General features: G+C 37.5%; 2 protein-coding genes across 2 annotated transcripts; both read left to right on the plus strand.

Moving 5' to 3' along the window:
- Positions 1 to 30,060: 30,060 nt before the first annotated feature.
- LOC107800825 (eukaryotic translation initiation factor 3 subunit A-like) lies at positions 30,061 to 38,808 on the plus strand. Its single transcript, XM_016624069.2, is given in 16 exon segments — positions 30,061 to 30,151; positions 31,208 to 31,276; positions 31,843 to 32,324; positions 33,235 to 33,450; positions 33,591 to 33,959; positions 34,115 to 34,144; positions 34,378 to 34,605; positions 34,692 to 34,832; positions 34,834 to 34,853; positions 35,775 to 35,812; positions 35,815 to 35,996; positions 36,077 to 36,280; positions 36,363 to 36,569; positions 36,747 to 36,827; positions 37,495 to 37,696; positions 38,101 to 38,808. Coding segments are annotated over 15 exon segments (2,865 nt in total). The 5' UTR covers positions 30,061 to 30,151; positions 31,208 to 31,230; the 3' UTR covers positions 38,520 to 38,808.
- Positions 38,809 to 40,203: 1,395 nt separating this feature from the next.
- Positions 40,204 to 41,927, plus strand: LOC107800824 (molybdate transporter 1-like). Its single transcript, XM_016624068.2, has one exon. It carries the CDS (start codon positions 40,266 to 40,268, stop codon positions 41,658 to 41,660), a length of 1,395 nt encoding a protein of 464 aa, XP_016479554.1. The 5' UTR covers positions 40,204 to 40,265; the 3' UTR covers positions 41,661 to 41,927.
- Positions 41,928 to 72,089: the final 30,162 nt, after the last annotated feature.

Here is a 72,089-nt window from a genome sequence, read left to right on the forward strand (position 1 = left end):
CTCCAAATCACCAATCAAATGTCCAAAATTCCCAAGCCCTAGTTCTTCCATTTTTAGCCCTTTAAACCCATTAATTACAGCCTTAATTCATGAAATTCTACCATAGAAATGTGTTTTTAAGTCCAAAATCCTTAACTCAACGAAGTCTCTTTGATTCCTCTCTTCAAAATCGCCCAAAGCTCCCAATTCTGAGTGCAAAAATGGTCAAACCCTTCAAAAATCGTGAAGGAAGACATATATACATTCTGCCCAGACATAACCGCATCCGCGGTCGAAAATCCGCTTTTGCGGTACCGCATATGCGGTCAACACATCTGCTTCTACGGAGTTCATTAAACCAGCCTAAGCCGCATCTGCGAACCTCTTCCGCATCTGCGCTTCCGCAAATGCGATTCCCTTTAGCCGCTTCTGCGGTCCAGCTCACCTGACCCATTTTCGCTTCTGCGATGAAACACCCGCATCTGCAGCGCCGCATCTGTGGTCCACAAACCACAGATGCAAAAATACCAGAAGCAGCAAATCTGAAGCTGTAACACAAATTCCAATTTCTCCGCTAACCATCTACAATCACCCCGAGGCCCTAGAGACCTCGACCAAAAGCATAAACATGACCCAATACTTTATTCAAACTTGTTACAATCATCAAAACACCTCAAACAACATCAAATTACCCGAAACACATCGGATTCAAGCCTAAGTTTCAAGAAATCTTCCGAAATATGCTATCGATCAAAAACCCAACCAAACCACGTCCGAATGACCTGCAAATTTGCACACACATCCCAAATCACACAACGGAATTAATGCAACTTCCAGAATTTCATTCCGACCTCTATATCAAAATCTCACCTATCAACCAGAAAACGCCAAAATCTAAATTTCACCAATTCAAGCTTAAACCTTCCACGGACTTCCAAAAAGAATTCCGATCACGCTCCTAAGTCCCAAATCACCTCACGAAGCTAACCAAATCATAAAAATTCCAATCCACGATCATATACAAGCAAGTCAAATATTGATCAAACCTTTCAAATTTTAAGCTTCAAACTGGGAACTATTCTTTCAAATTTATTCCGATTATCCTGAAAACCAAAACCAACAATTTACATGAGTCGCAAAACATCACACGGGGCAAGTCCTGCCTAAGAACTGACGAGCAAAGTGCAAAAGCTCAAAATGATCGGTCGGGTCGTTACATCCTCCCCCAATTAAACATACGTTCGTCCACGAACGTTCCTAGAGTTGTTCTAAAAACCAACCAATCGCTGAATAACCTTACCATGCATACACCCGGGGGTAATCCCACGTCACCCTATCTCATATAGGTTCGATAACACATTGTAAACTGAAATTTCACTACCCAATCTAGCCTAGAAGCCATAGAACCACATTCCCACTTCTAAAATCCTCAATACGATCAGAATATCACATTTATACTATGAATAAGTCCGAACAAACTGTAACAAGCCACATCTGCTATCTCAAGTGCAATCACATGATATACCACATAACTTAAACACTTGTGGTGATAACTTCTAATCACAACAGCTGCACACAACACCTGAATACCAATAGAAAACCCTTATCAACTAAAGTCTCATCCCAATACTTTCATAAACTGCCAATGATCACTAAAACACGCGGTAAGCCATAACCATTTCCTAGATCAACCATTCATGAAACCACTTCTCCCTTGGCAAATACCACAACAAATTTCTGAGCCGAAGCTCGATATTATCCTTCCAACATGTTGAAATGGAATCCGTTCGTCTTCATTAATGATCCCAATGATTTCCTTTAATCCAACACACTACTCTGGTGACATGACACATCAATACAGGCCTAAGCTACAACTTGCACAATACGCGCACCCATAGGCAATGGTCTGAACATACTCAATCATGAAAATGACTCAAATGAAAGAGTTGTACCTCAAGATCACCAGTACCACCACAACACAAGGCTGAGAACCCGTCTCACATCATAGGAAAAAAACACACGAATCTAACCGCAAGGTCGTACCCCCACATAGCTTCGCTGCGATGCGCGATCCTATCCAAACACTGCTCCACAGGAAATACCTCAGGTCACTATGCTTGAAATCTACAACCATGCGCAATTTGATGTCTGGAACCAAATTAAATCATCATACCCACTGTGAAGCAAATAACATACACCACGCGAACCCGAAAGGCATAACCGATACGACATTCCCCGAGCAACACCCAAATACTCTTCCCATCATCTTCCACTATGAAACCCCAATAGAACCGCACCATATGTGCCTATAACCAACAAATCATAACACCTCACGACAAAGAAAGTTAACTCATAGATATCCCCAGATTACTAATAAGCTCAATAACAAACGAATCAATGCATCCCTCAACAATACCATTCAGAGCCAACCAAGCTGACTCAAGTTGGAACATGCATCCACATTGGCCTGGCATGAACTCCTTATCAAGGAAGCCCTGAAGTTGTTCTTTCAATTCCTTTAACTCTGCCAGTGCCGTATAATACGGTGCTAGGCCTCAAATCAATACCAAAATCAACAACCTTGCCCAGTGACATGCCCGGCCACAAGAACCACATTAGAAAAGTCCCTCACCACCGGAACTAAATCAATGGTAGGAGTCTCTACACTGACATCCATCACGAAAGCCCAAATAAGAAATACAATCCTCCCCAGTTGTCCGTTGGGTCTTCGAAATATAAAACCACTCCACTAGGACATAATCCGTCGAACCTCGCCACTCAATCCGTGGTATCTCCAGCATAGCCAACAATGCCACCTTAGCGCAAGATTCCAAAACAACACAACATGGAGACAACTAATCTGAACCCAATATCACATCCAAAATCTAACATACCAAGCAGCAAAAGATCCGCTCGGGTCTCCAAACCCCGATAGTCACTAAACAGTGCCGATACCCATGACTCACAACCACAACATAGCCTGAATATGAGAACTTCCCTTCTCCAAATCCATATGGCACATAAATCAACACACCTGTTCCCAATTTCCGCCGTCCGAATACATACCACACCTCTTAATACCCAATCATTCCACGAGAGTTACTCTAAAATTCTTCTGTGCCGCCTAGCAAACTCGAATATCAACCGTCGATCTTACGAGAAAGTGCAGCAATACTACCGAAGTACCATCAACTTAATCACATTGCCTTTTTTCGAAATATATACCCTCATCAAATCACTCCAATTAGCAATACCATTTCCTTAATCACCTGAAGGTCATTCCTCTAATCATCTGAAACTGCCTGTGCTGCCTAAGAATTTTATAACCTTCCTTTCAGAACTGAACCGTAACTTTACACCCGCAAATCTCAATCATTTACGACATACCGCATAATCCATACCATTCTAGGACAACTATGAGAACTTCACCTTCCTTCCGAGCCACAACCATCTACGCACTCAACTAGTCAAGGACTTTCCATTGATCGCATCTAGAAGAAAGTCTCTATACATCCCATGCTCATCATGCCCACAGAAAATATACATCTCCAATTGAGGCAGAAACCATCAAGAACTCTCCGACTCCCCTTTGCACAAACAAGTACGCCAGGACTGAATCTTCCTAACTCAAGCAACCTACGCAGGCCACTAAACCCAAGAGCATCACCGCAAAATACCCGTAGAAACTCATTACCTCGTAAACACCCAAGGAAATAATCATGCCCTTACCGTACCGATCCGGCCTGCTACCAAGCTAGCCCATCTATCCGAGTTTCCTCCAGGTTTACCTTCACCTTGATACTCCTTCTTGCTATAACATCACAATTCCTCAACCCCAAACTTATCACAAGGGACCCAAGCATAAAGCCACACCGACTGAGGCCCATAAGCCGCTGAATACTCTCTTAACTATTCCCAAAGGCACCACATTCAAAATACTTTACTCTAAGGAAACTTCCGGCAAATCCAAACCCGTTACCTTACCTTCCTGATACTGACACATGGAATCCCATAATTAATAAAGAAAATACCACAAGTCTTGACATCTTCCCATGAAAACTCAATTTCTAACCACATATACAACTTGAAGTTACCCAATTGTTACATGTAAAATCTTGAACCCATTAGAACCATTTCCGAGAGTCATCCACTCTACTCAAACTGCAATTAGCCTGATCAAACGAACCGAACAACCTGTGCCTCATTAGGACTTCAGACACTACAGAATGCAATCTCATCCCAATACAACCAAGCCACTTCCTGCTCTATGCACCAATCATCCTTTACTAATAACAACTCCAGACATTCCGTGATTCTCATACCCTATAAAGTATAATATAACCTTAGTCAAATAAATTCCTTTACACGAGCCATCCTCGGTCTCAATTTCCGCAAGCCATAATTGATTCACCTGCACGCCTCAAACTGGAACCAACATAGCACATAACCATGTAATCGCCTAACTAATAACAGACTCCCCTACTTGGCTCGAAGCCCTAGATCAAGACACACCCAATAACTCATAACACTTACTCTATTGATGCCATAACACCACCGTGAGATTAAACCCAATTTAAATTACAGCTCATATCTTTCACTTGCAAATGAGATCTCCTAACAGACACATAAGGATAGCATAACCTCAGAACACTTGAAAGGAGATAGCCCACCTACTTTGCCTCTAACTATCATTCTTGTGTACCTTCCACCTTTATAAACTGTACGCAGTCGCTTAGTCTTCCGGAGTCTGAACTCATAACGCAACATGAAATTTACTTCACTCCCAACTAGGACGCATGAAAAGACTCTTCGCACGCCCATAACTCGGGGCTATACCTCAAATCAAGATGAATATCAAGCACATAATAGTTCTTCTATCCTATAGAAGACCCTCCTCGTCACTTCCAATTCATAAGAATACATCTCACAGTTACAACATACTCATCACATAGCCATGCAACCGTCACTACCACTAATAGGGACACTACCGAACCTGTCAGTTCGAAGACACTTGCTCATACAATCAGCACCTCGGTGCTCAAGCTATAGGCAAAGATCCGGCCTCAAGTCCTCCATACTATCCCAACATCAATTCACAAAGATCACATCTCGCCCCTTGATCAGGTAATCACAAGCCATCAAGGCACATCTGATACTGAGTGCTCATGCGCGCATGCGAACGCGTGGAAGGAATTCAAGGAGTTACATTTCAAGCTGAATCAAAGAACACACGACAAGAGTTCAAGAATGTGGAGTTTTCCTAAAGGTTCTGCAGCCTCTCGAGGATAAATACAGACGTCTCCGTACTGATCCGTGAGACTCTACTAAACCTGCTCATGACTCGTAAGACCTATGTAACCTAGGCTATAATACCAACTTGTCACGACCCTAACCTCAAACCCGGTCGTGATGGCGCCTCTCGTGAAGACAAGGCCAGCCAATTTAACCAAATTCTCATTTTAAGCAATTAATTGACACGAAAGCAATATAAGCAGGATTTAAATGATACTAAATAACGGAAAATATCGATACAGGTGCGGAATATCCAACCCAACACAGCCCTAACCGGGGTGTCACAAGTCACGAGCATCTACTAGGGTATAAATACAACTGAAAGGTTTGAAATATACAAAACAAGACTAATGAATGAAAAGGGAGAAAAGCGGTGTTGCGAACGCCGGCAGCTACCTTGCTAAACTCCGATGACTCTGCCTCCGATCAGCCAAAACCCGTTACCGGGTGTATAAATTCCTGAATCTGCACAGAAGGTGCAGGGAGTAAAGTGAGTAATCCAACTCATTGAGTAACAAATGTAAATAAAGATTGAAAGCAAGAAATCACATAAAGCATATCAGGATGTTGTATAAAAGCAGTTCAAAACCAGTAAGAAAGCAGTGAAGCTGTGAAAACCTCTTTAAACATCTTAGTTCAGTTTGACACTTCTTTGTAAATGACTTTTGCAACGGTTATGCAAATGAATGCAGAAGAATTAATATAGATAAGCATAGATATCCACCACTCGGGCACAAACACACAATTTAAACATGTAAATGACAGGCAAATAAGAAAAGATAAACATATAAGGTTCGCCCCTCGGGCACAGTCTCAGAACAATACCAGCCCCTTGGGCTAAATCTCACATCACACTGGGTACCCGCGCTAACTTGGGGTGTGCAGACTCCGGGAAGGGCCCCTTACGGCCCAAGTGCAATATCAAGGCATCTCGTGGCATCAAATCTAGGGCCTCGGCCTCATATCAATCAAGCCACCTCGTGGCGTATATATGTATCTCTGGCCCTCGGCTTCATATCAGTATAAGTGTATCCTCACATCTAGCCCTCGACCGTACTCAGTCCAAATACCATCACAAGCCCCTCGGGCATTAGTAAAAACAATATTTCTCAGCCTAAAACATCATTTAAAATATCATTGAAGTCTCAAAACTAAGTAAAAATGGCTGAGTAGTAAAACAGTGGGAAATAACATGACCGAGTTCATATAATAAGTCAAAACAATGAGGAAATAGTAATAAAAATCCCCGAAGGGTTCAAATAGTTGGCACGAAGCCCAAATATGGCAATCATCCCAAATCATGATGATAACAAATAAGGTTTAGTCAAATACGCGGTAAAATCATCAATCGGGACGGACCAAGTCATGATCCCCAATAGTGCACAACCCCACGCTTGTCATCAAGCGTGTGTCTCACCTCAATGTAACACTAAGATGTGTAATCCGAGGTTTCAAACCCTCAGGACATCATTTATAATTATTACTCACCTCGAGCCGGCTAAAACTCTAGCTCGCGATACCTTTGGCCCTCAAATCAACCTCCACACGCGCTGAATCTATCCACAAATCAGAACGAGAACATTAAAATATGCTAATGGAACGAAGCCCCGGCAAAATCAATCAATAACGGGCACAAATTCTGAAATTACCAAAACCCGAGCCCCGGACCCACTTCTCGAAACTCAGAAATTTTCACATCATTAGATTTCGCATCTCTTCACGAGTTCATACATATCAAAAGTTCTCAAATCCGACCCCAAATAGTCCTCCAAATCTCCAATCAAAAGTCCAAAATTCCCCAGCCCTAGTTCTTTCATTTTTAGCCCTTTAAACCCATTAATTACAGCCTTAATTCATGAAATTCTACCATAGAAATGTGTTTTTAAGTCCAAAATCCTTACCTCAATGAAGTCTCTTTGATTCATCTCTTCAAAATCGCCCAAAGCTCACAATTCCGAGTGCAAAAATGGTTAAACCCTTCAAAAATTGCGAAGGAAGACATATATACATTTTGCCCAGACATAACCGCATCTGCGGTCCAAAATCCGATTTTGCGGTACCGCATATACGGTCAACACATCCGCTTCTACCAAGTTCATTAAATCGGCCTAAGCCGCATCTGCGAACCTCTTCCGCATCTGCGCATCCGCAGATGTGATTCCCTTTAGCCGCTTCTGCTGTCCAACCTGACCCATTTTCGCTTCTGCGATGAAACACCCACATCTGTGGCGCCGAATCTGCGGTCCACAAACCGCAGATGCGAAAATACCAGAAGCAGCAAATCTGAAGCTGCAACACAAATTCCAATTTCTCCGCTAACTATCCGAAATCACCCCGAGGCCCCCGGGACCTCGACCAAAAGCACAAACATGACCCAATACTTTATTCAAACTTGTTCCAATCATCAAAACACCTCAAACAACATCAAATTACCCTAAACACATCGGATTCAATCCTAAGTTTCAAGAAATTTTCTAAAATACGCTTTCGATCAAAAACCCAACCAAACCACGTCCGAATGACCTGAAAATTTGCACACACATCCCAAATGACACAACAGAACTACTGCAACTTCCGTAATTTCATTCCGACCTCTATATCAAAATCTCACCTATCAACCGGAAAATGCCGAAATCTCAATTTCGCCAATTCAAGCCTAAACTTTCCACTGACTTCCAAAAATTATTCCGATCACGCTCCTAAGTCCCAAATCACCTCACGGAGCTAACCAAATCATAAAAATTCCAATCCGCGATCGTATACAAGCAAGTCAAATATTGGTCAAACCTTTCAAATTTGAAGCTTCAAACTGGAAACTGTTCTTCTAAATTCATTCCGATTATCCTGAAAACCAAAACCAACAATTTACATGAGTCGCAAAACATCACATGGGGCAAGTACTGCCCGAAAACTAACGAGCAAAGTGCAAAAGCTCAAAACGACCGGTTGGGTCGTTACATTGGGTTTCTATCTAATCTAGCTATGTGCGATGTTCTTAATTGTACTTCCAATCATGCTTTGTTTTGGTTACTATTCTACTTTTAACACTAATGAAAAATGAAAATAAGTTAAGTATGATATTTTTGTAAAGGGTTTTCTCAATTGGTAAAAAGGCACTAGGGAAGTGACTTACACCTAGGTGAGTATCTAACGGGGTCTAAAACTTAGGGCAAACTTGTTGTAATTAGGATCATGATATAACCATTGCACATAATTACTCACTCTATACCTCTCGATAGTTTGAGTAACTTTGCCCTAATTGGCTTTCTCAAGCCCAATTGGGTGTTTAAACAATGCAAACAAAATTGGCTCAAGTCGGGTATTACCATCTCCAGGTTTAACCCTTTAATTGGGGCTATCAATCTATTGAATGCACCCCAATTCCTTATTAGCCTGAATTCCCTAGACTTAGTCTCTCTTTCTCAAGAACAACCCAAGTCAAAAAGGCACAAATCAGTATTTGCAACCACCAATTCACCAATTAAAGCATGAATCAAGCTAAATATCATTAACCCATAAACATTTAAGACCTAAAATTGAAGACTCATTAAATACCCACACTAGGGTTGGGTCACAACCCTAGCTAATGGGTTTAACTACTCATAATCAAAGAATAAATTAAAGATGGAGATGAAATATAAGCCATAAAAAGTAATTACAAGAGTAAAATCTAAGATTAATTGCTAAAGGTGTTCTAAAATTACTCAAAAAAGAAAAAAGTAATTGTTCACGTGCTCCACAAAACAACAGATACCCTAATAATCTAAAAAAGAACTATTTATACACAGCTAAATTATTCGGACAAAATTGCCCTTACGGAGGATCCGCTGACAGCAAAAAATAGGTCGTATCAGCGCTAGGACTTCCGAGGCCACGCAAAAGTAAGCGCGGACCGCGGTTCTTCTCTTTTGAGCTAAATCTGAATTTGAGTCCATTGGGAGCGAAAAATCACTCGCCTCAGCACTCCTTCAACCGTGGCCGCGAAATATTTTCACGAACCATGCCTTTCAATTTGAGCTCCAAACTATAGTCCTCTAATTCTTAATTCCGCTGAGGGCAAGAATTGGACTGCGGTCGGGTCAGATGATACCCCTGTTGTGCAATTTCATCGTGGGCAGCAGTGACTGTTAAGCTCAAAAATGACTCTCTGAACCTTACTACCGCTGAGAGTGTAGTTAAGACCGCCTCAGCGATGAACCCTCCACATTCGCTTCTATTTATTCGTTGTCAGCGCCTTTGACTCGGCTTTGAACTTGTGCAGGTTTCACTCCTTTATGAGCTGGTTATGACTTTCTTGTCCCTTTTTGACCAAACAATGCAAACAAGCACAATAAGTTAGCTTTCGGGAGTACTTGTACACACTTTTAATCCAAAACCTAAGCAAAAAAAAGTATAAAATAGGTTAGAATCCCTAGTTATTAACTCCCCCAAACTTAAGTTTTTTCTTGTCCTCAAGCAAACAAAGTAATTCCCACCTCCTCAAGATAAAAGAAAGGAAAATTTCAGCTGTCCTAAAGTAACCTCATCAAGCATCAATTGGGACTAACAATTACCCTCAACTCAAATGCATTATTAACAATACACATCCTTTTTAGCACCATGGCTTTAGTGCGACACAAAAGCATCAAGAGTTGGCTCATCTCATCAAGGAAACTCTTTCTACTACATTGGTCATTGTGGAACCCAAACTCATACTCCTCGACTCTCCATATGCAAACCTCACTTTTAGGTTTTATCACTCAGAACGAGGATTGTGTAAAACACACTCATCTCTCTCAAAGGAAGGTCACAAGTTTGGCTCTAAGTACCATAAGCTTGCCTCTTATGTGAGTCACCACTAATGTAAGCTCACTCAACTCAAGATCATATAGGGCTTTTGCGGGAATGTAATGAAGTCTTTTGGTTCAAGGTAGGATATATTGGTCTATGAAGGTTTCATATTTCCTTAAGCACTCCATTTTCATCATTTTGACTGACATTTTCTTGACTCTTTGTGTCATTTACTTCTTCCATAGGGGATAAAGAGACACACTGTCACTCTTTTTTGTTCATGTCAATCCTTTTTCTCCTTTCTAGTTTTTCCAAGCCTTTCATCTTTGCTTTTATTGAATCCCTTCATTTCTTCTACATTGTTCACTTTCTTTTGACTTTTTGGCTTTTCTTTCTTTTTCTTTTGCCTTCTCTTTTCTTCCTTTTGTACCTTTTATCACTTTTGCATTGCTCGTCTCTTCCCCCAAACTTATAGTTTTGCCAATTTGTGCTAAGGAATGATCAGGTGCCAAGAGAGGATCATTTTAGAACGGATAAAGGCTTGTATCATGATTTTTGAAAGAACAAGGTCTATGGTTCAACGGGGTTGACTAGGGATATCATTTTTGGTGGGCTATAGATGTTTTCAAATCTCAATTTGGACCAAGGAGAGCCTATAATCACTTCTCAAGTCGAGCTACACTTAGGATTTTGCCTAGACAAACATTTAGGGCAAGTTCTAGACTTATTGGCACGGGACTTGGAATTGCAAATCAAAACCTCACCTCACAAGCTATTGGATTGCTAAAGAGAAAGAGTCGAGGGCCCACAACAACCTTAGCTAAGATTTGAGCAACACAAATAAAAACCACTCGATGATTGTTTAGTCAACACAAGAGTCTAAAGGTCACAACTATCACCATCCTTTACACATTAGTTTGTTTTTAACCATAAGGTCAAAGGTAAATGTGTTAGGCCAAATGAAGCTTTGCCTGAGACACTATTGTTCACTAGCTACTATTTACCCAAAAATGAAAAGAGAACTTACTCAAACCCTTAAGAAGGTTGTCATGCCATCCATCATCGGAAAGAGCCACCCGGTTAATACAAACTCCACCTTTGGAAAGAACCGCGGCATTAAAAAAATCAAATGCTTATCGATTACTAAAATTTGTAAAAATAAGAAGCTACGAACTGAAAAAAAACTACTAAATGAAATAAGAAGCTATGCTATTAAAGAAAATTGCAAAAGAAATTATGAAGTAAAATACGGAAAGTAAACTGAATATGTACAATAGGGGATTGAGACGAATATACATAAGAGGAAATGAATATATATATATATATATATGGAAAAATAACTTTATATACATGTCGAAATTGAAAAATAACGAAAAGTGAAAAATAAATGGTAAAGTTATATACATACCAAAAGTGTAAAATAACAATTAAGAAAAAATCGGTATCATAATTACAATCTAATTATTAAATCATCAAAATAGGACCACCCCCGAAATAAAAACTAGCATTGCCCTCAATGCTAATAGCAAAAATAAAATCAAATAGGGGTTAGAGAGTAAAGAAAACTCCCTATGGGTCCTCTGTCTGCGTGGGGTCCTGTGGATGGGTCCCTGGATCACCTCCCTCGGGATCCTGTGGTTGGCCTGAGGCACCTCCCTCAGGGTCCTCCAGCTCAATCTCCAAGTCATCAGCCTAGGGAATCGGTCTCCTCCTCCTAGGCTCTCCATCAACCTCTTGCTCTAGTACCTGCTCTGTCTGAGCTGCTGGAATTGGGTCCTCTAATAAAAGCTCTAATGGTATGTCACCAACTGATTTCATCTTTTCTACCTCTCCTCTCAATAACTTCACTGACTCCTTTGAGGCCCGAGTCTTTTTCAACTTCTTCGTCTGCTTGCTCAGCTCCTTACTTGATTTTTCTTGAACTGCCAGAGCATCCATGATGAGCTTCTGGTTGTCTATGAGCTTCTTCTGGTTGTCCAGAAGCTCCTTGAGAGATTCCTCCACTGAAGCTGGCACCTAGGGCTGTGCGGGAACTAACTGGGCTGCCACTGAGCTGGATAGTACAAATAACTTTGATGTTGCTGCCTCCATCCAGTTGTTGATGTTGGAGAGAGTCTGGTTCAACCTATGTTCTGTCAAAGGGTATGCTGACGAGGAAGGCACTGAGGAAGGCATGGAAGTAGATGGTCTGAGGGGAGAATATGGTATGGCAGTGGGAGGAATTAGTGACCATCACTGCTGGCTCTTCAGATTGGCTAGTAGAAGTAGTAGTTTTGCCCTGGATTTAGGGTTGCTTGGACCTGGAAGGTTGTACCATGAGAAGAGCCTCTTGGGTTTCACCTTGGTATCGAATTCCCTTTTCTCAACCTTCTGATCCTCCAAGTACATGGTAAGGAAGTTCGGAAAGGGATATGATCTCTCATCCTTACCACTTTGGTGATCACCCTGGATATGATATTCCCGACATTGATCGGGTACCCCGCCATGATAGCTGCCACTATAATCACTCGAGAAACTGGTATGTCACTATCATGAGTATTGGGGTCTAATCTGTTGCACATAAATGTCTCCCAACCCTTTGCCTCGAAGTTTGGGGTGTTCCTATAGATAGGGACCCCTGCTGCCAACCAAGCTGGAGTAGTATCCGGGAGAGTATGTATTGATGCCAACCACGGGTGGGCCACCTTATCCATAGCTAACTTCTCTAAGTACAATGACTCATCTTCATCATTGAAACCAACATATTCATTCAGAGTCTTTCCATCAAACTTGATCTTCAGGTTCCGTACCTTAGTCACAAATGTGTCCTTTTTGATGTGGACGACATTGGCATAAAATTTCTTGACTAGGTGCTTATTAGTATCCATCACCGTTTTAGTGAAGTACTCCCATATCACTCTTTCACAGAAGTGCTGCTTCACATTGGGGTTGTGGGGCATAAGATCCCGCTTTATGAATTGACGCTCATGTATGAGTGATTTTTGAGGCCACCACTCTCTGAATTTGTGATATGCGAGCTCATTGACAAACCTCTGTTGCCACACTACCGGGTTTCTTGTCCTTTCCAAACCTCCAGTTTGGGTATCACCCCCTCTCCCATCATCCGGTGTCTCAACATCTACATCAATGGGCTTTGGTCTATGTGGAGAGGTTGTAGGAGAGGTTGATGCTGAGGACTCACTACTCTCCACTGAGCCATCAGATGACTCAGAAGAAGCAGGAGAAACTATAGGTGTAGGAATGTCTCTCAGTCGAAATCTCCTTGGGAAGTCTGGTACATGAGTGGGCATAGAATCACCCTCTGAGGCCTCCCGGGAGGGAACATAATCGCTCCTCTCGGAGTGGGATGTAGCTCTGTTTGCAGCTCTGATATCTTTCCGTATTTTCCTAATGGATTGTCGCACTACTATGGGTAACTTTATTAGTCCTCGTCCCCTATCCCGGGAGGACTCTGCTTTCCTTTTTTGTTTCTCACTGCCACCACTAGATTTAACCATTGTCTGCATACATAATCAATGAAAGATTGTTAGTACTGGTGCTAAAAGAAGCAGTGAAGAAAAGTAGATTAACAATTGACAGTGTTGTAAAACTCTCAGAACCGCTAATAACGGATAAAGAAGGGTGGCCACAGAATGAATACCGCTGAGAGCATAAAATGGGCCGCGGTCGCGGAGGCATGGGGATCAAACTAACCATCCTCTGATTCTACAGACCCGCTGAGCGTGGAATGTTGGGCGCGGCCGCGTAAGTTGCACCGCTGTTCGCGGACCTATTTTTTGTACTTCTCTGAACATAGGTACCGCTGACCGTGAAAAATGAAATGGGGTAGCATAAAGCTGGCCGCTGTTAGCGGAATTCTCCACCGCTTACCGCGATATTCAAAACTTTCCAAGCTCAAAATTTGCACATGAAAGCTAACCGCGAAAATCAAAACGGGGCAATCCTAGGGTTTCACTTTTTTTCTAGGCATTAACGGGTATTATGAACATTTTCTAATCTCTACCAGGCATCACTAATCACTAACCCATTTGTCGCGCTCCCTTTTTCTCGCGAAATCGAGTTTCGATATTTCTAGGATAACTCTTTTCTAAGAGGGTAGGGAATTGGATTTGAAAGATTTGCCACCTAATGGATTAAGGTGCGTTAGGGTACTTAGAGCAAATAACTCATAAAACCAGTTTACATCACTAGAGATCGGGTAAGGGCTCGAAATTATCTTGAAGAGAAGGTGTTAGGAACTCTTCGAGGACCATAACGGTGGGTCCCAACCGAACTTAATTTAAGCAAATTAGTCCAACGGGAGGGATAACAATTTGGACAAATACAATATTCAATTTATATTAAACAGGGGTATAGGGGATGGTCCTAAGTTTTTTAGCCTATAGGATTATTCCATGCAATACTTTATAACTCCCTCAATGTCGAGGTATTACTCATAGCATTAGCGTACAGACTATCATCTCCTTACTACCCAATTACTATCTCCATGTTGTTACTTAAGCATTCTAGTAGTTTCTATCTCATTCCCTATGTGTGCATCACCCGTCCCTTACCTATGGCCCTGGAGGTATTAGGACCTCTATTTAGGATAATTCTAGACCAATCTATATTACTTAAAATGTGAAATATAGGCGACAAACAAAACAAGTAGGACTTTCAAATAAAGAACAAGTATGGGCTCACATTGACCTCCACACATAGGCAACAAAAGCACGAATTGAATCAACAAACTTTATTAACTTTGGAATCCTATAGGCAGGATATCTACGTGAGAAAAATAGAGTATAAACGCAGTTTTATTAAGGCCAGTATTAAGACCTATTTGTTTGCCTACTAGTTTGATTCAGCATGAATCTGGGCACTTCAGGCAGTAATATGTCACAATTATAAACCCAGAATCATTATTAAGTCCTACAAATAATTGGCTAAGTGATTGTCAATAGCGATTGAAATCAAAATCGATTAATAGAATCCTATAGGCATGATTTCTACGGGCTTATTAATTACAGACCTAAAGATATGGTTTCTGGGTGTAGCACTGATTTTAACTCGAAAAAAAGATTTTTTATTTCCTATAGGCATGCTTTCTAATTGTTGAATTAACTTAAACCTTCTAGGCATGATTTCTAAAATTTGAAATTGACTTTAGTCCTATAGGCATGATATCTAGGTTTGAAACTGATTTTTTAATCTTATAGGCATGATATCTATTAGCTGTGTACGGGCAGAAATGAAACAAATTGCCAGGAAGGACAGTTAATTCAAACAACAAGATCCTACAGGCATGATTGCTAATGCACATTTGTTGAAAACATGTGTAGACCCTATGAGCAGGATTTCTAATGTACAGAATTGAATGAAAGACCTATAAGCAGGATCTCTAGTTTGCACATATAAAATACAGAATCAAGATGATCATAAGAGTCATATAGGCAGGATTTCTAAACATAGTATAGTACTCACACAGTTCAATCAACATAATTAAATCCTATAGGCAGGATTTCTACCCAGTTTTAACAAAAGATATAAGGAAAAACCCCCAGCTTTACTAAATATCCCCAAATCTATTATTATATAGTTATTACAGACCAGAATACCCGAATGAATTACATAATGGTATTAGTACACTATAGGGAGCCTTTCATAGGCCCAAATGAACCTGGGAACCAGGCCTTCCCACATGACAGCTTTGGAACATAGCAATGATTCATCACATCATATTAAAACCAGGCTTCCAGTGTGTCAAAGTTACCAAAGAGCCACAGGGATCCCGGGCAATGCTCACACCAGAACCACACATTCAAAAAAGAGTTCATAAAAGATTGGAAGACCAGCCTCTAAGCGTGTCAGAGTTCAAATGAGTCTCAAGGACCCTGGGCAGTGCTCACACTAGGGTGGTTGAGAACCTAAGGGACTGAGTAGAGGTTTTGAAAACCAATACATAAAAAGGAATAAAGGGCAGGTTTTAAAACATTTCAATTTCAGAAGAAGGAAAGTTTAGAACACAGAGTTGTAGGCAAACAAGGTTTATGTTCAACATATAGTTCAAACAGGTTGAAATCCGATTAAGCTAAGACTCATGCTAGTATTCAAAACAGTCATGGTTTAATCACATCAGCAATTAGGCAGAAATATTTGAGTTAAACAAACAAGACATGTGAATTAAGTAACAAGCTAATTGATTACATGTTTATAGTGCAAAGTTCAGAACAGGTAGAGGATTAAAAAGTAATACATGAAACAAGCTAAACCTTAGGCTAACTCATGAGAAGATTCACATTATTCGAAACCAATTAGTTCTAGGTTAACAGTGTTACTAAATGGAATCACACAATCATGTGAAGGATAAAATCATGCTGAGAATTGAAACATGTTAGTCAAGCAAAGCATAGATAATGGAATTTGCACAGGTTAAGGCATACCAATTAAGTGAGAAAGCAAGTAAGTATACCACAACAATGAGGTTTCAGAATAATTTTAGCCTTGGCTTTTAGCCGGCCAAAATCAAGAGGCACTTAGCACATAAATCAGAACAAGAGAGCAAATGAGGGATTAAGTTTGTTTTGTGAGAATCAGAGAGTTCGAGTCTTGTCTAGAGGGAGTGAGGAAGGGGTTTAAAGAGTACTCAATGAAATAAACAAATAAAGTAATAGGTCAATCATAGACAAATAAGGAATGAAAATAGAAGTAAAATTAGTTCAAGGTCGGCTTCAATCAATTAACAGAACATAATAGCATAAAATCAGGCAGGTACTATTTAGATTAAGTACAGAATCAATCAATAGTCAAGTACCCGATCAAATAAGGTAAAAAAATAATGAGAACAAGAAAATTGATCAAAATAAGAAAATATCAGTATCATACAAGAAAGGAAAGACTAAAATCTCAGTAAAGATTTCAAGAACCCTAATTTTGGGGTAAGTAAAATCAGTCAACAGTTAACGGCAAAAGTTAAAGATGCAGAGAGGTAGATAGAAGAAACATTAAAGGAAAGATAATTAAATAACGAAAACCCTAAATTTAATGTGAGTACAAATAGGCAGAAATACAAAAGAGCTTTAATAAAAATGCACGAAGACATATAGGCGGAAATAATTAAGGTTTGAACCATATTTTATTCGATTTTGAAGAATAAAAAATCCTAGATTTAAGGGTAAGTAAAATCAACGTAAATAACCAAACGAAAACTATAATAAAGATGCACAGAATAGATATACAGAAACATTAAAGGGAAAATATACTTGAAAAAATTTAAAAAATCATTTTAGATCTAGAAAGACATTGAACCCTAATTTTGGGTGAAGCACCAAATCAACTAGAATAAAAGAGAATAACACAGATTCGTACCAAATAAACATGTATAAGAGTTTATTAAAGGAAACTCATAATTGAATCAGTTTTAATTCGAGTAAAAGAAAGGGTTTGAAACCCTAGATTTAAGCAAATCATAGAATCGGTAAAAAATCAACAGATCTATAAATAACAAAGCAAATATAGACGAAGAAAATGTTTAAAAGATAGAGTTTGAACCAGATTTGGTCCAAATTAGAGAGGATCTAAAACCCAAACCTTTAGGGCTTAGCGAATCAAGAGAGATATGAGAGAATTATTATACATAACGTGCTTGGACCTGAGATTGTCCAGATTCAAAGGGCAAACACGGATTTAGACGAAACCAAAGCAGGGTACTTGCCATATTTAGGCAAGTACCTAAGTTATTCCAGAATCGGGTGCCAAATAAGGGAAGAACCCTAGAATGGTAAGGGAGTAATGGGAGAATCCCATTATCACAGGGATTCTTGGGGTGTTTGGGTGAGACGAAGGCTTTAGGGTTTGACAGGGAGGGAGATGAGAGCGTTTAGGGGCGGCGGAGATGGGATAATGGGGATTAGGGTTGGGTTTGGTTAAGTTAAAAAAGGCGGATGTAATGTGGACCGTTGATCTTAGAGATCAACGGTCCTAATTTAAGGGGTTTCTAGGTTGGGTGGTTTAATTGGGTAGGGGTAATTAGGTATTGGGCTGGTGTATATAATTGGGCTAGGTCCAAAATTAATTAGAAGGAGCTAGATTTTAAATACTCAATTAAATCAGTAAAAGAATTTATAAAAATAATTAATTAATAATAAAAAATATCATTTGTGCATGAAAATAATTTAAAATAATTAATTAATATTATAAAAATATAAAAAGTATTTTCTATACAGATAATATAATTATGCATATATGTGGGCTATTATTGCAAAATATGCAATTATAGCTTTAAAATGCAAATGTAATTATAAAAAATACAATTAAAATATTTAAGCACTATATGGGCTTAAATGATAAATTTAGATAATTAAATCATCATAAAAATAATATGAGGGATAGTTATTGGGTATTTGTATAATAAATAAATGGATTTAAAGCCTTTAAAATTATAGAAAAATTATAAAAACGCTTGGGCGTGTTTGTAAATCTAATAATAATGCATGTGCACTATTTAAAAATATATATATGCATATTTAAAATATATGAGGAAAAAATTGGGTATCAACACCATTAACCCTAACTAATTGTAGCATCAAATAATAAAACTCATGAGCCCCAGTTAAAATTAAAAGAAAAGAGGGAGAAGAAATAAAAACTAATAATTAAAAGAAAGACAAGTACAAATTTATGAACAATTATGAAGTGAAATTACCAGTTGTGTAATGAGTGATGAGAATGGACTTCTAATTTGGTGATTGTGCGGATTAGGGCTTAGATGAACGGTAAAAATTATGCTTGAGAAGTCAAAGATCGAAAAGGGTAAAAGGTCTCAGGACCTTCTATTTATAAAAAGTACCCTGGGACCTACAATGCTCACCTGGCGCGGCCGCGGAATTTCACCGCGGTCCGCACTTTTTGACTTACAGAAGGGCTGCTTGTTTAAACTTCCGTTGGGAGCGGAAAATGGGGCGCGACGAAAGAAAAGAATGAAAAGAGAAGAAAAATAAGAAAAAAAGAAGAAAAGCAAAAAAAAAAAAGAGAAAAGAGAAAAGTAACAACAACAAAACAATTCCTATGACATGAACTATGTTCGACCTGATTCCTTTTAAGGATAAGTAGGTAGCCTCACGGTTCGGTCCCATCCAAATAAAAATTCAAAAGCCCCCAGGCAAAGAAACTAGGGCAGAAGTTGTGGTTATTTAAAAGATCTGATTCCAAAAGTTGTAATTACGAACCCACTCGAGTTGTTTTGAGCCTTTATCCTTTCTTTCTAACCCCATCCAAAAACCCACATTACGGTCCAAAGAAAGACCTTCCGATCAATATTTGAGAATGTCAAGTCAAGCGAGACAGAGGTATGATTCGCACCAGGGGCAACACTCTGTGCTAAACAAAGGAAAGTGAATAAATGAGAGAGTCATATTGGTGAAAACCCTCACGGGCACCCTAGGGCAACAGAAAGATAAGAGAAGTCAAAATGAGAGAGTCTTATTGGTGAAAACCTTCACGGGCACCGTAAGATGACAGTGAGTTGAGAGTTGAACAAATGAGAGAGGTTTGTTGATAAAAACCCTTCAGGGCACCGCAAGCCGAACAAGGTCAGTGACTTGGGGAAGAGATTGGGTTATGAAGATCCCGAGGCATAAAGTATGACAACTGAAAGGTTATTGGCTGAACGGGTTGGGTTGATTAATCCGAAATGTATGTCATGATCATTGGTGCCAGTTGCCTCACTCAGATAAGTTTCTTTTCCTTTTCTCCCTCAAACAGTCATCTTGTTTCAAGTTCTCTTTTTTATTTCTGTACCCTCAAAGTCATTGCATTTCATTTTTTGGGGTTTATTTCTCTAAGGATTTTCCAATGACAACCTTGTTTAAACAAGAAAGAAAAGATTTCAAAGCTTACTACCAACTTCCAAATTGCACAAAGCAAAGTGCGGCCAAAGCATACCAGAAATAGCATGATGCAAAAGTGAAAAATAAGGTGTTAATGGAAGTTCAACCGGTCGAGTGGTTTGTGAATTTTGTCGAAGATACAAAGGTTCAAATTGGAAGGACAGAAATGTAAAATAGCGGGTTGAGCGTAGAGCACTCGGGTCATTCAGGATCCTGAGGTTGAGATTCAGTCAGAAAGTCAAACAATTCTTGGCCAGTTCAAAGTAGCCAGTTAGAACAAAGCACGAAAATGGAAAGGTCACCTTCAGCAAGAATACCATAAACTAACCACCACATTTTTTTAAACGGATAAAGTTTTTTTTGATTGAAACAGGGGCAGGAAATCTCGGTTGTTTCGGAGGAACCCTCCGTAAGGAAAGGATGTACCAGACAGGTCCGGCCATTAGGACCAGCTTGGATAATGGGATTTAACTTGAAGTTCTCATGACCCGCCTGGATAATGGGATTTAACTTGAAGTTCTCAAGACCCTACTGGACAATGGGATTTAGTTAAAATTCAAAGCATTAATGGGTAACAAGATCTAGCATAAGCTCTACCTTGAGGAAATATAAGTTGGCTTTGAAATTTTCATTCTTAGGATGAGATTCAATTTGAAATTTTCAGGACCCTCATGGATAATGAGACTTAGTTTTAAGACCTTCATAGATAACAAGATTTAGCGTAAGTTATACCTTTAGAAAATATAATGTAGCTTTAAAGTTGTCACTCTTAAGATGATATTTAATTTGAAGTTTTCAAGACCCTCATGGATAATGTGATTTAACTTTTAAATTCTTAGAGATATTGGGTAACATTAGGGCTGCTTATCGGGCAGATTGGGCGGTTATTTACTCTTAACGGTTTGGCTTATCGGTTATCGACTTTAAATGTGTTAATCCGCTAGCCACCTGATAAGATATCGAGCGGATTGGTATCGGTTTAGCTCTTATCGGGCCGTTTATCGGCCTAATTCAATTTTTATTTCAAATAGAATAGAAATTATGAATTTGAAACTGAAACTTTTATACATGATTTTAAGAAGCAGAATATTTCACACTTCTATTTTAGGATTGGAAAAGGCTCACAACGAACTTGGGGACTAATTTGGTACTCAATGAATATGGTGATTGAAGGGTTCATGTCATGCTTGCAGATGCAAACATTCCCTTTAATTTTAGGAATGACCCCAGGAAGCACCTAACAGAGTTGATACAAATAGTGATTAATTGAACTGCGCTTGAAGATACAAACTGAATAGCTTAAAGTTGTACAGTGTTCTTAGGTTCTCTTTTGCAGATATTATCCAAAAAAGAAAATTATCATAATATTCTATTATGCACTTGATGTAAATGTTATTTGGGTATGGTCATTTGTTTTCATTTTTATATGGAGCAGTCTATTGATACGTGAAACTCAAAAGGAAGCTAAACACTTCATATGTTAAGCCTGTGCATTTACACGGGCAACCTCCATAGTGTGTGTGTATATATATATATTCTTCACGGGTTAATGGATTTTTTGTTAATAAAATTGAATAATCCACCCCAAACCGATAAGCCGTTAATAAAAAAAAATTCAATCTGTTCCACGTCCATTAAACCGTTAACCCGATACCAATAAGCCATTAAGCTTCGGTTTCGGTTCGGTTTTGAACACCCCTAGGTAACATGATTCAATTAACACTCACAAATGTGCCCAGATACCAAACTTGTGCAAAAATATTTCTTTGTTTTGTCTATTTTGTTGAAATCAGGTGTTTGCTTGGAGAACAAGGGAATACAATTCAAGCTTTGGTAATCAGGTGCCTACCTGGAAAACAAGGGAATACAATTCAAGCTTTGGTAATCAGGCATCCACCTGAAGAACAATGGAATACGGTTAAAGTTTTGGCAATCAGGCGCCCACCCGGAGAACAAGAGAATACAGTTCAAGTTTGGTAATCAGGCACCCACCTGGAGAACAAGTGAGTACAATTCAAGTTTTGGTAATCAGGCGCCCACCTAGAGAACAAGGGAATATATCTCAAGTTTTGGCAATCAGGCGCCCACCTGGAGAACAAGGGAATACAGTTCAAGTTTTGACAATCAGGCGCCCGCCTGGAGAGCAAGAGAATACAGTTTAAGTTTTGGCAATCAGGCGCCCACCTGGAGAACAAGGGAATACAACTCAAGTTTTGGCAATCAGGCGCCACCTAGAGAACAAGGGAATACAGATCAAGTTTTTGTAATCAGGCGCCCACATTGAGAACAAAGGAATACAGTTTAAGTCTCGGCAATCAGGCACCCACCTAGAAAACAAGGGAATACAGTTCAAGTTTTGGTAATCAGGCGTCCACCTGGAGAAGAAGGGAACACAATTCAAGATTTTGGTAATCAGGCGCCCACCTGGAGAACAAGGGAATGCAGTCTAAGTATCAGCAATCAGACACCCACCTCGAAAACAAGGGAACCCATTTCAGAATTCCGTTCGTGTTAGCAACAACAGAAATTCGCCTCGAGAGTGCAGGTCGACAGTTCAAGATGCACAACAGAACTGTAGAAGCAGCAAGCCAAGTTTGAAGATGGTAGATAGGATTCTTGTAATTTATAGATCATAGTTTAGCCTAGTTTCTTTTTATTTTGTCTCGATGCAATAAGGAGTTCAACGAGCAATAGCAACAGCAGCAGTAGTGCAATCACAACTTCCCGGTAGTCCTAGCTACCAAAACTTCCCAAACTATACTGACCTGATTCCTTTATAGCCAAGGATATGTAGGCAACCTCGGAAGCAAGGTGCGGTCAAATCTTTCAAAAATGCTTCCCTCGGAGTATTCAAATGGGCAAAAATTGTTTGTATCCACTCACTTTATCTTTGCACGAAAACCCTTCGTGTTTTCGAGTAAAGAGGGGCAGTTGTGAGCACGTAATTTTTGCCCTATAGGAATTACTCCCATAAAATCTAAGAAAATAAATTTTCCCCAGTGTTTGCAATTTTATAGGATTTTGTGAGAATTTGTATTAAGTGTTTGCATTTTGTGCACGTTTGATTAATACAAAAATACCATGCATTGCATTTAGATTGTGGTTTTATATTTTAGGATTAATTAGTTAATCATTTGTGTTATTAAAAAGGAAAATCAGAAAAATGGCCCATTTTACCTTTTAATTGTCAGATTATTGATTTTCGTTTTGATTTAGGATTTGGGAATTTTACAAATTTTAGGAAAAAGGTTAGTTTTAAAATTTAAATTAATTTAGGATTTTAATTAAAGAAAAAAAATAAAGGAATTTGAAATTGGAAAAGGTGGGTCTAAGTCTAATTGGGCCATGTTTTAAATTAACCCAATTCCCTAATAAGCCCAATCACCAAACCTGCCTAGCACCCTCAGCCAGCCCTTACCCGCCCTTGCCCCAGCCAAAACCCACTCGACCCATCACTTGACCCGCCCCGTTTCCCCCTTAATATATAAACCCCTTATAAAATTTTCCCCAAAACCAAACCCTAAATTCCAAAACTCAGAAGCGACGCTATACACTGTTCTTCTTCACCCAAAATCATTCCCAAACTCGCCAAAATTCAGGCGAGTGAACCCAAACTCACATCACGCGCTTCCCCCCTTCTATCCTTTTGCCACATAGTGTAACAGTCTCTGACAACAACAAGATTCCCTCCCTCACTTGCCCGTTTTCAAGCTAAATCACGCGGTTAGAAGGCTCGAAAAGACGTGTGTTGGATGTGTGAGAGCCGTCAGATCGATTTCATTCAATCCAAACCTCACATTCATCATGTGCTCGTTTTCAAAGGGGCCTTATCCGATTTCTTGAAGAGGGAGTAAGAATCTGGAGGTTAGGGATATAAGGAAGCATTTTCGGATAAAAAAGGGGATTCTTTTCAGAAAAGGTTTTTTTTAGAAATTTAGGAAAGGAAAAATTCTAGGGTTCTTGGAGTTTCCTTTTTTTTCTTCAATTTTCGTTGGGATTTTTAGAAAAAACAAAGAGCAAAAAATATAGTCCGAGTTTCATTTCTTTGAGTTTTACTTCATTTCAAGAAAAAATCAAAAAAAAATCACTAAGACATAATTTTCATATTTTTTTCTCTTAATTTCTTGTTCTAAAAAATGGAGCTTGATTGAAGTTGAGTTGGAGTTTGCATTTAAGCTCTAAATCCTGCTGCTATTTCAAATTTCTGTCCGAGCTTCTGATTTCTACTCAATTTTGTTGCTGGTTGTGCTGATATTAGCTATTGGATTTCACTTGTAATTAGTGTTTAAGCAAAATTAATCAAGGCGTTTGCTGATTCAGGTTCATCTCTTGGTTCCTTTAATCTTTTTTATTTTATTTCTCTTTTTCTGTCTTCTTTGTGTTGTTTGAAGTATTGGTAAGAACTATGGTTGGTCGAATGGGGTTTTGCAGTGTCTATAACATCTTAAGGGTATAGTGTGTGCTTAAAAAACAATCTCGAATGGGTTCGCATTCGAATGTATGTTTCAAAGTCCGTCCTACTTTGAACAGGTTCATTTGAGCTGAGTTTCTTCCTGTTTTTGTGCTGTTTGGTTAAAGTGATCGTCCTTCAAATCGTATCTATCTCTGATTCAGTTTTTTGCTACAACTTGAGTCATATGTCTCCGCTATTTCTTGCTTTATTCCTTGTGTGGATTGGATATCAGTGCCGAATTAGCTAAAAGTCGATTGGTTTAAGTTTAAATGACTGTGTTCATTGGTTCCAATTTTATAATCTGGACTAGTTCTAGTTTAAATGACCAGCTCGACTAATTCTGGTGTTTCATTTGCTATATATGACATGTTTTATGCTCAAGGTAATCTGCTCGTACCTATTGTTTGGTCTCGACATATTCGACATGAATCACTGAATAGTTTCCTTTTTCCGTGATTCCATGACCATTTTCGCATGTTCTGCGGGTTTGAAGTTGCTGAAGTTATCTTTGATATTATTTGCTCTTTGTGTCTTACCATGTTTGAGAGGATCAGTGAGTGTTCATGTTTCCAGCATGCCTATTCTGTTGGTGAACTTCTTGAACAAGATTCAATATGAAAATTGTGTAGCAGTATGACTTTGTTTTCTTTGAAATCAGTTGATATTTGCTAGTTGAGCTATGTGCCTTTGTGTCTTATTTTCCTAGCAAGTCCTTGTTTGTTTGGCTGATTTCAGGCTTAAAATGTGGTTGTAGGGCAATAATAAGTAATGTGATCGTCTAATGTTGAAAGAGGATTCCATGTAAGTTGTAATAAATTAGTCAGTTAGTCCCATGTAGAAGCTTAAACTTAATAGGTCTAACCAACAAACTGAGGGTTGGTTTGTAAAGGGACTTACTAAGTTCAATGTTTGGATTTGCTAAGTTCAGTAGTGGGTTTTGCTCAATTTACAGTCATTTTGTTAAGGAGTTGGAATGCATTTTGAGTTGATCATTAGCGGTTTGATAAATTTGTGGAATGCATTTTGCCTGGATTGTTAGGAGGCCAGTAATGTTAAGGTCCTAACTTCTGTGCAATTGCGAGTTTTTTTACTTACTACTCGCGTTGGTGGTATTGGCTGTTTTCTTTTATCATTGAATACGGGCTTTCTATTTTGATCTGTTTAAAGGGAATAAATGTCAACCGTGCAATGTGTCAAATCCACGGTATTGGCTTTACATTTAGTGACCAAGTCTATTTTTTCTTAAAGATTGTGGTGTGGATAATATGGCAAAAAATGTGGGTTTCTACGGTGATGTATTGTAATTATTTTGTTTGAGACATAAGTTGAAGACAATCATCCTCGATATTAACATTCTTTTCCTGCTACTCTTTCCCTATTATTCTATAAGAAGCTCTGAACAATGGTACTGGTTGCACAAGCTTAGACCAATTGTTGGCATTTTATGGTTAGGCGAACCTATAGGCATGTAATTAAATCATCATAAATACGGGTACGATTCCCGTGACGTCGTTGTGACACCTAATTTTAAATTAGTTTTTGATATGAATATCTATAGTTCATTTAGTTGAATAGTTTTGAGGCGTGTCATTCATACATTTAAATCATATAACCCTTGACCCTCATATTTTATAACTTAGATACTAAAAACGAATCTCGTAGTTTGCTTTAGGCGCGCAATTAAATTATTACAACTACGGGTATGGTTCCCATGACGTAGTTGTGATACCTAAATTAGATTAAAGTATGAGCATCCTAGTTGGCCTCCAAGAATACAAATCTTTTCCTTTTTAAAAATAATTTGAGGTGCGCCATACACAAATAGAATCCTATAATCTATGACCCTCATGTAAATACAAGATTAGAATGGAAAATGCCTTGAACTTTCGTAGTTTGCTTTAGGTGCCTTAATTAAATAATTGTCATGGCTACATGTACGGCTTCCGTGACGCAGTTGTGATGCTTAATTTCTAAAATTCGGGGATACATTTATGTGACCCGGTCACAATTTAATCTTGTTAATAAAATAAACATGTTGTAGATCGTGAGTACGGTTCCCGTGACATGATTCGCAATGTGTAATTAAATAAATATTAGTATAATAAGTGGATTATTAAAAGCGGTTTAAAAAGGAATAGAAATGCACCTAGGTTTCAAAGATGTTTTAAATCAAATAAATAGACCAATAATAGCAGTTGAACGACCGTGCTGAAACCACGGAACCCGAGAATGCCTAATACCTTCTCCCGAGTTAACAAAATTCCTTACCCGGATTTCTGTATTTCGCGGACTGTAAAACAAAGTCAATGTTTTTCTCGATTCGGGATTTAAACCGGTGACTTGAGACACCATAAATTATCCCAAGTGGCGACTCTGAAACTTAAAAATAATCCCGTTTCGATTGTCACTTAAATTGAAAAAAAACTCCCTTATACCCTCTCGGGGCTAGTAAAAAGGAGGTGTGACATTGATTTCAAATTTTTCTGATACCCTTTAGTTGGCATAAGTCGAACACATTTCTATTTCATTTCTTGATCTTGAGAAGCAGGAGACATCAATTTCGTGATGGTCAAGAGCAAGAACTAGAGCTGTCAAAGTAAATTTAGATCACATCAATTCTATAAGTAATTAATTTCACTAACATTTTTGTTTCTTCATGCATACAGGCAAAGGTTTTCTTAACAACGGTAAAGCCCAAAAATTTGCTTTACAGTATTGGCTAGAATTGTATGCTATCTATCTTGATTTTCTCTTTTGTTTGAACCACACAATGTGTGTCGATTATGTATGTAAATATATGAAGAGCAACAAGACCCAACATATATAACGAATCAATGAATAACAAAATTAGATTTTTTTCATGCTCCTTTGTGTTCACCGTATTATTCAAGTAAAATTTCCTTTTTCTTTTAATTTTTTTTATTCTCTGCGCAACGCGCGAGTACGAATACTAGTTATAATAGAATACATGTGCAACATGCGAATAGTCTTAAAAGATTGGTCATAAGGGAAGTATTAAGGCGCTAACCTTTAATTTTATCAAGTTTGGAGATTTTCTATGAGAAAAAGTGGGAAGAAATAAGCATGGGCAACACTAGATCAGTTTATTCTACTAGATCAATTTATTCTTCAACCTGAGAAAATGAAAACCTTGTTGATTGAGTTAATCATCCTATCCAAATATTTGAGAGGAAATACTGTAACATACATTTATTACTATGAAATTTATGAAAAGGAATTCACACAAGCCATCTTAATAAAGTAGTAAATATCGTTTCATCTTCTTAAAATTGGATAATCTCGAGTATTTAATCTTGCATTAGGAGGGTGTTTAATTTCCTCATAGGTCATCACCGTTTATCATTGCAAGAGTTTACACTTTTTTTTTTTTTTTTTTTTTTGTAATTCAAACACATTTTTAATTACAATCTTATGTGATTGCTTAAATTTTTTTTACTTATTGACACGAAACTAGTATCTTGCATATAGCCAATTTTATGATGTACAAATAGCACCAGTTTTAATAAAATGGCATAATGTACAAATAGTACCAATTTTAATGCAACAAATCAAACAACCAACAAAAAATAATTCATATATTACTAATCCTTGCACTTATAATTCATGTGTAACTTATCTTCATACGAAATGACCCCTAAATTATATCATAAAATTTTCTTCATTATAATTCTCAAACCACAGTGCCCAATGCTATACGTTTTCTTTTTAAACTTTTATTTGCTTACCTAGCTACATACATGTTAGATCTAAACATCCAATAATACTTTAAGAGTATAATATTGAGATCAATTCATGCATATTGACAATATAAAGAAATTTGATACTATTACTTCAATCTAACTAGTGAGGTTATTTCACTATTTTTCAAATTATTATAACAGACTTGATATATAAAATTACTTAGTATTGTAGGTCAATTTAATTGAAAGTGAACCCTATAAGTGCATATATAATATAATACACATTCTAAAATATCTATGTTAAAATTTGACCTTAAGGTCCTTAACTACTAGTTCAAGATTAAGATACTAAAAACTAAAACATGTCAAATTCCAATTTCATTAAAGTAGATTACATGCCAATCAAGTAACTTGGTACTTTCTGATTATGGCACAATTGGATGTGTTGCTCTATCAGTATTGAGTGTAAAAAACTTATCATCATAGACCATAGTTATCTATATCTATCTATCTATACTATATTAAAAGCACGAAAGTCATTAGCGAAATATCGTTCGCTTTTTTACCCTTTAAAAATATATTATATATTAAATAAAATAGTAATTGAAGTTATTTGCCTAAAATTTAGGGCTTCAAAATTAACTATATTTTGTATATTAAATACTTTCTTGTTTAAAATAGGTATGAATCCTAATTTATAGGACTTACTTTATCACGTTTGGTTTTCCATTTCTTTTATTAATAAGAGATAATGTGCTTATTATATTTTCAATTCTAGATTATTCATTAAAATACCTACAATTATAGGACTTACTTTATCACGTTTGGTTTTCCATTTCTTTTATTAATAAGAGATAATGTGCTTATTATATTTTCAATCCCTTTTATTAATAAAATACCTACAACAAAAGACTAAAATTTAAAACTAACATTTTTTTTCCATTTCAAACTTGATCTTTATAAAGAAAAAAGAAAATCTGAAGTCCCTCCAAATTAATGTTAATTATTATAAAAAACTACTTCATTTAATAAGTCATTTAATTATTTTTATAATTTTTAGAAGTTTAGAATTAATAAAACTTTTATTTATTAATTGTTTTCTTATTTGGACTGAAATTCCTAATATTTAGAACTTTAAAATATTAAAATTTTATTTTATATAGATCATTCACTTAAATTATGCGGGATGCCTTATGCACCGGCCTGCCCTTTTTTTAAATTCTAATTCTAAGTCATTCTCTCGAGTAAATATGTCATGGATGAGTCTTTTTTTCAATTATAAATTCTCTCACAAGCTTGCATTAGTATCCATTTAAATGTATTTTTTTCTCATTGCTATTTAATTTGATTTTGTGATCATATGAAAGTTGTAGATTATTAGTTGTCTGATTATATATTTTAAGTTATCCTTCAGCACTATTTAGATTTTTAAGGACTTATTCTTGCTGAAACTGAAAAAGGAAGCATGATACTTTGTAAAATTAAAGTTATAAGGTTTTTAAGGACTTGCTCTCGCTGAAACTGAAAAAGGAAGCATGATAACTTGTGAAATTAAAGTTATAATATTATTAAATTGAAATAAATTTTAAGTTGAATTATTGACTTATGATTGATAATTTTTACGAGAGCTTCTTTATTTATTTAGTTATTATGCACATTTAACATATATAATTATCTTTAGGAAGTTATACTTTTATTTTATTGTTTAAACATAAATTTTAAATAAATTAATACTCATGAGATAGAATACACGGGCATCGCGTATACCTTGAGACTAGTATTAAAAAAAAGGGCAATAAAGAAAACAAAACCCAAAACTTTGGTGGTAAAAATGCAAAAAAAAGGAAAAAAAAAAGAAGAGAAGGCATGCGCCAATAGTTTTCCCACGAGCTTAGGGTAAAATGGTATTTCACAGAATATTATAACCGGTTTAATTGAACCGCCGAGTTAGCATGTACTATACGGAATACCCGGTCCTTATATAATGATGTCACTAAGGAATAAACCTCAACATCTCATCCCTTTAGCTTCTTCTTCGCAGATTTTAGGGCAAACAGAGGTAGCGGTCGGCCAAATAGATCGAAATCCAGGTTTCTGTTATTTTCTCTCTCACTTTTTTCAATCACAAAGTTGCTTCCATGATTTTACTTGTTTTCTTATATTATTCTATTTTTTTATCCTCTTTTTGGTCTTCTTTTGTTAATAAACGGAGGTTTTAGCATAGTGAACTATTGATTTGGTTTGAATTCAGCGATCAGTAATGCTGGGTTTTTTATGATTATTTTGCGGAATTCTTTTTACATATGAATTTGAATTCTTACCTTAGTTTATGAATGGGCATAATTTCTTTGTAATCAAGGTGTTGATGGCACATACATATGGCATTACGGTTTTTTGATATCATTCTTTCAAGAGATTTAGAGAACCCTTTATTTATTTATTACTACTACTAGTACTATCTTTTATATATTTAACTTATTATTACTTTTACTTTTATTGGGTAGAGTTAAGCTTAAATAGAGCAACATTGTATTGAGTCATAGTTGCTGTTGTTGTTTGAAATAGACTAATCGACCACAACTAGTTTGGGATTGAGGCATAGTTGTTGTTGTTTGATATAGAGTGTTCGACCACAACTAGTCTGGGATTGAGACATAGTTGATTGTTGATTCAATTGTCGAATATTGTTCATCGTGATAGTTGTCCGACGATTTGCATGACAATTGAGATTATATTGTACAGCAGAAAGTTTGTGTTCTTGATTTTCTTTTCCGGTTTGCAAAATTTGAAAGTGCAAGAAAATAGCTGCTATATGTTTGCTACATGGAGCAATTTGAAATTTATTATTATTTATCCTGTTATAAACTTCTTATTTTTCTGTAATTTTGCAAAATTTATGGTGCCGCCAGTTTTTTCATCCAGGGAAAGATTCTAAAGAAACCATTTATGTTTCGAAACAATAAGTGCTATTTGTTACTATGAGCAAAATAGCCGATAAGGTTCCTGCTTTTCCTTTGGGTCATTGATAAGAGTTTGTTGTAGCAATTTCTTGACATGTGATTCAAGTATTTAAATGTCACAATGTTGTTCTTGCTATTTGGAAGAACTTGTCTGATATTTTTTCTCATCTAACTACTCATATTCAGGTGTAGTTTTGTAGATCCTCACAATGGCTACTTTTGCCAAACCTGAGAATGCTTTGAAGCGAGCTGAAGGTTAGTTGTTTCTGTCATTATCTGGTTTGGTAGTTCCATTTAACAGATGTAATATTGATATATATACTCTGCTAGTCAATTTTGTTACTAAAAATTGTCTCCGTCAGTTGAAGATATGACATTGCATGTAACTACTCAAACGGAGTGCAATATATGACATATTATCTCAAACGGCTGGGACGGACTGTATTTGCGAATGGGTATTGGTACAGGCTATATAGGGAGGGACTGAGGGTGTCGCATAGATGGGTATTTGTATAGGCTATACAGGGAGGGACCGAGGGTGTCACTTAGATCATTTTCCCCTAATACTTTCTTTTTTGTGTGTGTGTTTGGGGGGAGGGGCATGGAGCATTTAGTAGTTTTGAGGCATCTTAAAAGTTTTGAAATTTGAAAGATTTGCAAGCAGAAATTTTTGAAACCAATAGCAAATCTAACGTATGTCTTTAAGTTGCTATGTTGGTCCTTATCAAAAAAAGTTGCTACATTGGTTTTATTGGTCAATCAAAAGCACTCATTTATTCTCTTTGGAGTTTGACATTGCTGAGCTTAATATCCTGCTGCAGAGCTGATTAATGTTGGGCAAAAGCAAGAAGCGCTACAAGCACTTCATGATCTGATTACATCTAGGAGGTATAGAGCTTGGCAAAAGACACTTGAGAGAATAATGTTCAAGTATGTAGAGTTATGTGTTGACATGAGAAGGGGGAGGTTTGCTAAGGATGGCCTGATTCAATACCGTATTGTCTGTCAACAAGTGAACATTAATTCATTGGAGGAGGTGATAAAGCATTTCATGCATTTAGCCACTGAGCGGGCTGAACTGGCTCGCAACCAAGCACAGGCCCTAGAAGAAGCTCTGGATGTGGAAGACTTGGAAGCTGATAAAAGACCTGAAGATCTTATGCTGAGTTATGTTAGTGGGGAGAAAGGAAAAGATAGATCTGATCGCGAACTGGTCACACCCTGGTTTAAGTTCTTGTGGGAGACATATAGAACTGTCCTAGAGATCTTGCGCAACAACTCAAAGTTGGAGGCTCTTTATGCTGTAAGTACCCCTTTCCCTATCTTTGTTTGTTTGTTTTTCTCCTCTTCTTCTAGGATTGGGGGGTCAACCTCTGCCTGGACTCTCACACACTTTGTAATTGATGATCATGTATTTATGTCATCAAATGAGGGGTTTGAGTATCCTGACTTTTCAGTATCTTGTTTAGATAGGAAATTACGGAGCAAGTTGTTTCAATGTTATTGAAAACCATCGCTAGTGAGGTACTTAATAAAAGTATGTGCTTCGAACAATAATGCGCAAAGCGATCCAAATGCAAAGTGATCAGTTCTTTGGATCTCAACTCTAGAGTTGGATCAATATTGCACTATTGTGTATTGAATATTGAGATTAGCTGTTTTAATTGCAATTTGATTATTAATAGTACTAAATTCATGTATGTTATCATTTATTTTCTCTAAACTATGCACTTCTTCGGTTCTTGATTATTCACTAACAACCCCATGGACCTTGTAGCTTTTGTGCACTTTTTCCTTTTTAAACACTAGGTTGTTTATCCCTTTTCTTTTTCTTGTTTACTTTTGAGTCAGTAGTCGGCCTTATGATTTCACTTGCTTGTCAGAAAAACAATCCTTATTCATATACTGCTTATTGGATTAACTTATTAAGTTTTGTCTTGATTTAATGGGCTGCTATCTAACGAAGTACTTTGTTTAATCAGATAGCTGTTTTCCCTGGTATAATCTGTGTTTTATTTTTGTTGAAAATCATAGGATAGGATCATCTTGTTGCAACTTAGATTTTACACTTGATGCTTGTTTGTCCTGCGTGCCATTTGAGCTTTTTGCCACAGTGGTTGAGTGTTGACAAAAGCTTCTATATTCGTTCCAAATGGAATTATTTTGTTGGTGCAACAATTTAAATTGAATTAAGTTCTCTTTTATATGCTCAGATGACGGCGCACCGTGCCTTTCAGTTCTGTAAGCAGTACAAACGTACAACAGAGTTTCGTCGCCTTTGTGAAATCATCCGGAATCACTTGGCAAATCTTAACAAGTATAGAGACCAGAGGGACCGTCCGGATCTGTCTGCTCCAGAAAGCCTGCAGTTGTATCTGGACACAAGAATTGAGCAACTGAAAGTTGCAACGGAACTAGGACTTTGGCAGGTGTCTATTAGTTTCTCTGATATCATTATCCGTATGCTTATTAGAGGCGTATAAATTTTTACACACTTGCAATGTCCTTTTGAGCTTGTTTTAAGGTGCATGGATTTGTTTGTCACCTCTTTATTTGGCCTTTTACACAGGAAGCCTTTCGTTCGATTGAAGATGTATATGGATTAATGTGCATGGTAAAAAAAACCCCTAAACCCTCGTTGATGGTTGTGTACTATGGCAAGCTAACAGAAATTTTCTGGATGTCGTCAAATCATCTTTATCATGCTTATGCATGGCTCAAACTCTTCTCTCTTCAAAAGAGTTTCAATAAGAACTTAAGCCAGAAGGATTTGCAGTTAATAGCATCATCTGTTGTTCTAGCTGCTCTGTCTGTGTCTCCTTACGATAAGCTATATGGTGCATCCCATCTGGAGCTTGAAAATGAGAAGGAGAGGAGCTTGAGGGTGGCCAATCTCATTGGTTTTGATGTTGAACCCAAGACAGAGAATAGAGAAGCGGTAAATTGTTTATTTTTGATAGAAATACAGAAGTGGTAAATTGATTATTTTTTATAGAAATAGAGAAGCGGTAAATTGATGTTGGTTTCTTTTATAACATTTGTCTTAATTATCAATTTCTCACCTTCTGTTCCTTTCCGTTTTATCCTTTTCAGCTTTCCCGGTCATCAATTCTCTCAGAATTGGTAAGCTAATCTCCAACTGAATTCTATAGATATTTGCATATTGGTGTCTTTTTGAATTTTAATAAAAAAAGGTAATGCTCAATTTTTTTTGGGGGATGTGGGGCACTAAATATCTTGGTGTATTTATAGAGATGAACCTCGTGCCTTACTATTTGGTTAATCTTCCATCTTTTAGTTCTTTAATTGTCTTGCAGTTCTGGTTTATTTTTCTTAATTTCTTTTCGTTTATATAGGTGTCCAAAGGTGTGATAACCTGTGTCACCCAAGAAGTGAAAGATCTTTATCATCTGCTAGAACATGAGTTTCTTCCTTTGGCTCTGGCACTGAAAGTACAACCCTTATTGAACAAAATCTCGAAGCTTGGGGGTAAGGTATCTTCAGCCTCTTCGGTTCCTGAAGTGCAACTGTCCCAGTATGTTCCAGCCTTGGAAAAGCTTGCAACTCTGAGGTTGCTCCAGCAGGTTATCACATTTATCTTTGGAGTCATTTATTATTCGCATTGTGTCTTACATTTAACTAACTCTGGGTGTGCTTTTTATGAGCACAGGTATCTCAGGTGTACCAGACAATCCAGATTGGTAACCTGTCTAAGATGATCCCATTCTTTGACTTTGCTGCTATTGAGAAGATCGCTGTTGATGCTGTTAGACATAATTTTGTAGCCGTTAAAGTTGATCACATGAAACATGCTGTCTTCTTGGGTAAACAGGTACAATTATGTCTGCTGGACTGGAATTAAACCTCTTTCCTACCCTTTCTTTTCCTGGGCGTTGGGAGGTGACTGGATGTTCCTCTTTTCTGTGCTCCTATGTTGTTTGTGAGATATCCTGTCCGCTTTATCAATTATCTTTGCTGAGCTACACGATTTATTCTCCCTTATTATAAAAACCATTGGATTAGTTCACTGATTGACATCTACTAAGCTTTTTCCTTGTTTTTTATCTACCTTTTCTGGTATTTTTACATCCTCCAAGTTTTGCTACTGACAAATCTTGCATTCCCAGAGGAGAAAGTGATGATATAGCTGGGGACCAAATTGTTGGGCTTCATCTTTAAGATTTGCGCAGTAAATTAGTGGGCCTCTGCAAGTGGTCTGTCAAACACTCAAGTTAGCATAACAAATGCATATCTTGCTTGTAGATGGAATGTGGGGCTGAATGGTGTGGGATAGTTCTGAGGAGTTGTTCGACTGCTGATGTAGAGTTTTAGCAGTTTAGCTGCTCTGTGTTGGTTCTGGATTTTGGGGCATGGGAATGGTGTCAAGTGAGAAGTTTCCTCTCGTTCTTTCTTAAATTTAGCCTTAGAACTCTGCGGTTTAATAGATTGAACAAGTGATGCAGAACATTTCTAAGTGTTTTCCTAAATACTTATGGACAAGAACTGCTGTAATCTTAATGAAGTCGTTTATACTATTCTTGGTGAATTTCCTTGACATACTGGCATGTGCTTAGCAGCTTAGTTTGGAAGGTTAGGGGCTGGAGGCCAGACAGGTCCTTTTCCTTTACTTCAGTTTCAACTGTTTATATGTTTCAGTTTTGGGATTGATTTGTTTTATATTCTCATTTGCCTTGCGTGGAGATAGAAATTGCAGAATGATTTGTCACTCATCCATTTATATTTTTGTTCCCAGAGTATTGAGGCTGAAGGACTTCGGGATCACTTGTCACTTTTTGCTGAATCCCTTAGCAAGGCAAGGTTAATGATCTACCCCCCTGCGAAGAAAGCTGCCAAGCTTGGGGATGCCCTCTCTAATTTAGCGGAGATAGTGGAGAAAGAGCACAAGAGACTCCTGGCACGGAAGTCCATAATTGAGAAACGCAAAGAAGAGCAGGAGCGTTTACTCTTAGAGATGGTATTCCCTTCTTGAGGGTGTTGGAGTTGTTTGTTATCATTTTTTTTTTAATAAACTTCTGTTGACATTTTCTTGAAAAGGAACGAGTTGAAGAAACAAAGAGGCGAGAAATGCAAAAGATAACTGAAGAGGCGGAACAAAAAAGGATGGCTGCTGAGTTAGAGCAAAGAAGGACCCAAAGAATTCTCAAGGAAATAGAGGAACGAGAACTCGAAGAGGCCCAAGCTTTGCTGCAAGAAGCTGAAAAGCGCAGCAAGAGGAAGAAGAAACCAGTCTTAGATGGAGTGCGTATAAACTTTGGACCTTTTTTTGGTTGTTTTGCAGACCTCTAAATGGAAAATCTTACCATTGGTAATCTATGTGCAGGAAAAGATGACTAAACAGGTTATCATGGAGTTGGCCTTGAATGAGCAACTCAGGGAGAGGCAAGAGATGGAAAAAAAATTACTAAAGTTTGCGAAAACTATGGATTATATGGAGAGAGCGAGAAGAGAAGAAGCAGCGCCTCTTATTGACTCTGCATTTCAACGGCGTTTAGCTGAAGAGGCGGCTCTTCATGAACGTGAACAGCAGGTATGCATAAAAGCAGAACTGCATAGCATGTGTTTTGCCCAACCACCATAACAACATATTCTTTCACATTTTCGATTGAAAAACTTAACAGGAACAAAATTTTGGATTTTCTTTTTGTATCTTCTTTTTGGTCAACTTTTCATGACTAACAGATCTGGGTTTCTAATAATCTTGCAGCTAGAGATTGAGTTGAGCAGACAACGACATGCTGGGGACCTTGAAGAGAAGAGGAGGCTAGGCCGCATGTTGGAAAACAAGGTCTGTTTATCTCAATGTTATGAGTTGATTGCATTATGTGATAGTATCTTCGGACAAATCCTTTGAGCTTATGGTTGTAAAGGGGCAACGCCTTTTGACAGTTCATGTAACTTGCTAGGTCTAACCAGAACTGGTACAGGACCAATTACATAACTTCTGAACTTTGGACAGGATAACTTAAGCTCTAGGTATACCTAATAGAAAAGGAAATGAATTTTTCCTTCTAATAAAATTTCCTGTGTAATGGCCTCCTTAAATTACCACGGGAAACTAGGTGTTATGGTGATCATAGTGAAGTTTGTTCTTTTTCCGAGGAAGCTCAAAATCCTATACAAGGTTGCTTCAAGCCGGCACGAAAATCTAGCACAAAAGCTACGTGGACCTGAACCAAATACATATATGATTTGAACCAGTAACCGAGTTCCTCTACAATGAGTTGTGATAATAAATTTTAGTACAGGGACATTGCTACAATTTACTTTTGCCAAAGGTAGCCTAGAGGTAGAAAGTAAGTCCTAACAGTTTGCTTTCAACTGACTGAATTTTGTTAAGCCACATTCTTTGGAACAAAATTGCTCATGGTTTCTGTCAAAAAGGTTTTATGACATAGTTTACACTTAATTCATGCTGCCCTTACACATCAGCTGATATAGGCCTGATTATGTAGAGAATATTCCAAGAAAGAGCTGTTAGTAGCAGGGAAGCTGAATTCAATAGGTTGAAACTGGAGAGACAGGAACGAATAAACCAGATAATTCAGACAAGGAAACAGGATAGGGAGACTAGGAGGAAGTTGATATTCTTTTTGCGATCCCAGGAAGAGCAACAAAAGAGGTTACAGGAAGAGGAGGAAGCCCGGAAACGTGAAGGTATCCTTCTGGTTAAAGATGCGTTTTATGCATTGAATTTAGCTTTTATTGAAGTGTGTTTCGCCAAAGTTTATGCTTCTGCTCATCCCTTGGTTGCTGCTCTTTTTAGCAGTAGCATTTTGTTGTCATTGCTTATTTATTATGCGTTTAGCTGACCTTTTTTGGGGTTCTGCATACTGGTTCTAATGTGCTCTTATCTTTGCAAGTCCTTTTGTGCATGTAATTGTCTCGTTTATAATTTTCTACTGTCTGGTCGCTCTCAAATTCTTTCTATCCTCTCCCCCCATCCCCCTTTTCTAATTTTTTTTTTTGGGGGGGAGGGGGGAGGGGGGGGGGGTTGTGTTTTTTATTTGTTATTCATAATCAATTTAGAGTCCTCTGACAGTATTATGGGAATTTTGCAGAAGCCGAGCAGCGGAAGAGAGAGGAAGCTGAACGGAAGGCCAAGTTAGATGAGATTGCAGAAAAGCAGAGGCAACGTGAGCGTGAACTTGATGAGAAAAAAAGGCTGGAGAGAGAGGAGATCTTGCGGAAATCCACGCCTGTGTTACCGAAGCCCGCCGAGCCTCCAACCGTAGGTCGTACCGCGGAAGCTGGAGGAACTGCTCCCGCAGCAGCAGCTGCTGCACCTGCTCCTGCGAAGTTTGTGCCCAGGTTCAGAAGAGAGAAAATTGATGGGGCAGGCCAGGCCCCACCTGAAACTGACAGGTGGGGCAGTGGCAGCAGGCCTGACGATCGGCCATCTGATAGATGGCGTGATGAACGAAAGGCGCCCTCATTTGGTGGTGGCTCAAGGACCAGTTGGTCAGGCTCTAGGCGCTGAATTTCAGGGAATTACTTGCGGCCTCAGTCAAGACGTTGCATTGTCAGGATATTTATTGCATAAATTCAATTTCGGCCTTGAAAATTTTTCCTGTGGCATTTTCTTTCTTGTGTATCTGGGATTTTCTCGTATAGTGAAGCTCAATAGTAGTTTTCTTGAGTAGGATATTTTCTGGACGTTGTAGAGCTCTAAGGGTTTGAACTAAGAAAACCTTTTGGTCGTCGTATTTGATGATGAATAAGAATTTAATCTTTTTGATGATGAATAATAATTTACTCTTTCCTTCGCATAAGCACGATAAATTATTGTTTGGTTTTTATTTCAGCTAATCATGTCAACTTAAATACCTGGAAATTGTTTGGGTAATATAAGATTTGGACGTTACTATTTGAAGGCAAAAAAAGAAAAATGTCAGTATCATTTACCCGTTTAAACTGGTCGTTTACATAGATACGCTTGGGAAATGCTGAGGTTGTTTAACTTATACTAGTATTTTACCATTTTTTCAGGTTACTAATTCATGCTTTTTATTAAAATTTATTTGTTTTTATTTTATAAGTAATTTATTTGTCTAAATAATTTGTACACGGTCATTGCATAAAACTTTAAACTCATGATCTTATACAATATCTTTCTCATGCATCTCTTGTGTTTGTTAAATTCTAGAGTTGACTGCCAAAAAATTTAGAAAAAGTCACCATAAATAATCACAGAATAATGGCACGTCTACATTGGTCACCAAAAAATAAATGTTCTTTTCCGTTGCATTTCTCCTTTGGTATCAAACAAAATTCCTAAAAATTAGTTTTTGTACTTACAGCAAGAATAATGCCTTCTCCACATTCCGCGGCAAATATCTTTCATTCCATAACGACCTCTCATCAGTTCTTCTAATTCTTTTGGGATCTTATAATGGCCTCTCATTACTTTGAAACGACGTTTGATACTCCCAAGTTAGACATTAATTTCTTACATATTTTTAACTGACGACTTGTTTGTGCGTCGACTATTTTTATTAAGTATCAGTTACCTTCTACCAACATCGGTTATCAGGTGATTCTGTCCACTAAAGCTTAAACAAATGGACAAAACTTTCGTCTCCCGCGGAATTTGAAACTGAACCTAATAATTCTCCACCCACTGTATTGACCACGATTTTGAGGGGTCGTTTGGTATGGGGATAAGGGATAATAATCCCGGGATTAGATGCCAGATTATTTTATACCCCCTTTGGGTGAATTTTTGAATCCGGAATTAGCAATCCTGGGATTAATTAATCGCACAATTGGGTATTATTCTATCTGAGATTGAGGGTTGGATAATAATCCTGAGATTAATTAATCCGGGGATAAACATTAAAATGATAAAGATGCTATTTTCCAAGAGTATTCTCCCAAAGCCTTCTAAACAAGCCAACGTTAAAATTGGAAATAAAGGTTTATCCCAACTTATCTCATATATATCAAACACATGTTTATATTATACAATGTATATCCTATTTTTAGTCCAATGAACCAAACGTCTTCCAATAAAAATATATTGACTAAATAATCCCATTATTATTTAATCACCATCATTATAATTCCGAGATAACTTGTTCTCCTGCCAAACGACCCCAGAGTGCCAAAAAAACTGACCTTACTTGGCTTATTTATTGTAGGTTAACTGCTGCCCTCTTGTATTGTTGTATATATATATACATATATATATATGTACATGTGTTAGCGTATCAACATATTCATCATTATGGAGTCCACACTTCAAGAAAATCCTCATTTCCAAGCCCCAGAAATGTCAACCGATCGACAATCCACACCCAACACTCCAGCCAATTTTATGGGAAAGTTGAAGGAGAATTTGGTTTTCAGATCAAAATGGGCTGAACTAAATGGTGCAATGGGTGATTTAGGCACGTATATACCTATAGTCTTGGCTTTAACATTAGCCAGTGACTTAAATCTTGGTACAACATTAATATTTACTGGTGTTTACAATTTTGTGACTGGTGCTATTTATGGCGTACCAATGCCAGTCCAGCCTATGAAATCTATTGCAGCAGTTGCAATTAGTAATCCTGATTTCGGCATACCAGAAGTAATGGCTGCTGGAATTTGCACTGCTGGGATTTTATTCCTTTTAGGTGTTACTGGATTAATGCAACTTGTTTATAGGTTAATTCCTATTTCTGTTGTTAGAGGAATTCAACTAGCACAAGGACTGTCATTTGCTATGACTGCTGTTAAGTACATACAAAATGTTCAAGACTTTGCTAAGTCGAAAAAGACAAGTCCGAAGAGGGATTGGCTCGGGTTGGATGGGTTGTTGTTGGCTTTAATTTGTGCTATTTTTATTATAATTGTGAATGGGGCAGGTGAAGATCAAAATGAGAACCAAGAAATTTATGAAACAGGTAATGACAGGAGGAGGAAAAGGTTAAATAAAATAATTTTTTCTCTTCCTTCAGCTTTTCTTATCTTTTTATTAGGTGTTGTTTTGGCTATTATAAGAGGGCCTAAAGCTGTGAAAGGGTTTGAGTTTGGACCATCACCTATTGAAATTGTGAAAATAACCAAAAATTCTTGGAAACAAGGGTTTATCAAGGGTACAATTCCTCAACTCCCTTTATCTATATTAAACTCTGTTATAGCTGTGTGTAAACTGTCAACAGATCTCTTTCCAGAAAGAGAAATGACTGCTACCTCGGTGTCGGTGACGGTCGGGTTGATGAACTTAATTGGGTGTTGGTTTGGTGCAATGCCTTGTTGTCATGGTGCAGGAGGTCTAGCAGGGCAATACAAATTTGGTGGTAGGAGTGGAGGGTGTGTGGCACTTCTTGGTGTGGCTAAATTGGTTTTGGGGTTGGTTTTAGGGAGTTCAATGGTCAAGGTTTTGACCCAATTTCCTGTTGGGGTATTAGGTGTTCTTTTGTTGTTTGCTGGAATTGAATTAGCTATGTGTTCAAGAGACATGAATTCTAAGGAAGAGTCTTTTGTTATGCTTCTTTGCACAGCAGTTTCATTGGTTGGGTCAAGTGCTGCATTGGGATTTTTGTGTGGGATTGTGGTTCATTTGTTTCTTAAGATGAGGAATATGGGTGATGGTAATTCTTGTGATGGAGTTTGGTTTAGTAGAAACCCATAGCAAGGCAGCCTGGAGCACAAAGCAATCAGCATTCACGCGGGATTTAGGGAAGGACCGCATACAAAAACTACGATGTAGGCAGCGTACCATAATACAAGCCGTAGAAACCCATATCAACTTTGCAAGTTTGTGTATTGCATTTTCTTGTAACTAAATAAGTTTGTGTATACTTGGATTGAAAGTGGAGACCATCGTCTCACAATATTATTTTTACCAGCACAATTAATAGGGTGTGTTTTCAATTGTATTCAATTTGGTGTTGCATTATTTTTTTTGGTTTTGGAAAAAATGAAGTCTATTCAGTTTGGTTTGGTTTCACTCTTTCGATTCATTCTTTTGTCGATTTGATTTTTCGGTTATTCGATTGTACCATAAAATAATATTACTGTAATCTAATATAGTTGAATAGTTATATTTGACTGGCAAAAGAAGAATCACTATTATACTTATATATATATATTGTAGGAATCCTATTTATTTATTTTTTCTCACTTTTTTGACTTTTCCCCTTCATTTTAACCATTTATCTTAATTTAAAAATTCATATCCATAACTCACATCTCTTCATTCATTGTAACTTTTTAAGTTTCTAACCTCCAATTGTTTAATTTGTTATAAATTGTATCTTGTTGTGACTTTTCGACTCCATAACCTCCATTTAGTTAGTGTGTTATAAATTGCATCTTTCCTTCTTTTTTTACTCACTCTGCGTCACAGTTTACTTTTATTATTGTTGAAGAAGGGACAAGTTCTCCTCTCCTGTTACCATTTTATGGGTATTTTTTACTCTTCTTTTCGATTTTTTATTCCCTGTTGCTTGAGTTTTTTTCTTTTTTCTTTTTACTAAGTTGCTTTGTGCATATGAAAAACATTGTACTAAATAGGAATTTACAGAGAGTGACGGAATCAAATGGTACGTGTGTGAAAAAACGAAATTGGTCCTGCAAGGTCATTTAGCTAGCAATAACTTTATTGCCTCAGCGTCACCCCATTAATGTGGATGTCTTTATTTTTCCAGCTTTTGTGCTAATTTGGTTTGTAATATTTTGAACTTCTCATTTTATTTTTTGTTTTTAACATTTTACTTATGGGTTGTAATGTCTTGAATTTTCATCTTTTTTGCTTTTGTTCCGTAGATGCACTCAAAGGTTGGCCTGAGGCTAATAAATACTGTTCTTATTACCCCTTCCTCGGTATTTCTTTCCTTTTTTTTTCAATTAAATTTTAAATTTTTATTCTTATTAGCATGTTAGCATTATTTTTCAGATATCTATATTGTCAATTGTCATTGCCTAATTGGTAAATAAATATTTAAAATTAAGTGTAAAATCTAATGTTAATGCCTTTATTTTATATATATAAAAAGCTTTTTTCTTTTTTCATTGGGAAACAAACATTTAAAATTATAAAGTTAGAATCTAATTTTAATGCTTTTATTATTGCATATATAAAAAGCTTTTTCATTTTAATTGGGAAACAATATGTAAAACTAAGTGTAGAATCTAATGTTAATGCTGTTATTTTACATATATAAAAATCTTTTTCTTTTGTTTTTCTTCTTTTCTTTCCAGTAAATATACATATTTATACTTATATGTTGCCTCCATTTTACTTTTTTCCTCTAAATTTGTTATATTTAAGTATTTTTTGATTAATGAATTGCCTACAAAAATATGGGAGTAATAGTAAATGCATAAAAAAGAAGAAGCAATAATGTGTATATATTTTTCCAAAGTCATATGAATGATTAAAAAGTTTAAAACTTTCTTAACCATGACTTTTTTGATTTAGAAGAACGATTCTTCCGTCTAAAGCCACAATTATCTTACCATTTTGGTTTTAACGGTCGTCGCGTATTTGGTAAAAAGGAGTAAAAATATTTCTATCTTTCAGTAAAAATAAATGAATGAATAAAGCAATAATATGTGAGAGAATAAAATAATGTTAGAAATGGTTATCTTTTATATGAAGAATTAACCCAAATAGTCGTCTACCTAATCTCTTAACTAATAATAGCCAATAGATGTGTAATATATATATAATACATATATAATATGTGTATAATTATATATATAATTTATGTATATCAACTAGAAAAAGTAAACAGTAAATCTGATTGGCAATTTGAGTAACAATCCCCCTTTTTATTGCAATTTTAGAAAACTTAAAAGATGTGCTAATGAAATAGTATCATGATAATATAAAGAAAAAAAGAAGAGATAAATGTTAATAATATAACGGATAAAATAAGCATTTAAAAAAACCCAATTGAGATATGAGAGGGGAAATAATTATTATATTCAACATTAGATGGAGAGTTTGATTTTTGAAGAGAATTCGGAGGGTGTATATGATTTCCACTTATTTTCTTTTTCCTTACTCATAAATGCTATTACTTGTATTAATATGACATTATTTGTGAACAACACTTAACTAAGAACACAATTAGTCTTTAGTTATGAATAAAATTTACTTCTAATTATATTCACTATATGATGAGCCTTTCCAATTGAAAGGATTGTTCATCGTGGGGCAATGATTTATTTTTCGCATATATGTTTAATTTCTTTGCTTAAATATTTGATTTCTAACTTCTACAGTATTTTTGTGAGCTTACTTACATTGAGTGTAGTTGATATTATTGTATGATGTATATTATATACTTTTTTCTTTATTATAATATTATAACTTTAATTACTAAATTTATTAAACGAAAATGTTGATCGCGCGAAGCGCGAACCTATTAACTAGTTGAGAATGAAAGTGACTTTAGGTTTACTAACTAATTCCCCTTCATTTCCTAATCTCTCCGTTTTTTCATGTTCCTATTTGGATTGGACACTTGGCATGGCTAAAAATCGGTGGATTAGATTTAATTGACCAAAATAAAGCCCTAACCATGATTAAAGTATTTAATTCCTCCTTTTATCCATTCCCAAATATTTTTTGCTATCTCAGAATTTTTGCTACACATTATCTATGGTTCCTTCTCTCTTTCTTGTAGTAGTTTTATTTCCGTGAGTTAATTTCATTTCTACTTCTACAAAATCTTCATACATTCTCATTAAAAAATAAGAAATATTAAAAGTAAATTCCAACCTTTAACAGTAAAAAATAAAGAACGGTACAAAATAATATTTGTCAAATAAAAAATTAAAAGGAACTGTATGGTATTAGCCACCAACAGGGATGACACAAGGAACCGAGTCAAATCCTCAAAAAAGAATTCTTACAAAAATTGCCGTTAATTCATACATCACACTTTCTCATGTCAATTGACCATCAAATGTACTCCAAATAGAAAACAAAAGGCAGTAGATAGTTTTATGATCATAGTTAGTCATTCATTTAAGCGATCCCTTTTAGCAGGGATAAAAGAAGGAATTAAATACTTTAATTATGATTAGGGTTTAATTTAGTCAATTAAATCTCATTTTTTAATGTTTAACCATGACAAATGTCTCCATCCAAGTAGGAACCTGGAGAAATAGAGAGACCAGAAAATGGAGGGGAATTGATTCAGTTATTTATATAATAGTCTCGTTTGTTCCGATATTTTTTTTGCTTTTATAATGAATGAATGTTATACACATATAACAACATTTGATATTTAAATATTTTTTGGCTATTATAGATAAAAATTATCCAAAAATCAATTATTGTTTCTTTTTTAATATTACGTATAAAAGATAAGAAGACTATTCAAATTTAAAATCTCAAAAGATATGCATATTTTACCAGTTAAATATTGAAGAAAGCTATTACATTATTGATAAATTCATAACTAAACCTAAACATATTTAAACTCTATAAGACAAACATTTAAAGTTACCTAGAAAAATGAATTCTTTCAAGATTGATGGAAGAGCTTTGTAATTATAGTTTGTTTCTTAAATTCCATTCTCTTACTAATATAACGCTTCAATTGGCGATGGTTCATGTCAAAATTTTTAGCAAAAAAGTATCCAATAGCTTTCCCTTGAAGACAACTAAGAGCTTAACAATTAAATTTTCTATCTAAGTATTTTTTAAAATTTGTCCCATGGAAAAGATATTATGTACAAATCTTCAAATATTATATATGATGCAAGATAGGAACTTTGTTTAACGGAAAAAAGTGTGTGCATATTTTAGAATTATTAGTAGTAATCTTAAAGATTCTATATGGCTGTTATAGCGGAATAATTTTATAAAGAGCGTTTTGCCATAAATATGATTGTTGGTGTTATTATGAGTAAAAAGCTATTATTGAGAGGTAAAATATAACTTAAAAATCGGTTCTCAGAAAAATTTGGCTTTAATAGTGAATAACTATTATATAGGTATGCTGTTATTGAGAGGTATAACTGTATTCAAATATGTGTTTTGAGGGAGAGAATACTGCTTCTGTCACGATCCAAAATCCACTATAGGCCGTGATGGCGCCCAACATCGATGTTAGGCAATCCAATAGTGAACTTCCAACTTAATTATTCAATTATTATTTTTAAAATTATGAATCTTATTTAGATAGAGAGGTCGGTGCATTAAAATAAATCGTAGTTACGTACATTTTAATTAAAATAATAAGTAAAACGTATCAATGTAAAGCAATCCATAAACAATTTCTAGAACACCCCCAAAATCCGGTGTCACAAGTGCATGAGCATCTACTGGAAGGTACAATAACAATACAACATCTGTCTGGAATACAAGTTAGACTGAAAAATGTAAATAATTCTGATGGAGATTTTGTATGTTGTGGATCGTAACATGGGATGCAACTCACCATTAAGTCCCAGCAATAGCCGCGTCGCTGCGCCCAAAAGACCACCAGAAATATACATGCACAATACGTGTAGAAGTATAGCATGAGTACGTAAATCAACGCGTACCCAGTAAGTATCTAGCCTAACCCTGGAGAAGTAGTGACGAGAGACTGACATCGACACTTACCAGTGGTTCACTAAATCAAGTACAGTAAAAAGCAAACAAGTATGAGGCATGGTAAATAAATAGTGTAAACAAATATAGGTACGTGGTACGATCCTCCTTTGAACAGTAAACAAAAGCTCTTGGTACGATCCTACTTTGAATAGTAAACAAAAGCTCTCAATTATTGGTTTCCTCCTCAACCGGTGTATATATAAAATGGTCCCCACCAGATAGATTGTCACAACTCAAATTAGGAAAACTCACGGATATGCTGGCTTCTTATTAAATATTACGCATGATTCTACCAAGACGAACGATCCGATCCCATAAGAATATTTCATGAAGTTGCTGAGGCGAACAACCTGATCCCATAAGAGTATTTTATAGAAATGCCGAGGCGAACGGCCCAATCCCATAAGAATATAATACTGCCAAGGTGAATGGCCCGATCCCATAAGAATATGATACTGCCGAGGCGAACGGCCTGATCCCATAAGAATATGATACTGCCGAGGCGAACGGTCCGATACTATAAGAATATGATACTGTTGAGGCGAACGGCCCGATCCCATAAGAATGTGGTACATAATCTTTTCGAGGAGAACGACCCGATCCCATTAGAATAAGAAGCTTTAATGGGTCCTTGACCCCACTCACGAATATATGTGTGAGTTATGAGATTTAAGGAAACTTTTCGATGAAAATGCACAACGCGAGAGAAATTCGTAAGGGAAGCACAATTATACCGCAACTAATCAAGTAGCTCGCCAATTATCTACAATAGCGAGTCCATCACTCTACGCAAGCCTAGTCTCAGGTCGTAATACGAAATAAAGGAATTAAACAGGCAAGGATAATTTAAATAGTACAATTAAAGCACGGCGTGAGCCTATGTCTACCCAGACATAACCAGGAATTCTAGCATACGCACGGACACTCGTCACCTCATACGTGCACAGATCCCACAACACGTAGCATATAACAAGAATAACACCTACGGGGTAATTTCTCCCTGACAAGGTTAGACAGGAGACTTACTATCGCGCCTGGTTTTCTCGCGAAATCAGGTTTCGATGTTGACAACTCTTTTAAAGGAAAGGTTAAATAAAAGAGAGTCTCCACCTAATGGATTAAGGTGCGTTAGGGCACCTATTGCAAACAACTCAGATTATACTAGTTTGCATCACCAAAGATCGGGTAAGGATTCAAATTACCTCGAGGGGTAAGGTGTTAGGCACCCCTCGAGGTCCACAATGGTGGGTCGCGACCGAACTTAACTTATGTGAATTAGTCTAATAAAGAAAGAGAAGGAATCATTTAATAAGGATGGGGAGTCCTAAGTTTTTTAGCCTATAGGATCACCCCATGCAACATAAATAATACTCCGTAACTCCCCCAAGATGGAGGTGTTATTCATATTATTCAGCGGGCACAGACTATCATCTCCTGCTACCCGATTACTATCTTTGAATTTTTACCTAAAGCGCTCTAATCAATTCTAATTAGTGTCCCATACGTGCACTACCCGTCCCTTACTTATGGTCCTGGAGGCGTTGAGACGTCTATTTTGGGATGGTTCTAGACTCAGCTTAGGTTGCTCAAAATTGTAAAACTAAGCAACATACAAAACATATGGGACTTTTCATGCAAAAGCAGATAAATGCTCAATTTAGCCTCCACACATAAGGCAACAAATACACGCAAAACCTATTGGCGTATAGACAGTTTAATCAGTTAAGGATATTGGGTCCTATAGACATGATTTCTATGTGATTCTGGATTTTAAACATGCTAACAGTAATTTCTAGGTGATTCTGTAATTGCCCATTGATTTCAATTTAAAGCGTTTGAACCTATAGGCAGGTTATCTATGTGGCTTACTCGACAATTGACAACAGAAGTGCTTCAGAATTATTAGTTACTCCTATAGGCATGCTTTCTAGTAGTAGGCATGTTCCAGTTTTAGTATTTGACACAAATGGCAGTTATCCCTATAAGCGTACGTTCTACTTTTAGTGATTAAGTCTGTTTATTAATTCCTAAAGATATGCATATTAACTAAGCGATTGTGACGATTGATTAAGGCCTATAAACATGATTTCCAAAGAAATAGATCTGAGTATGCTGTAATTTAAACTAATTATTGCATTTCCTATAGGCATGGTATCTAATTATGCGAAACAAAATAGATAGTTTACTCGTAGAATTTATTTGAACTAGAATAAAATCTCTATAGGCAGGTTTTCTAACATGCGATGGCATACATAAGAATTCAGACAAAGTTTAGCACACAATTTCATAAAATAAAACCTATGGGAATGTTATCTAACATAATAATAGCAGAAAACCTATAGGTATATTATCTACCCACAGATGATTAGATAAACCCATGTCCCAATTTTATTATCACCCCCAATTATTATTACAGAAAAAATTATTACAGACCAGAATTAATTGAATAAATTACAGAGTATCTAAATTATAGGAAGCCTTCAGCAGACCTAAAACATCACCTGGATAAGCCAGGCCCTTCAATCCACAACTTCTCCAAAAGTCGGTGTTCATAGAACCACAAAGTGATTGACTCACTTCTGTTTTAAAGCACAAGCTTACCAAGACCAGTCCTCTAGCATGTCAGAGTTCCCAAGGGCTTCATGAACTTCGGGAAATGCTCACACTAGAGTGAAAAATCAGAACCAATTCAAGGGAAGATTAGAGACCAAATCCTGATTTGTCAGTGTTCACGATGGTCTCGTAGGAACCCTGAGCAGTGCTCACACCAAGAAGGCCAAGGACAATACTCAGATTAGTAAGGATTAGGGTTTAGAAGAGTGCAGGACATGATTGGGAATCATACTTAGGGATAGAGTCACACATAAAAACTGAGGCAAACACTTTGAAACTAATACTTTTTGAAACTAACAAGTTTGAAACTTTAACAAGGGATCAAAACATACTTCATAAAGACAGTAAAGAATTCAGAATAAGAAAATAGCATGTTGGTGATTAGTAAGAACTAATAACATAGTAAACACATAATAATATTCTAACAAAATAGATTAAGGGGTACATGATAGACTGGTTTTAGGGAATGATATTAAACACACTAAGGACAACATTGAGTGCACATAATCAAACAAGTTTCATCACTAAGTTAAGACAAGCCTAACACACATAGAGCAATGAATCTAATACAGTAGTATATTGAGCAATTAAATGATAGAGAGGTGTAAGTGACTTACTAATTCAGATGTAACATGAAAAGGTTAAGTAATGAGGCAATGAGCATCAATAGCAGTGAGTGGCAGTGTAGATTTCTGTCCGTGGCTTTCAGCCGGCCAGAATCAAAATAGAATAATAGTATAGAGTATAAAGTTTAGTAGTGAAAGTAATTTAGAGTTCTTAATCTTGTTCTAAGGGGAAAGAGGGAAGGGGTTTAAATAGACTTCGGCTAGGGTACACAACATGGAAATAATCAATCAACTTATTTAAGGAAAAACTCAACACATTATTAAGGCAAGTCAGAAATAACAATGCATAGACGCGTATAACAGTGATCAAACAAGTCTAAGAATCAAAGATTCTCAGGTAATAATTAAGGCAAGAACAGATAGATATAATCAGTAAGAAAAAATGAAATAAGAATCAGAACCTTAATTTTTAGGGTAAGTAAAATCAGTTAGAATAATCAAAGGAAAATAACATGCATATAGACAGCTATAGGAAAATATTGAAGAAAACACGTTAACAAATTAAGAATCATAATAGATTTGAGCCATAATTTTAGGGCAAATAAACTGGTCAGCAAATTCACAAAAATCGCAATAGAATGCATATAGACGGATATAAGGGAACATTAAAGGAGATACTCAACAAAATAGAACCAGGACAGATCTTAAAAGATCTGAGCCCTAATTTTAGGGCAAGTAAAATCAGCACAAAAATCATAGGTAAATGGAATATTTAAGAAGATATTCGACCATAAATAGAACTAGAACATATCTTAAAGATCTGAGCCCTAATTTTAGGGCAAATAAATTAGGCAAAAATTTTTAATAAAAAATAGTAGAGAAGATAGACATGCGGAAACATAAAAGAGATTTTTAATAAATAAAAAGTAAGAAAACTTTAAGCTGATCTTAAAAGATCTAAACCCTATTTTTAGGGTAAACACAGAATCAAAAGAATCTCAGAGATTCGTACCCAAAGAGGTGAAGAATGAACATAGATGAGAAAGGGAGGAGAGTTCGAACCAGATTTGGTCCGAAAATGGGCAAATCGCCTTGCCATATTAGGCAAGCTATTAGGTTATACCATAACCGAGTATCCAGTAGCGAGATAGGGCCAATAAGGTAAGAAAATCATTGATTAATTCCATATCTGGTTGGAATCGAAGGGAGATTAGGGGGGATTAAGGTGACGACGCTTAGGGTTTCAGAGGGGAGGAGAGGAGGGAGTTTGAGGGCCGCCGTTTGGTAAGAGTGATTAGGGTTTGGGGGAGTTAAATTAAAAGGGGGATATTGAATGGGGGCCGTTGATTTTGAGAGATCAACCACCGGGATTAAAGGGGGGTTTGGGTCGGTAAAATGGGTATTGGGTTAGGAGGACTGGGCTAAGTAATTGGGCTGAGGTAATTGGATTGGTTTGGGTAACTTAGGTCCGAAAATTCAATTAAAAATTGAGGTAAGATTTTAAATACCCAATTTATTAAATAAATAATTTATAAAAAATAATAAATAAATAACAAAAATATCATTTGTGCATAAAAATTGTTAATAACAATTATTCAACACTTTAAAAATATAAAAAGTTATTTTTTGCATAAATAAAGTAATTATAAGTATATACGGGCTATTATTGCAAAATGTGCAATTTTAGCCTTTAAAATGCAAATGTATTTATGATAATATGTTAAAAATATTTAAAACCTAATCTGGGTGTAAATAATGAAATTAGATGATAAAATCATCATAAAAATAATTTGTGATGCAATTAATGGGCATTTATATAATAAAATGTAGGAATAAATTGATTTAAAAATCTTTTAAAATTATAGAAAATTATTAAAAAAATGCTTGTATGTGTTTATAAATCAAGTGATGATGCATATGCACTATTTTAAAAGTATATATGTATATTTAAAAGTATAAGGGAAAAATTGGGTATCAATAGTTTCCCCTCTTTACCCGGGAAGGAAGAAAGAGTTGTCGGGTAAAGAAATGATGACCGATTTTGACCGAATGGGGTATTTTTTGAAAAAATATAGGCCGAACCCTGGTCTCTGAGTTGCCTACATATCCCTGGTTTTACAGAAATCAGGTCATGTGTAGTTCTGGATCCAACGGTGAATGAAACTGATGTAATTATTATAGGAACAATCATGTGTTTTGGCAAGATCCAAAGTTATAAACACAGAAGCTAAAATTGTAAACATCTTGCTACAAATTCCTGAACCTGGTGTCACGAGTGCACAAGCTTCTAGAATAGTACATACAAGGGTTTGAAATAACAGTAAGCTGTTTGAAAAGAAGATGCACAACTAAATAAATATAGGAATGGGACCCCAGGAGCTGCGAGCGCTGAGCAGCTATACCTCTAGTCTCTGCAGGCTATCAAATCCGAGCTCTCTAGTAGCCGCTGCTAGGACCGACTCCAAAATCTGCACAGAAGTGCAGAGTGTAACATCAATACAATCGACCCCATGTACTGGTAAGTGCCGAGCCTAACCTCAACAAGGTAGTGACGAGGCTAAGGCGGGTCACCTACACTACAATCTGTACTCAGTATCTATAATAATGACAGAAAAATAGAAATACTGAACAGAATTAAATAGGCAACTGAGAATAATAACCACAGACTCAAGAATAAACCAGTGTTGTCCAGGATTTACCAATCTTTAACAGTTTGAATAAAAATACCCGAAACCCAAGAACTGAAAGCATATAGGTTGTTGCGGCGCGCAACCCGATCCCACATGACAACACAAAATCCTCCCTTATTTCACTGTAATAACATTAATAACAATGATAATATATATAAATATGTTGTGGCACGCAACCCAATCCTACTATATATCAATATCAGTATCGTCGTTTACCGTTATTTTGCCATATCAATCCACCCTTATTACACCTATTGTGGCGTGCAACCCAATCCCACCGTATAGAACATATTCACCCTTATTTCACCATATCAATCCACTCTTATTACACCTCCTGCGGTATGTAGCCCGATCTCACCATATCAGTACCAAATACTCAAAGCACAATCAAATCAATAGTTTAACCACAAAGCCTTTATGATCAATAAATAACAAACGGAACCAAAAGGAGACTTGTACAATTAAAAAATCTACACGAGTAATACTACACAACGAGACCAATCCTATAACGACCCAATCAGTCGTTTTGAGATATAACGCACCGTTCAGCAGTTTGAGGCCTTGAGCAGCTTCGCTTTAGGTATTATGACTTGTACACATGGTCGGAACTGAATTCTGGGAAGTTTAGAGTTGATTTGGAAAGAGAATTCTTATTTCGGAAGATTTAAGTTGGAAGAATTGACTAAGATTGAATTTTTGAGTAAACAACCTCGAATTCAGGATTCGAAGGTTCTAACAGGTTCTTATGATGATTTCGGGCTTGGGCATATATCCGGATCGGGTTTTGGAAGACCCGGGAGCGTTTCGGCACCTATTGTGAAAGTTAGCATTTTTGGAAGAATTTTATAAGTCTGGGTTGAAGTGCATTTCAGTGTTATCGATGTCTATTTGGGATTCCGAATCTGGAATAGCTTCGTATGGTGATTCTGGTGTTGGGAGCGCGATCGGAAGTGAATTCGGAGGTCCGTGGGTCATTTTGGAGTCATTTGGCTAAAGATAGAAATTTGAAGGTTTTTGAGAAGTTTGACCGGAAGTGGACTTTTTGATATCGGGGTCGGAATCCAATTCCGGAAGTTGGATTAGGTCCGTAATGTCAAATATGACTTGTGCGCAAAATATAAGGTCAATCAAACGTGATTTGATATGTTTCGACATCAAATGTAGAAGTTTGAAATTCTAAAGTTCATTAAGCTTGAATTGGAGGGTGATTCATGATTTCGATGCTGTTTGATGTGATTTGAGGCCTCGAGCAGGTCCGTGTTATGTTATAGGACTAGTTGGTGTGATTAAACGGGGTCTCGGGGGCCTCGGGTGTGTTTCGAGGTGGTTTCGGAGCATTTTAGGCTGTTTTGGAACTGCTGTTTGCTGGTGTCTGGTTTCCTTCTTCGCGAACGCGATGGGACTGCCGCGTTCGCAAAGAGGAGTAGATGGGGTTACTGAGTTTAGACTTCACGAATGCGACCAAGGCTAAGCGAACGTAAAGAAGGTACGGGAGAGCTGGGCCCAAGGCCATTTGGCCTACGCGAACGCGTAGAGGATAATGCGAACGCGACAGGTCTGGGCAGTTGGCTTTCACGAACGCGATCAGTGGGTCACGAATGCGGAGAAGGATTTTCTAGGCGTGAAATTTCTGAGTTTCGCGAACGCGAGGGGTGTTTCGCGTTCGCGATGAAGGGTCGCCTGGGCAGTGTTCTTTTAAAAACGGAGTTTTGGCTCATTTTCACTTTATTTCTTCCATGGGAGCCGATTTTGGAGCAACTTTGGAGTGCCATTTTCATCACCAAGCATGAGGTAAGTGATTTCTACTAGTTTTGAGTAAATACAAGGTTTATATATGGATTTAGACAAGGAAATTTATAGAAATTTGGGGTTTTGAGGAAGACCTAGAAATTTGATATTCTTGAATTTTGACCACGATTTTGGGTATGGGATTGTGAGTAAATTATATATTTGAGTTCGTGAGGCTATGGGTAAACTTAATCTTCGAAAAATTTCAAAATCCGGGCACGTGGACCCGAGGGTGTATTTGTCCATTTTTCAATCGGGGTTAGGAATTATTATAAACTGGATCATTGGGGGTAATTGAGCATATATTAATGGATTTGCATAATTATTGGCTAGTTTTGAAGTATTGTTCATCGATTCGTGTCTTCGGAAGGGCGTGGAATGCCGGTTATGGATCTTCGGAGCGAGGTGAGTCTCCTTTCTAACCTTGTAAGAGGGAATTGTCCCCATAGGTGAAATAATTGGTTATGTGCTTCTATTTGTGGGGGCTACGTACACATGAGGTGACAGGGTTCCATGCGTAGCTACTATTATGTGTAAGTCCGGGTAGTTTAGGACCCAAAAACATGCTATACTTGGAATATCTGTAATCTTGTTGACAGTTGAATTGCTTAAGTCCTATCGAATTGGTAAATGTATTTCTAAATGGATTAAACTTCATTTTCTTAAATCGTTAAAAGAGAATTGGCTTTTATTTGGATAAACGTTCCTTTATAAATTCTTAATTGGCTGTTTGAATGTGTGTATCTATGTGTGCCCGCATCACATGTATGATTCGCGAGCGGGGTGTTTGTTTATTTTTGTTGACCGCGTCGCATGTATGATTCACAAGCGGGGTAATAGATGCAGCTATAGTTCGCGCTGTTCTACCCTCGGCAATGCACATTTTACATTTATGTTGGATCGGATGGTACGACTTCGGCATGATATGCACATGCTTGTATTGTTTTCCTGAGATTTATAAATGTTGATATTTGCCTTTCTTGACCGGAGGTAAATTGATAAAAGATGATGAAAAGTAAATCTTTGGAAATCCATTATTATTTGAGAAGTTGTTTACCTACTATCCGGCTTTATGAGTTTATAATCATTTTATAAAATCCATGATCTCCTCCCATTCTTACAAATATTATTATTGGACCACTAATAAGTGTCGAAGTCGATCTCTCGTCTCTACTTTTTCGAGATTAGACGGGATACTCATTCGGTACACCTTGTTTTCGTAATCATACTACACTTGTTGTGCATTTTTATTGCATATGCACATGCATCTTTAGTGGCCTAGTGGGCGTAGCAGCATGGCTGATACAGAGACTTAGGTGAGCTGCACTTCTCGAGACGACCCACAACTAGCAGAGTCTCTTTTAGATTACTGTATTTACTTTCTATCCAATATTATATTCCGGACGGTTGCTGTATTATATTATTTTCGAGAAATTGCTCATGCACTTGTGACATCGGTTCTGGGATAATTATGGGGCATTTTTTATTTACTTCTAAACATTCTTTTAGTTATTTTTGTAAAGATTATCTTTTACTAGCTGAATTGAAGGAAAAATTTCAGTTTTCAAAATTATTAAAAATAAGAATTAAATTAAGCATTTATGGTTGGCTTGCCTGACAGCGGTGTCCGGCGCCATCACGACCCTTAGTGAATTTTGGGTCGTGACAACATGGTATCAGAGCACTAGGTTCCCTTAGGTCTCACGAGTCATGAGCGAGTCTAGTAGAGTCTTGCAGATCATTACAGAGACGTCTGTACTTATCTTTGAGAGGCTACAGGGATGTTAGGAGCACTTCCTTTCTCGATTCATCATCGTGTGGTTTGATTCCTTTGAGGCTTATGCCTTTATTTCCTTCCTATTCAATCTTATGTGACGCGAAGTGCTTATTACAAATAGAGAATTGAAGAATTTTAATGGTACTATAGATGTGGTGCGGGATGTTTTCCCCTGCATAGTTGATTGGGCTATTGTCGTCGCCTTGTGGAAGGTTAACTTGTCATTTCAGATCAGTAGCTGTACCTATAAGAGATTTGAGGCTATGCACAAGTTGCTTGGATGCTCATGAATGATTATCACACAATAGTGACGTGATGGTAGGACGCATGCCCATGTGTCGGGGCAGTGAATGACTTGAAATGAGGTTTACTCAGTGCGTGGTTCCGATATTCAGTATCTTATTTATGGAGGAGGAAAACCAATTAGCCTATGAATGTTCAGATTTTGGTTGAGGAATTAACGAGACTTGGTATTTTTGAGCACGGTGGAATTTTCATCTACGATGTGGTGTCGTCGTCGTCAATTGAATGTGTTAAGTTTGCCAGTGTTATGGTCTTCTGCAATTCTCCTTTGGGGAAAGATATTGTAAAATAATATTGGAGAAATGACTGTTAGAGATCGCGGGGTGCGGTGGTTCAGGATTGAATCAGCGTTTCTAATATTGACGGCTCGAGAAAGATGATCTTTGGAAAGGTTTAAAGCTAGTAGTGATTTGTGGGTTCAAGTGCTACGGAGATAGATTTTATTTAAGGCAACAACTGAGCAGCAAAGGATGAGGAAGGACATATGGGGAGTGTCAGGCAGTAGTTAAAATTTCTAGAAGGCCAAGTATAAGAAGCAAAGGCCGAGTAGTTTATTAAAGGAGTGAGTTCCGCCAAAGTGGGAGAGTGGCGAAGTTGCATATGGGTTTTGTGGTAGGATGACTACGCACCTTAAGGAGAGTTTGGAATGATTTGGGAATTTTGGTGATTGGTGATTGGGGTCTACAGATTTAATTTGATGTATTGGCTATTACGCAGCGGGAGATTGGATATGATGGAAGGGAGTTGCTTGATATGAAGAAGGATACAATATGACTTGGGATGAAAGGATATGGTCGCACATGTAATTGATGTCCATGAGGAGTGAATGGACTTGTGCAGCTGGTGAAGGAGCACGGGCTCAGGAGGGGTTATTGATGTTGTAGTGATTGTACCCCATGCAATGACATTGGAGGATGTCGGAAAGTGATTTCCACAGGTGGGTTATTCCCTGTGAGCACGTAGCGATCGTGTGGTTGGCGAAGCTTCTACGAAGGATTTTACTAACCATCCGGTAAGAGGTCGAATATGTGGTTATTGATGGAGATTCAAAGTGTTCATGAAGTGCTAACAGAAGGATTTCAAGGAATCTGGTGGTTTGATTGCGCAAAGTCATGTCAATAAGAGATAAAGAATCTTGGTGGGTTTCAGAGTGTGTAATAGTGGCTTCAAGTTAAGTGGGAGAGTCCCACCGCCTACGATTGATTGCATGGTCGCCTATTTATGAGATTTCCAGTTATTAGCATATTGATGGGTTATTTCAGCTAAGGGAGAGGAACATAAGAGGTGATTTGAGCAAAGGAATTGTTAATGGTGTGCTATGGTTGGCCTTATTGGCTCATTTTCAGACTTGGGAAAGGATTCAGGATTTATGCCTTGTATAGATGCGGGTTTCAAGGAAAGTGATTCGGCTGGGTGCCTTATCGAGAGGGTATTGATGTACTAGAAGGTTCAGGGAGTTGATTATATTCGGGTCCAAGTAATAGCGGGTGGCTCTCAACAACGGTCCTAATGAATTCAAAAGTTAAAGTGTGGTGCCTAATGATTTCGAGCCTATAAGTATGGTTAAGAATCGAGCTTTTGTAGAAGATTATGATAAGAGGCTCGGGGTGTTCTATGATATTTTTGATTTTCAGTGTAGCATTTGGGAGGAAAATGAGAAAAGACTTAGGATTCGTAGAGGGATTATCAAAATGGGCATACCAGTTGAGATGCGAATATGCGCACACGGAAGGTATGAGGTGGTTGGTGGGATTTGAGACAACATGATATCGTGTTACAAGCGCCACTCGGGATGAGTGCGGATTGAGTTCGTTATGTGTTGAATGGAATTATTAGTATTTCTAAGGCAATTGAGGATAAGTTAGAAGAAGTAGATTGGTTAAACATGATTGAATTGGCATGATGATGGCAGTGACTAGTTCCTTTAGCGTGATTAAGTTATGCAAGTGATTTTTGATGGTACATGTGAGGCTCGTCGACTGCCATAATTGATTTTATTCGGAAGTATTCTAGTGTTATGGCTTGTTATGTGTAGGCGGATCCCGGAAGGGCTATGATGGCTTAGACCACTACTTGAAGATAGGATATTCTACGGTTATGAGAATTCACTTGTGTGTTGCTATGGTTCTCTTGAAATGAGTTAAGTGAAAAGTTTCTATATGATGAAATATTAATCTATTAATGGTTCCGGAGTTATAATGAAAATCATGTTCTATCGCATATTGACATGTTGGGTGCAGTGAGTGGTATGGGATTGAAATGAGGATCAAGGTTGCAGTTTGGTGTTGACAAGGATGTCACGAGCTCAGATGAGCATGGAAGTGATTTGAATGTTTAGAGTAAGCTGGCATTGCCTTCAGCGTCACCTGAGATTGGTGTTTTGCGAAAAAGGCTTTGCATCCTGGTTATAGATTATTGATCGCTTTTCAACGTTAGTGCAGCTGACACTATGGATGTGCAGACTTGTTATATGTTACGGAAGGCCGTGGGAGCGTGCCCCATGGGAAAGTTGTATAAGTGTGGCATGTCATCACTTGATTGATTGAAGAATTAAACCAAATATGAAGATTGTGGTGATATCGTTATTTTGAGAATTTATGCCCTGAGGATACTCTGTTTATTGGGTTAGGGACTGTGGAAGATTGCTCCGGTTCTGATGGTTGTTCTTGTGTGTTATGGGAAAAAGGGGGTTATTATAGACCCAGGAAAGAATATTGGCCTAGTTCGGTACGATCAGAATCGACTTGAGATCTGTGGATGGATTTAAATAAGAATGCGGGCTTTGTATCAGTCCAGATGTGTTCATTCAACAATGCGCTCCTTATGGAGGAGTATTCGGATGTTTGATGTTATTTCGTCATCGGTTGTTTCATGTAATGCTACATTGTGTTGTGTGAGTTGCAAGACGGATCGATAAATCCCTTATGTGTTGAGGATCCGCGCGGAGATGGTGTTATGTGAGCAGGATGACCTCTGAGATTTAGATCATATATCGCACTTCAGTTGTGCTTGGGTTTTGTAGCTTATGGCGCTATATGTCTCCACATGGATTGTATTATGCACTTAGCATGCTTGTGGCCGATATTCAATATTTTGTAGTAATAAGCAATTTAGCTCGGTGTGTATCTTCTTATGTGAATTTCATGTGTGATTGGGTGGCACGCCGCCACAGGTATGTTGTTTGGATCGGGTTGCACGCCGCAATAGTGTGATACTAAGTATAGTTCCCTATGTCTGTTTTTATGTGTTTTGTATCCCATTTTTCTGAGGAAAGCTCGTTTTAGCTGTGTGAGTTGAGTAGTCCCTTCCATAGTTCATTTCCTTTATGTATCATGTTCGAATTGGTAGCCTATTGGCACATTGTGGTACTATATGAGACTTTTGGTCATGACTGGGGTGGCTTGTTACCTGAGCAGTTGTACTGGGTGAGACAAGGTTATTGAATCTAAGATCAGTGCGATCGGATTATATAAAGTATATTAAAGAGAAAATACCATTATTTGGTTCAGAATAAGGTAACGATTTTTGTCAGGAGTATAGACACAACGGTTTTTCGGCTCGGCAGTTGGTTATGAATTATTCACGTCTCTTCCGTTGTTGCGGTATTGCGAGAGTTGGAACAAGACTTATATATATCATGAGGTGCATTGAGAGCATCAGGTTCATGGAATTTCAGCTATTATGATCATAGAATGTTGTTATGGTCCTGTGAATGATGTGGTACATGGTGTGAACTCAGCAAAGGTATGAAATCTTGTATCGGTGCATCGTGTGGTGATTTATACGGTGTTCATATGTTGAAAGCGGGCCTGGCAGAGAATCTCGGATGTTGAAACTGGGCTCTAAGGCTTATCTGCCTAAATGGATGAGGTTATCTTTAGATTTGATCGAGATAATGTGCCCAACTGAGTTGTGATAGCACAGGTAGGTGCACGAGGTGTTAAAAAGTGATTTCAAACTACTTCAGTGTAGTTCTCAGCACGTTCGAGAACGAACGTATGTTTAAGTGGGAGAGAATGTAATGACACCACTGGTCATTTTGAGCTCTAGCGCACTGTTCAATAGTTTGAGGTCATGAGCAGCTTCACTTCAGGTATTATGACTTGAACGCATGGTCGGAACTGAATTTCGGCAAGTTCGGAGTTGGTTTGGAAAGAGAATTCTCATTTTGGAAGCTTTAAGTTGGAAGAATTGACTAAGATTGAATTTTTGAGTAAACGACCTCGGATTCGGGATTCGAAGGTTCCAGCAGGTTCGTATGATGATTTCGGGCTTGGGCATATGTCCGGATTAGGTTTTGGAAGACCCGGGAGCATTTCGGCACCTATTGTGGAAGTTAGCATTTTTGGAAGAATTTTATAAGTCTGGGTTGAAGTGCATTTCAGTGTTATCAATGTCAATTTGGGATTTCGAGACTGGGAATAGCTCCATATGGTGATTCTGGTGTTGGGAGCACGATCGAAAGTGAATTCGGAGATCCGTGGATCATTTTGGAGTCATTTGGCTAAAGATAGAAATTTAAAGGTTTTTGAGAAGTTTGACCGGAAGTGGACTTTTTGATATCGGGGTCGGAATCCAATTCCGGAAGTTGGATTAGGTCTGTAATATCAAATATGACTTGTGCGCAAAATATAAGGTCAATCGGACATGATTTGATATGTTTCGACATCAAATGTAGAAGTTTGAAATTCTAAAGTTCATTAAGCTTGAATTGGAGGATGATTCATAATTTCGATGTTGTTTGATGTGATTTGAGGCCTCGAGCAGGTCCGTGTTATGTTATAGGACTGGTTGGTGTGATTAGACGGGGTCCTAGGGGCCTCGGGTGTGTTTCGGGGTGGTTTCGGAGCATTTCGGGCTGTTTTGGAACTGCTGTTTGTTGGTGTTTGGTTTCCTTCTTTGCGAATGCGAAGGGAGTGCCGCATTCGCGAAGAGGAGTAGATGGGGTTACTAAGCTTAGCCTTCGCGAACGCGACCAAGGCTACGCGAACGCGAAGAAGGTAAGGGAGAGCTGGGCCCAAGGCCATTTGGCCTACGCGAACTCATAGAGGATAATGCGAACGTGATGGGTCTGGGCAGCTGGCTTTCGCGAACACGGAGAAGGATTTTCTGGGCGTGAAATTTCTGAGCTTCGCGAATGCGAGGGGTGTTCCGCGTTCGCGATGAAGGGTCGCCTGGGCAGTGTTCTTTTAAAAACGGAGTTTTGGCTCATTTTCACTTCATTTCTTCCATGGGAGCCGATTTTGGAGCAACTTTGGAGTGCCATTTTCATCACCAAGCATGAGGTAAGTGATTTCTACTAGTTTTGAGTAAATACAAGGTTTATATATGGATTTAGACAAGAAAATTTGTAGAAATTTGGGGTTTTGACGAAGACCTAGAAATTTGATATTCTTGAATTTTGACCACGATTTTGGGTATGAGATTGCGAGTAAATTATATATTTGAGTTCGTGAGGCTATGGGTAAATTTAATCTTTGAAATTTTTTGGAATCCGGGCGCGTGGGCCCGAGGGCATATTTGTCAACTTTTCGATCGGGGTAAGGAATTATTATAAACTGGATCATTGGGGGTAATTGATCATATATTAATGGATTTGCATAATTATTAGCTAGTTTTGGAGCATTGTACATCGATTCGAGTCTTCGGAAGGGCGTGGAATGCCGGTTATGAATCTTCGGAGCGAGGTGAGTCTCCTTTCTAACCTTGTAAGAGGAATTATCCCCATAGGTGAAATAATTGGTTGTGTGCTTCTATTTGTCTGACTACGTACGCACGAGGTGACGAGAGTCCGTGCGTAACTACTATTATGTGTAAGTCCGGGTAGTTTAGGACCCAAAAGCATGCTATACTTGGAATATCTGTAATCTTGTTGACAGTTGAATTGCTTAAATCATATCGAATTGGTAAATGTATTTCTAAATGGATTAAACTTCATTTTCTTAAATCATTAAAAGAGAATTGGCTTTTATTTGGATAAACGTTCCCCGATAAATTCTTAATTGGCTATTTGAATGTGTGTATCTATGTGTGCCCGCATCACATGTATGTTTCGTGAGCGGGGTGTTTGTTTATTTATGTTGACCGCGTCGCATGTATGATTCGCTAGCGGGGTAGTAGATGCATCTATGGTTCGCGTCGTTTGACCCTCGGCAGTGCACATTTTACATTTATGTTGGATCGGGCCGTACGACCTTGGCATAATATGCGCATGCTTGTATTGTTTTCCTGAGATATATAAATGTTGATATTCGCCTTTTCTGGACGGAGATAAATTGATAAAAGATGATGAAAAGTAAATCTTTGGAAATCCATTATTATTTGAGAAGTTGTTTACCTGCTATCCGGCTTTATGGGTGTATAATCGCTTTATAAAATCCATGATCTCCTTCCATTTTTACAAATATTATTATTGGAGCAGTAGTAAGCGTCGAAGTCGACCTCTCGTCTCTACTTCTTCGAGATTAGACAGGATACTCATTGGGTACACATTGTTTTCGTACTCATACTACACTTGTTTTACATTTTTGTTGCACAAGCACATGCATCTCTAGTGGCCTAGTGGGCGTAGCAGCATTGTTGATACAAACACTTAGGTGAGCTGCATTTCTAGAGACGACCCGTAGCCAGCAGAGTCTCTTTCAGATTACTGTATTTACTTTCTGTCCAATATTGTATTCCGGACGGTTGTTGTATTACATTATTTCCTAAAAATTGATCATGCACTTGTGACACCGGGTTCTGGGATAATTATGGGGTATTCTGTATTTACTTCTAAACATTCTTTTAGTTATTTTTGTAAAGATTATCTTTTACTAGCTGAATTGAAGGAAAAATTTCAGTTTTCAAAATTATTAAAAATAAGAATTAGATTAAGCATTTATGGTTGGCTTGCCTGATAGCGGTGTTCGGCGCCATCAAGACCCTTAGTGGATTTTGAGTCTTGACAAATCTAGAAATTGACCATTTGAAGGTGCAAGTAAATCAATTTAAGCAAATAATAGGAAATCATGAAACTATGGAAGGGCTAACACCATTAATAGGGAAATGTATTGATTGACAAGTAACAATTAAGTATGAAATTTTTTTTAGAGAATATAACAATTAAGACGGGGAAGGAAATAATCAAGGAAAAACATAAAATCAGGGAAAACAGATAAATTCGGCGGCGTATAAGCACTCGTCACCTCGCATATACGCCGCTCACATGAAATTCACATAACACATAGTCTGAAGGTTCCTAATTCCCTCAAGTCAAGGTTAACCAAGACACTTACCTCACTCTAAAGGCCACTCAATGCTCAATCATAGGCTTTCCTCTAGAATCCGCCTCCAAACATCTCGTATATAACCACACCTGACTCAATAACATCAATTATTGCTAAAGGAATCAACTATAGCATAAATTTAGAATTCCCAAACTTTCCCCCCAAAAAGTAAAAAACCGACCCCGGATCCACTTGGTTAGAACCCGAGGTTTCGACCAAAATTCATTTACCCATTCACTCCCGAGCCCGATTATGTAATTAGATTTGGAATCCTACCTCAATTTGAGGTCTAAATCCCAATTTCTTAAAATTCCCTAATTCTACCCAAATCCCCAATTTTTACCATAGAAACACTAAATTTTAGGTTGAAAACTCATGAAATGTAATGGGTAATTGAAATAAAGTAGGTTAGAATCACTTACTAACAAATTGGGAAAGAAAATCTTATGGGAAAATCGTCTCTAGGTCTTCTAGTTTTGAAATTTTGAAAGAATGGCAAAAATCCCGTAATTGGGACTGTTTTATCACTGGGCGTCAGTGTTCATCACATTCGCGTGAACACTAACGCATTCATCAAGAGCAGAGCCTTAATGGCTTACGCGATCATGAGAGACTCCACGCGTTCGCAAAGGTATAGCCCACCTCACCTTCGCATTCGCGAGATAGGACTCGCGTTCGCATAGAGTCACCCTGATTTCCCTTCCCCCACCTCAATACACTACGCGTTCACGTGTGACTAGTCGCATTCGTGTAGAGCAGGCCCCCCAGTACTCCGCGTTCGCAACCATTGTCTCACATTCGCATAAACGAAGAACCCACCAAGCTCAGTTTACACGTCGCTTTCGCGGGAGTACTTTCGCGAACGTGAAGAAGGAAACCAGAAGGCACCTGAAACTACAGAAAAGCAAATTTTTCCTCAGTTCAAAATACCCGTAGCCTATCCAAAACTGACCCGCGCCCTCGGAGCTCCAAACCAAACATGCTCACAAGTCCTAAAATATCCTACAAACTTGCTCGCGCGAGCAAATCACCAAAATAACACCTAGAACTACGAATTGAACACCAAATCGAATGAAATTTTTAAGAAAGCTTTAAACTTCTATTTTCATAACCGGACGTCTGAATCACGTCAAACCAACTCCGTTTCTTACCAAATTTTACTGACAAGTCATAAATATTATAATGGACATGCACCAGGCTCTAGAACCAAAATATGGACCCGGTACCAATAATGCCAAACATCAATCAATTCTTAAAAACCATTAAACTTTCATACTTTTAATTTTCAACAAAAATTCATAACTCGAGCTATGGACCCCCAAATTCGATTCTGGGTATACGCCCAAGTTTCATATTTCGGTACAGATCCACCGGGATTGTCAAAACACGGATCTGGGTACTCAAAATATTGACCGAAGTCGACTCAAATTAATTTTTAAGGCAAAATTTCTTATTCTTATTAGTTTTAACATATAAGCCTTCCGGATTAACACCCGGATTGCGCATGCAAATCAAGAAAGGCTAAAATGAGGTTCTAAAGGTTTCGAAACACAGAATTTGGTTCTAAAATATGAGATGACTTATCGGTTCATCACAATTTATAATACTACAAAACCAAAAACCTATTCCAATATAAAATTGGTAATCAAAAACTAACTAGACATGAATTAAATAAACTACCAAATATTAAATCCTAGGCAACTTAGGAGTTCTAATTAATCTGGGTTTAATTTCCAACAGTCTCCCTTAAACCAAGATCTTCAAATTTGAGCATTCCATAAGTAACATCAAGCCTTGTAGAAGTCAAGTACCTTAGACTCTCCACCAATTTCCTAAAATATGTAGCATCAACAAAATTACGAGTATCATCTTTAGTTAACTTCAATTTCTCTTCAATATTGGTGATATATGATGTGGATATAACCTTGGTAAATTCCTTCAAAATATCATCAACATATTTTTCCTTTACTTTGACATCATCTACTTCTCTAATTGCCTTGTGGTTGGTCTCGTACATAGATTCAACTCCAATTGGCCATTCTATAGGTTGTAGAGTAATGCCATTAATAGATATTTCGTCTTGCTCCTTGAAACATGTAATCTCGAACAATGGCATAAATTTTTTTCATCTTCAATATCTATAATCATGTGTTGTAGTTCTGGATCTCAAGCTATTTTTACCTCAATCTTATGCAGATCATCAGAGACTTTCTCTTGATGATTCATCTTGCTTTTTCCGTTAATAGGTTCATCTTCAATACTATCAAATAACTTCTCAGGTGAAACACCAACCTCTTTTGGATGAACGTCTCTTGCAACCAAATCTTCATTTTTAACAATCGGAGAAATTTTTGGCATATCAATTTGAAGATTATTTGACTTCTCTTCACTTTCAATGGAATCTCTATTACAACATAAATTACATGTACCTTCTCTTCATTTCTCCTCTATTTCTGAATTTTGGACTTCTTGATTTATTTTCGTCATCTTTGATGTGTCTTCTTTTTCGTTTGGTTGACAATCCTTTTCTTGTGATGCATCCTCCAATGTTTTATCTTTTTGTTGATTCAGTAATCTCTCATATGTCACTAATTCACCTTCTAAATCATCAAGCCCAAGAGTTCTAAGATATTTGGTAGCCTCAAGAATAACTTTCTTGTTGCTAAACTTTAAACTTAGAGACTGCAATACTTCTTCAACAATTTTAACTTCTTCCAATACTTATCCATTGATCCTTAGACCATTAAATATTTCTTCAATTCTCGTACAAAATTATTTGACAGACTCTGTTGGTCTCATAAGAGCCAACTCAAATTGACTCCTAAACTCTTGTAGTTTCTCCTTCTTTATGTCGGCAACTTTTCGATATGACTTAACCAATATTGTCCAAGCCTCCTTTGATGACGTTGCATGCAAATATTTTTTAGATACATACAATTCGACCTTGATGGCGAGATAGTAGCGTGCCTTATAATCTAAATGTTTCTTCTTCTCCAATTGCGTAGTTGCATCACCCGTCAATATTGTACCCTCTGGGGGTTCCTCAAATCCTTCATCAATGGTGGACCATAATAAAATTATTAGCTCAAGGTTCATTAAATGTCATTTTATCTTAAAGACTTAATTTATGTTACGCCTCAAGGGCTTTGAATCTGGAATATTATTATCAAGAGATTGTAGCAGCTAGAGTTTGTTAAACATTAAATGAAGATTAAAAGTGTCCACTTTCAGCAAACATAGATGATCAAAACTACTAAAAAATATACTTAAGGAACCACCTTAAACCTATACCAAAATGCAAGGGACTATTTTTGTTATTTACTCTTTCTTTTAGCGATCATAGGGAGAACAAATCTTTTCCATCATCCAGAATAAGAGTGTGTGTTAACTCGTGGCAAATGTAGCATTATAGCTGCGGGTTCAATATAATTGAACCAATAACTTTCAAGACAAAATATAAATTTATATATAAAATTATTAAAATTATAAAATTAGTAGATATGAACCTATAACTTTAAAAATATAATAGATTCAATGCTAAAAACCTTAAGTGTTGCACCATAGAATTTAAATCATGGATCCGCCTTTGAATTATTAACCTAATTAAACAATCCAACTCAAAAAGGAGTGATCTAAACTCAAGGACAAAAATCAGGCGTAAAGGCTCAAAGTGTGGACCACATATTTCCATCTGCGGCCGCAGAATATGAAGGAAAGTCCATTAGAGCCCAAATGAAAAGTGCGGACCATACATGAAATGTGCGGTCGTAGAAGCTATGCAAGAGCTAAAGTACAGAGAGTCTTATTTCAAGCTCAAAGGAAAATGCGGACCACACAACTATTGTGCAGCCGCACTCAGAAATGTGTGGTCTGCAGAAGAGCCCTGTGAGGCCGCACCAAGAATTGTGCGGATACCGCAGATTATGAGAGATGTGGCCGCACTCCAGAATTATGCAGCCGCAGAACCAAATCCTATCAAGACTGAAGAAAAGTGCGGACCGCACATGGAATTGTGCGGCAGCAAAACCTCCGAAAGAGCATTTTTGTTCGAAAATTTCAGCTTTGTATAAATAGGCTAGTTTTACGAAATTAGGTCAAGTTTTGACTATTGAAAGTCATGTAGCCATTCTTCCTTACTTCTTTAGGCAACTTTAGCTTACTTTGGTGATTTAACATTGAATTTTTGTCTTTTAATTTCGATATGAGTATTATCATCTTTTATTCTCTATTTCTTCTATACCTATTATAAGTAGCTAGATTTTTAACTAGGGTTGTGACCCTACTTGACTTGGTCTCTACTTGAGAAAGAGAGACTTAGTCTAGGAAAACTTGGATAATAAGAATTTGGGATAAAATGAAGAGACTGATAGGCCCAAATAAAGAGTTGAACCTAGAGATAGTAAAACCCAACTTGAGCATTTTATCAACTGTTTGTTCAATACCCATTTGGACTTAAGAAAGCTAAATTGGGCAAACACTCTCTTACCGAGAGATATTGAGTGGGTACTTGAGTGTTGATATCTATAATACACCCCGACCAACAAAACAAGCTTTAAAATTTACAACCCGTTAGGCAAACACCTAGGTGAAAGTCGTAGCCCTATGCATTTTATATTATTTGAAAACAACAACAAACACACAATTTATTAGTTTCAATTGTTTATCTTGCAATCTTACTTTAAATTAGACCTAGAAATAACCAATTTTGTGAAAGTGAAATCTAAGATAGTTCAAGCTCATTCACCACAATATATACCTCTAAATCTCAATCATATAGCTCCTTGTGGAATTGGACCCAGACTCTTAGTTGGGTATTACTATTGCATCGACTGTTTCATAACCTCAAATTGAGGCGTGACTTGGACGAGATCAGTACCCTGATGGTCCCCGCACCCGTTGTTGTGTCTCTCCTCTGACTAGCCATAGTCTTCCTAGTCACCGTCATCTCTATATGCAAACACCAATACGTAAGTTTAACTCAAATTTCCTATAACTTAGTTCTACAACACGATTTTGATTTGAAAGATGGGTAACCAACTCCTAAATGCCATGTAGTTCCCTACTTATATAATGTGGTGCACAACACATCTATAAACAAGACCCTACTAGACATGGCTTGTAGACTTCCTAGGATAGAACTGCTCTGATACCAAGTTTGTCATGCTCTGAACCTGGGGGCGAGACCGACACCTGATGCCTCCCTTAACCTAGCGTACCAACTTGCAACTGAGGGACTATGAACATATGATGTCATACTTTGGCCATGAGGCCACATTACAAGACAATTTCTGAAGCAAAATATAAAACTAAATGGAAACTAGCTTTGACTAAATATCAATATAAAGATGGGCCGACAAGACCGTCATAACTACTACAACTTACAAACCAAGAAAATATACATACAAGGACTACAAGCCCAATATACTACACTAACTGATAGGATATGTCTACAAGCCTCTGCTGATGGATGTACTATGATCGAATGTCACGACCCTAAACTCGAACCCGGTCGTGATGGCGCCTCTCATGAAGACAAGGCCAGCCGACATTTCCCATTTCAGTAATTAATAGTTAAATAGGAAGAAACAGTCTAAAGCATGATAAAATAATTCAAGGTTTAAGAAAATGATAGTATAATATGCGGAATACAACCCAACACAGCTCGATACCAGGGTGTCACTAGTCATGAGCATCTAAACAATCCGGGATACTCAGAGAAAACCATAAAGTTTAATATAGTAACTAAAAACATGGAGAAATAAGATAGTGATAAGCTCCGGGCTGCGAACGCCGACAACTACCTAGAGACTCCTCATATCCGCCTGAGCTGGGAAGATTAGCATTTGGGAGCAAGACCAGATGTGCCTGAATCTGCACACGGGGTGCAGGGAGTAAAGTGAGTACTCCAACTCAGTGAGTAATAACCATAAATAAAGACTGAAAACAGGAAATCACGTAAAACACATTTGCAGACTATAATGAAGCAGTAAAATCAGTAAAAGATATGTGAAAGTCATTTAGCTTAATTAAACTTCATGAAAACCTTTGAACATTTAAACAGGTAAAGGACAAGCAATTAAGAAATAAACACATAAAGGTTCGCCCCTCGGGCATAGTATCAACAAATCCGCCCCTCGGGTAATATCTCAGAACAATACTAGCCCCTCGGGCTATATCACACATCACAATGGGTATCCGCGCTCACTAGGGGTGTGCAAACTCCTGGAGGGGCCTCTTATGGCCCAAGCGCAATATCAAGCCATCTCGTGGCTTCATAACTAGGCTCTCGGCCTTATATCAATCAAGCCACCTCGTGGCATATATACCTCAGGCCCTCGGCCTCATAATCAATATCAAATGTTTCCTCACAACATAGGTCCTCGGCCTTACTCAGTCAAAATTCTCACAAGCCACTCGAGCAATAGTAAAACATGATTCTCAGCCCAAAATATCATTTAAAAGATCATTTAAGTGTTAAAACAGAGTAAACATGGCTGAGTACGAAAACAGTGAAATATAACATGATTGAGTTAAAGTATAAAGTCAAAACAGTGGAGAAATATCAATAAAAGTCCCCTAAGGGTTCAAATAGTTGGCACGAAGCCCAAATATGGCATTCAGCTCAAATAATGATGATAGCAGATAGATTTCAGTCAAATATGCGGTAAAATAGTCATTCGAGACGGACTAAGTCACAATCCCCAACAGTGCATGACTCCACGCTCGTCATCTAGCATGTGCGTCACGTCAATATAGCACAACGATGTGCAATCCGGGGTTTCATACCCTCAGAACATCATTTACAATCATTACTCAACTCAATCCATCAAATCTCTAGCTCGCGACGCCTTTGCCCCTCGAATCGGCCTCCACTCGCGTCGAATCTATCCAAAATCAGAACGAGGATGTCAAAATATGATAAGGGAACTAAGCCCAAGCAAAAATAATCAATTTACAACATAAATTCCGAAATTACCAAAATCCGACCCCCGAGTCCACGTCTCGGAATTCGATATTTTTATATCAATAGATTTCTTATCTCCCCACGAGTCCATACATACCAAGAATACTGAAATCGGAGTCCAAATGTCCCCCCAAATTCTTATTTTAAGGTCTCTTAATCTCAAGCCCTAATTCCTCAATTTTTGGCTTAGATTCCATGATTTATTAGGTAGATTTCACAATAGAATCGAGTTTTAAGTCCAAAATTCTTACCTCCAAGTGATTCCCCTTGACTCCCTCTTCAATCCCCTTCAAAAAGCTCCAAAAACGACCAACAAAGGAAGAAATAAACCCTAAATTCTCGGACAAGACGACTATTTAAACCTTCTGCCCAGGCCTGAAATCCTTTTTCGCAAACGCGGTCAAAGCCTCGCGTTCGCCAAGCACAAAAATACCTTGACCAAAATTCCTCTTTCATGATCGTGACCCCCCATCGCGAATGCGATACTTTACTCAGGCAGAACTTCGCGATCACGTTTCTCCTATTGCGAACGTGATGAATTAAATTCCCCTGAAGCTCAGCTGCCTATTTCTTCTACGCAAACATGACAACACCCCCGCGAACGCAATGCACAGATGCCCAGACCTTCGCGAATGCGGAGCCTTCCTCACGAATGCGAAGGCTAAATTTCCAGCTTCCTCAACTGACCCTTCGCGAACGCGAAGGTCATTTTTCTGCAGCACTGACCTGCAATTTCTGCAGCTCCAAACTTCAAGGAATGACCCGATTGACCACCCGAAACTCACCCGAGGCCTCCGGGACCTCAACCAAAGGCACTAATATATCCCAAAACCTTATTCAAACTTGTACCAATCTTTAAAACACCTCAAAAAACATCAAATCAACCAAAATACATCGGATTCAAGCCTAACTTTCCAAAATCTTCCGAATTTTACTTTTGATCAAAAACCCAACCAAACCACGTCCGAATGACCTGAAATTTTGCACACATATCCCAAATGACACAACAAAATTACTGCAACTCTCGGAATTCCATTCCGACCCCTATATCAAAATCTCACCTACCAACCAAAAATCGCCAAAAATCCACTTTCACCAATTCAAGTCTAAATCTACTCCGGACCTCCAAAACTCATTCCGATCACTCTTCTAAGTCCCAAATCACTTACCGAAGCTAACCAAACCATCAGAACTCACATCCTAGCCCTCTAACACATAAGTCAATATCTGGTTGACTTTTCCAACTTAACCTTTCTCAAAAGAGACTAAGTGTCTCAAACCTTACCAATTCTTTTTCGAACCCTAACCAATCAACCCGATCACATATAGAACCATTATACAAAGAAACAAGAAGTAGAAATAGGGGAAACAAAGCGGTAACTCATGATACGACTAGCCAGGTCGTCATATCTGTTACATCTCTCATTTTCGTACGTTAAAAGTTTCATCTTCGGTCAACTAACGTAGAATCGGGGAGGAGATCATCTTAAAGTTAACGTATTAACAAGAAATAAATAAGTGTTATGAGGGATAA

Source organism: Nicotiana tabacum, chromosome 5, assembly GCF_000715075.1.
Source record: "Nicotiana tabacum cultivar K326 chromosome 5, ASM71507v2, whole genome shotgun sequence".
Lineage (NCBI taxonomy): Eukaryota > Viridiplantae > Streptophyta > Magnoliopsida > Solanales > Solanaceae > Nicotiana > Nicotiana tabacum.

Coding starts and splice junctions, on each gene's coding strand:
- LOC107800824 (XM_016624068.2), top strand. CDS start 40,266: ATGGAGTCCACACTTCAAGAAAATCCTCATTTCCAAGCCCCAGAAATG.